Source organism: Petaurus breviceps, unplaced genomic scaffold (genome assembly GCF_028583685.1).
Source record: "Petaurus breviceps papuanus isolate PSGF00001 unplaced genomic scaffold, PetGlider_PUasm1.0 181, whole genome shotgun sequence".
Lineage (NCBI taxonomy): Eukaryota > Metazoa > Chordata > Mammalia > Diprotodontia > Petauridae > Petaurus > Petaurus breviceps.
The window spans coordinates 24,080,732-24,152,820 of NW_027185784.1; the positions used below are offsets into that span (position 1 = coordinate 24,080,732).

The window sequence follows — 72,089 nt, forward strand, 5'->3', positions numbered from 1 at the left end:
TAATTAAATGCATCAATAAATGATCCATTTTGCATTTCATTCTATCTCTTCTTTGGTCCCAAATTCTTCCCTTCTCTATCAATCTGACAGAAAAAAAGCTATTTCTTGCTCTCCTAATTTGCTTATGGTATTACCCTTTATGTCTAAATCATGTACCCATTTTGACCTTATCTTAGTATATGGTGTAAGATGTTGGTCTATGCCTAGTTTATGCCATATTGTTTTCCAGTTTTCCCAGTAGTTTTTGTCAAATAGTGAGTTTTTATTTTAAAGGTCTTTGGGTTTATCAAACACTAGGTTACTATAGTTATTTACTAATGTGCCTCGTGTACCTAATCTAGTTCACCAGATAGTTTTGATGATTACTGCTTTATAATATAGTTTGAGCTCTGGTACTGCTAGGCCACCTTCCTTTGCAGAAAATACATTTATTAGCCAGATTTCGGCAAAAAAAAAATCCTTTTGCATAATTAGTAGATTGGACTGAAAAAATAAGGAACCTAATTTAACCTGTGCAGTCACTTCTGTTTGGATCTATGAGTTTTCATAGATACAGCCATTAAACTACCTATTAAAATATAGTGAACTTAAAACCAGACCTTTATTACGTCACAGCAATTAGCATGATGTCTAGTATATGGTAAGCACTTAATGCGTGCTTGTGAATTGACTGCATCAGTATTAAATAACATTTTTATCCAAGCACACTGCATATTTTACCAGTTTCCATCTAAAAACACTAATACTTTCAATGAGCAAAAGTTCTTTTTTTTACTCTTAAGAAGTAAAACACTTTGTTTTTAAAAATATTTCATCTTTATTTCATTTTTTATGTCTATTTACATGTGTTGAAATGCCAGTACATGTACATAACTTATAAATTAACATATCTGGCAGTGAATGCTCAATTTTTTTTTACTGGTTTGTTATTATCATTGTTTAGTTTGGCCAACTCTTCGTGACCCTATTTGGGGTTTTCTTGGCAAAAGTGGTTTGCCATTTTCTCCTTCAGATCATTTTACAGATAAAGAAACTGAGGCAAACAGGGTTAAGTGACTTGCCCAGGGTAACACAATAAGGGTCTGAAGCTGGATTTGAATTCAGGTCCTTCTGACTCTAGGCCTGGTACTCAATCCACTGTACCACCTAGCTGCCCTCTTCATTACCTACCAAAAAATAATCAAAACTCACATTTAAGGGCCTCCACTCTCTGGTACCAAGCTATCTTTCAAAGCTTGTTTCTCAGCATTTCCCTACATTAACATGAAACTCCAGTCAAACTGGTCCATTCATGTTCACCAAACACATCTTGCATTTTTCTTGACTCTACATTTCTATGGGATTTATGACAAAGCATAAGAGTTTGAAATTTACTTGGCAGGTGATTCAAAATAGTCAATTTAAGCTAATTATCTGCTGCTGACACCCCAGCATAAATGTAACAAATGCATGCTTTCCAGCTCAGAGGTAGCTGAGAGGGGGGTTATAGGATTCCCACTCCTCAGTCATAATAACCAAGCAGGTGCAAAACATGGGTCAGTCTCCACTCTATTTGAAATGTCAGGGAGGGCCCTGCCATGTTCCCTGAGTCACTGGGACTTCAAGAGGCCCCTGCTGTCACGGAACAAAGACACCAACAATCTCTGCCACTCTGAGCCACACAAGCCTTCCGACAATGGCAAGTGAGTCCTCTTTCTTCAACATATAAACTGTGCTTGGTTAATGTGGAAATACGTCTCGCATGACTTCATATAGATAACAGTATCACATTTCTTGACTTCTCAATGGGTGGGGGAGGGTGGAAGGAGGAAAGGAATTTGGAACTGGATATAAATTTTTTAAATCTTCAGAGAATACACCTAGCAATCACAATTCAAAATCCTTTCCTTGCCTAGCTACAGTACCCCTTACACCAGCAGTGTCAACCACACAGCCTGTGGCCCACAATACTCCCCAGTGCAGCCAGAACCAGATTAAAATAGAATTGGGAATACAACACATTACATTGAAAACTAAGTTACTATGTGGATTAGCGGCATCAATGCTATCCCACCACTCCAACCTTTCTCATGTTACTCCCTCCCCCAGATTCCCAGGGAAGAAATATAGCATGTCAGGTCTCAGAGCCCAGGAGACCTGGGTTCACGTCCTACCTCTGACACTGACCGGCTATGTGCTTCTGGGCAAATCACTAGACCTCTCAGGGCTCTAAACCTGCAGGATTAAATAAATACTCTGCCCCTGCCAACTGTACTCCTAGTATGGCCAGAACCATATTAAAATATAATTGGAAAATATTTAACAAAATAAATCAAAATACAATAGAACATAGACAATGTTACTATGTCGTTTTCTGGGTCAAAAATCCTTGTTCCTATTTGAGTTTGACACTACTGCTCTAGGTGACTACGTCTCTAAGATTACAAATTACAGAAAAAGTGTCAGCTACATTGGTAGAGAGAACTTCCTGATTTGGGAGTTCCCCACAGCAATGAATTCAGAGGTCCAATCTCTCAGCTGAAATGGGACTTCTTTCTATCCCCCAAACATGGTCCTCTCTCCTACTATGACTTTGCTCAAGATGCTCTCTCCTTACCAATGGAACTTCTCTTCTCCCCATCTCTGCCAGATGAATTCCCACCTAGGCTTTAAAGACCAAAGATTTAAAGATCAAATGTCACCATCTCAATACGAGCCTTTCCCTGAGCCCCAAATTGGTAATAACCTTCCCCTGCCCCCAGATCTCACGTAGCAAACACTTGGTTTTATAACCCTCTAATGGACTCTTCACCTATGACTGTGAATCATAGTTATTTACATATCTGGCATGGCTTCCTACTAAACAGAAAACTTTGAGGGTAATGACACTTGTCATACCTGAACTCCATGGCTACACACAGAGGGTGCTTAAGAAATGCCTGTTGTATTACTGAACGTCCACCCCTGCTGTGGACGTGGGAGTAACAAAGGTCAGTAACTTGAGTCACTCTCCAATTGTAGGTCAATTTCCTTTTATTTCCATGTTCGTTCGTGACATACATTCATGTAAGTTCACACAGATATAAAACTCATACTTAACAGTGTGACCTGCTCCTAACCAGCAGGAATGACGCTTCGTATTACTGCCCGAAGGAGAAAGTGGCTTACTTTCCAGTGCAGAGCAGCCAACAATTTTATAAAAATCCTAACTGACAACCCTGGTAAAGGAAGAAGCATTTATGAGCTTCTGCCTCAAGCTGAGATAGAACACAACAGCATTTTTGTATTTCCCTATCAGGGAGCTAGGCTTAGCAGATACATTTCCAGTTGCTACAAGACATGATGTAAACAGCAGGCAGAGAGACAAGGCAAATGCAAATAGCAAAAGTTAAAGGGCTAAATGTTGGGTCATTAGTATATTTCCAAACTAAAACTAGCTCTTAAGGAAAGCACTGCCTTCTTTAAAGAGGTGAGGAACACTATATACATTGCCAATCCAAGCGATATACTGTTTAGCATTGCTGATCCACTCTTTTTTAGTTAATGTCACCAGGCACAGTTTGTAAGGCAGGGAAGGGACAGATTCAGAAACGAAGCTAATATAAAAATACAAGATCTCAATAAAAGATTTTTAAAAAGAATTAGTGCAATTTTGCTCTTTACCAGTAAAGCACCCAGACAACAGAACACTTAATTAACTAAGACAAATGAAAGCTTGACACAGTTAAAAAGGAAAAATAGGCTTGGCCATCACCACAGTTGTCAGTGACTCTGTTGCTGATGTTACAGTATAGGAAGGAGAAGTAAACAATCTATAAGAGAGAATTCTCCTTTAGCAAAAAGTCAGTGATACACGTGCATACGGAAATTAGTGCAAAACAGGACATTAAAACTTCTTAAAAATGTTTTTCAAAAACAACATATGGCTCTTTCTCCACTGTAAGAAAGAGGACGTTAAAAACAACAGAGGAACGTGCGCATCCCCAAGCCTTCATCTCAGTACTAGCTGTTTTACAGAAAGGAGAGTGAAGAAGGTGAAGCTTCCCGTAGAGAAGCTCAGTACCAAATGAGGTATTCTGGGTAAATCTGGTGCTTTTCAAAGACCACAAAGATGGAAGGATCGCTCGTGCTGTTCACACAGCTGTTGTAGAAGACGTTGCTGTGACCTTCTTTGAGAGGAGGCCGCAGATAGGAGGAACTGCCCCTGGTAAACTCTCCCACCAAAACCCGGGCCAAAAACATGAGCTGGCATTTCAGGGAAGACTGACTGTAGTGGTGAGAATAAGCGGCATCTCGGGCAAAGTAGCTTCCTGTTAAAGAAAGACAACAATCCGGACAATGGAGGTGAGTGTCAGGCAGACCCACAGAAGGTGGTACTTCCCCCTCACATGGCAGTCGGCTACACTGGCACAGACACCAAGGCGCAGCTGAGGCAAAGAGAGATGGTCCCTTTGTTCTGCCCTCTGTCTTCCAGCTGCACCTCTCCCTCCTCCCACTTCTTCTGCTTCTCTTTCTTCTTCTTCTTCCTCTGATTACACCTACCGCCTGCCATTAGCAATAAGCTCCCCTAATAGCCCTCACTAAAGAAATGACTGGGCCGTGTTCTAATGGGGCTGGAAAAGACGGCAAAGGTTGATACAAAAACTTTTGTCCAGCCCACATGGAAGAAAAACATTTTCAAGTTGTGTTTGGAGAGCAAGCTATTTGTAGCACAATTTTGTACCATACTGAACAATTTTTTGCAGGTTTTCTTCGATAAGTCGTATCTCAATATACAGAGACTATAAATCGAAAATTTAATTGACGATGGGCTAATTGAAAATTAGGGTTCACAGAATCTGCAGAAGTCCTGTGTCAGACAGGCCCGAACACCAAAGCAAAGCTTGGTTTACAAAGAGCTACCCAAGTCACAGCAGAACATACAACTTGACTAAACCATACCTGGGGTTTGTACATCCATGTGAATAAACTCATGTGATGTGTGAAGCATTCAGTGTTAAGGAAATAAAGATGCCATCCTAGAAGGAGTTGGCTCAGAAGGATTTGGAAAAGTGTTGTTTCTTGCTCAATTCCTCCTAAAGCTCAGGTTAGACTGTCTCTTTGATTCAACATGTAAGTGCCTTCTCTCTTCAGTACATTATGCAAGGCACCAGGGATATAAGGATAGAGGCCAACTTGTCCCTCAGATAGATATAAAACACTGGCCTAAGCAAAAATGCCCTTAGAAAAGGGAGAGTGTTTGGGTTTTGAAGGACTCTGGAGCACACACCAAGTAAATAAAGGCTAATGTTAGCAAAGCACTTCTCACTAACTTGAAAGCAGATTACTATCCACATATAAACAAGAATTCTGTTATTTTCATTCCTTAGGCCAATGGCCTGAGGCTCCTCTCTTAATTTTGCAGAGCTGAGTTTTAGGAACCTTCACAAAAACCTTATTCTGAAGCTTCCATGTGGCATGGGGGTTACCACGAGTTCCTGAAAAGGACACCAATGGAATTCAAGATTTGCAGCTCCCACCAAGCTGAGAAGGCTTTTGTCACCAAAGGACAGGGTTCAGAGAAGGGCTTTACCCAGCTGACCCAAGGCTGAGGATTTTTTTCAGTTCCACTAAGACTAGAAGACCACCTGCAATCACAGATAAGTCATGCCCTCAATCAGAGGAGCACACTAATGCCACAACAAAACCACATAGTTTTATAATGTTTAAGTATTTATAAGTTTCCAGAATATTCTTTTTTTTTTTTTAATTTAAATCTTAACTAGTTACCTTTGCCATAGCTGGTACCATGAAGACCAGAGATCCTCCAGTCGAAATTCTGATGGCAGATGGCCTCGACGTACTCGGGCTTAGTGCCATGAAACAGAAACCTCTCATCTACTTCCTTCCCTCCATTACTCTTCTTCATCTGATCTTTCTGCCTGTGGCGAAGAGATGACAACGTGGGTGGTTCCAACCAAACACAGGTTGTGCAGTGACTTACTCAGAGCGATCCAAGAGAGTACACTTGTTCCCAAATAACCAACATGTTCTGAACCTCAAAGAGCTTCTCAGGTACATTAAGTGGCTTTCAGTAAGATTTCAAAATGACTGAATAACAAGAAGGGGCTTTCCATCAACTACCAACTCTGGGCTCTCTTTGGTAGCTATCCTTTCTTTCCCCCTAAGTCTTCTGTGGGCATAAGAAATAAAGGAGAAACTCTATTCCCTACTCCAATTCAAGATCAAATTTCTTTATCATCCCAGAAGAGAGAAGTCCCTGGCAAAGAAGTCTGTTTTTCCTCTTATCATCAGGCCCAAATCTGTGTTCCACTCTCAAGGAAAGACAGGAAAGCATAAGAAACTTGCAACAGTTTATGGTTTCCAGTAGTCAACAAGCCAACCTTTCTCTCTAGAATTCAATACAGAGCATTATTGGTCTTGACAAAACTGTCTCCAAGGAAATGATTCCATGAGATAATCTTTATAAAGTATTTAGCACAGTGTCCAGCACATAGCAAGTACTATAGAAATATTTACTCCCTTCCCAGCTTTACACGGAGAGTAGACATTCCATAAATGTCTAGAAGTGTTAGGCCTCTGCACAAGGGCTCCTTCTGCTGGGGTTAGCCCAATAAGATGGGGTAATGTAATCAGCAACTGTAGCAAATGTATACATTTTAGCAAAATTTACTCCTTCACTACTAAAGAATAGGGCACAAAGCCATTCACCTTTGACTATAGGTAGCTAAGTACACTTCTATCTTATTCCTCAGGATTAATTGTAGAATTTATGACTGTAAAGGATAGATCCACTACATATGGATGCATGTCAGAAACCATGATCGTAACTACTTGGTATGGGGAGGCAAGCATGGCCCTGGCCCTACAGTGGTGTCTTTCCATATATTTTATACTATATCCTATGCCAAAAACAACTACATCTATAAAGATATGAGTGGTGATACACCACAAATTAAAATACCATCCTAAATGGAAAATACATGGTCTTGATACTCTTTTAGTAGAGCGGCTACTTTCTTGCTCTACAAGTGGTAATGGGTTGTAAGGGTCAGCTTAATTACTCCTCTCTCACCATGGTCTCCTTAAAAATGCTTCGTGAGTTTGGTTAGAGGAGGAGTCATGTACCTGAGGAGCCCCCGTGGTGAAGTGGACAGAATCCCAGCTCAGGAGCTAACGGACTTTAGCTTGTGTCCTTAAAGCTAGCACTGGGCTGGCTCTGCCTTTTGTTATTTCTTGGTGGATTCTCCCAAACATACCACTGATACACTTCCCAGAGTGCTGGGTTCTGGATTCTCTCGATCTTGAGAATGGTGTAGTTACGCATTGTACGACAAAACTGTTCTTGGACCTTTAGATACTCTCCAGAGGAGGGGGAAAGTGAGATTGGCTGCAAGAAACCAAAAAATATATATATTTTTAAAACACATTAAGGACATGGAGTTTCCATACAGCAGATGGGTAGATCCTTTTTTTTTAACAAAAAGAACAAACACAGGAAAAGAACTAATACAGCAAGAAGAGAACAAAAACAAACAGGAAGGAAAACAGGGAAAAGGAATCTGGTTAATTGGATTGTTGTTGAAGGCTGTGTGGACCCACATACACACACCCACACACACACATACATCACCTCCTCTATTTCAAGTTCCAGTCGCTCCTGATAACCTACTTGGTCTGCTAAAAATATGCTTTGTTTCTTGGATAAAACATAGTCCTTTCATCCTTTAAGTTCTACTTTCTAAGGGATCTTCACAATTGATGGCCTTTCTTTTCTTAATTGGTTTCACCGATTTCCTCTCTGGGTCTGTCCACCTCAGCTCACCCAAGGCCACCACCTCCAAAGCTGAATACTTCTCTGCTTCCAGCAGTGGGCACAACCATCACCTAGCTCACTGTTGGGTCCTTCAATGATGTCCCTGAGATTTGGTCACTCTCATCTCACTAGTTTTAGTGGCAAATGGCCTAGCTTTCAAGCCCAGCTCTGCATCCTGCTACCTGGAACAAGTCACCTGCCCTCTACGTGGCCCTGAGTTGTCTCGTTTGTAAATGAGAGGATGGGGCTAAGTAAGACCAGATGACCAGATGACACCTAAGGTTTTCCCCCCATCACTAAATCCTACAATAATAACTGATATTTACATAGCACTTCTCTTTACATGTATTTTCATTTGAGCCTCAGAGCAATTCTGTGAGGTCAGTATTACCCTGGAAACTGAAGAAAGGGCAGGTTGGAGAGGCCACATACTTTGTCCATGGTCATACAACAATTGTTAGAGGCAGTCTCTCAAATCTGAGTCCAATGCATCAAACTACCGACCCATTTATAATGAGTGGCTTTTGCCCTTGTCGGCATGATGTAGCAACTGGACAGTCAAGGGAGATTTGGATTGGAGGTCCAATTTTTTCCCTAACTAGCTTTGTGGCCCTGGTGAAGTCACCTCTATTCTGTGCCTCGGCAGCTAGGTGGCGCCACAGAGCACTGGGCTTGGAATTGGGAAGACTCAACTTTCTCAGTTCAAATACAGCCTCAGACACTTACCAGCTGTGTGACCATGGGCAAGTCACTTAACCCTGTCTGCCTCAGTTCCTTATCTGTAAAAATGAGGGAAACGGCAAACACTACGAAAACTTTGCCAAGAAAACCCCAAATGGGTCCACAGAGAATCAGATGCGATTGAAACAACCGAACAACACTATGGGCCTAAGTTTTCTCATGTGAAAAATGAAGGGTTGGACGAGGTCCTTTCAGGCTTCTACGTGCTAAGATTATCAGTAGTTCAAGTTGCATACCTTAAATCCCAGATCGGGCAACGCAGACATATCCCAGTGAGATGGAACATCCCTTGGGGCTCCCAATTTGTCGCCACTGAACATGACAGAAAAAAAAGAACATTTTCACATTTTCAGTATCTCAGGAAATATCAATACTATCACCACTTCCTCAAAGTGCCTCTGGAGCACTATCACTTCTATCCTTCCTTGTCTCAAAGGTTAACTCCTCATCCCATCTCATCTGAAGTGGGCCAGGAAGGTTGAAAACAATTATAATTAGTAATTAGCAACACTAATTGGATTAACATCTAATTATTCCACTGATATTAGTGATACAGAAGATTCAAAATAGCAAATATTCTTACAATCCTACAATTTATACTGTCTTACTTGGCTTTAGGGTGCATTTTTTTTTCTTTTCTAACAAATCTACTTTCCTAATTATGTCTGATATAAGTAGGCATGATAACTACTAAGCATTCCCTAGAAACACACCAAGAGAGAGAATGGGTTGTGTCTAAAAGCACATGAGACTGTGGTCAAGAAACCAGACGAGGACTTAAAATTTGTCCCCAGATGATCCCCAAGTGGATACCTGGGAGATGACATACTGAAATTGAGCAGCCAAACTGGGCTTAGGACTTCCTAGTTCAAGAGAGTGACGCTCACCTGAAAAGCCCAAAGCTTCTGTGAAGTTCTGAGGTGGAAGAAGTCATTCACTAGAGCTGCTCACTGGATTTCTTGAATATTATTTTTCTGATGTTATTTTTAATTTTTTGCTAAAGCTGGGGGTATGAGAGCTGGGTTGCCTTCCTCTATTTAAATCATTTGGCCAGAAGATGGTTCCCAACCTTTTCTGGAGTATGAAGACTCATTTATAAAGGTGAAAAAAAAATTTGTTGGATCCCCACCCAGAATAGTACTAACCATTCACCAAGAAAATATAATCACAAAAACAGCTACCATGAATTCAGTTATGCTTTTAAATGAATTCTTATCTTTAACCATAGTATCTACACACGCTTGAAAAACAGTAAAATATGTATGTGTGATACATTATTTATGTTTGATTATAATGATTCGTGCTGCATATTTTGGTGGAGCTAAAAAAAAAGACAGGAAGGTCTGATGGTAGCCAGACATTTCTGGTTAATCTCATTATCAACCAAGGTTTGGATATGAGCCACGGTAGATCTGCACCAAGGGACAAATCACTCAAACACAGCTTACCATGTCTGCTTCATCTTCACGTCCTCAGGGGAGATATATTTTGGTCTCCGACAAACTTTTCTGACAGTGCCAAAGTATAAGTTTTTCTGAGTCATGGCTAAAAAACAATAAAACTAGCTTTTAATAACTACATGGTGAAAACTGACTTACCTGAATTAAGTGAGGGAAAAGTTAGTATGAACTGGTGACCATTTTTTTTTTTAAAGAAATAAAATTACAAGGGCGGCTAGGTGGCACAGTGAATAGAGTACCAGCCCTAGAGTCAGGAGGACCTGAGTTCAAATCTGACCTCAGACCCGTAACATTTACTAGCTGTGTGACCTTGGACAAGTCACTTAACCCCAACTGCACTGCCTTCCCCCCTCCAAAACAAAAAAAGAAATAAAATTGTAAGAGAGCTGTAGAAGATTAGTAGGTACTTCTCAATCACTTATCTTTACTCCCTAGAGACCCCTAAGATCCCTCCTGCCATAAGTCTTTCCCCAGCCCCCCAATCTGTCCCCAAAGTGCCTATCCCCGCTAGGAGAGAAGTCACGATATTCCTCCCTCCAACTCTCCTTTGCAGCACAGAAACCTCTGCTTCATGGGGCCTGACAGGCCGGTGCCCCGCATGCACATTTGACAGCAGCACACCTCAGACTCAGGGTGGCCATGCTGACTGAGACTGCCACTTCAGGTAGATTTCAGAATAGCCTACAGGCTGCTGATTTCCACCTGAGCCTGTCTCTGTACCCTTGGATAAACATGACTCAGAAGTCAGTCATGTGAAGCACTCCCAACACCCTGTAATTCGATCCCAAGCACCACCACACCACACAGCTGGGTCTATCAAGCCAGCACAAGGATTTAGAGGCACCGATTGCCAAATGAGCATCCTTGGGAAATACCTTTGAAATTCAACTCATAGGTGTGCTTTCCAACTGAGAACTGCAGGACAGGTGACTCCTGGTTCAAGTAGGCCTTCTCCACATCGCTGCTGCTAATGTCAGCTGCGTGGTGTTCAGCACCCTGTCAAGTCAGAACCACAAAAAGACCTTTTCTCATAATGCACAAGACGGCCCTCCAGTAAAGTTGATGGCCTGCAGATGATGCAAACACAAGACTTTGGGCCAGGGCTAGGGGACCTGCTTTAGGCTTTCATAATGATGAACCCAATGGCTCCTAAGCTGGCAGTCAGGGCCGAGGAGAGGCCCTGACAGTTCAACAGCAGGGTTTGGGTAGCATGGGGTAGTCTAGACTGGAGAGTCTAGCCTAGGAAAATGAATAGAGCCAGAAGGGAGACAGGCTGACCAGAAGGCTGGAGGAGTTGGAGAGGGGTGGATTTGGGTGGGGAAGTGGGGGGATATATGTTAGAAATCCACTGAGGAAAAGCTGACTGGACCAGTTGCTAAATTCCTTTGGAAAACAGAAATATAAGAACTATACATCTCGTGGTTACAAAGTGTGATTTCTGCTGAACAAGGGAGGAAGAGGGCAAGAAGATTAGAATAGACTTCTTTATTAAAATAGGCAACTCTCAAATTCTTTCAAAGCACTGACAATGCCTTTGCAGACAAAGGGCAGTCACTAAACATCTGCTCATTGTCATTGCTTTGCTGAGATCACTGATGGCAGAATGACTGGCATGACCAATGCAGCTGTCTGACTAAGCTCAGACTGCTTTCACCCCTCCCTCCCTCTCTGATCTTCCCTCTAGACTTCCTTGGAGAGCTCATTATTACTTCTGTTTGTCTGTAAGACCCCTCCTTTGGGAGAAAGAGAAGTATCAGAGCATGATGGATAGTGGTGGACTTGAAGTCAGAAGAACTTGAGTTGCAATCCTCCCTGTGACATTTGCTAGCTATGAGACCAAGGCCAAGTCACTTGGCTGCTCTGGAGTCAGTTTCCTCATCAGATAAATGGGTGGCTGCACACTGTATCGTTTGATCTGCCCACAACCAAACCAAGACTCGTTTGTTAGAATGGAAGCAGACTTCTTTCCACCTCATTTAACATAAGGAATGGAAAAGACACTCACTGCCTTACAATTTCCACTTATTCAAGTGGATTTGGATCTCTATACATATAAAAAATTAAGTCTCCCTAGACCCAGCTCCAAGTTCCTCAATTGTGCTGGAATTTTACTGACCAAATACTGCTAGAAATATGCAAGCTTTTTCATCAAAGCAGCACATGACCACCGTGTTTTGGATGTTTCTGTCATTCTCGGCTCACCAAAAGGACTATTTACTCTTGCCCCACGTCCATCAGTCACAGCCTTGATTGAGCTGGAAGGGATGTTAGGGGCCAGCTAATCCAAGCCCCTTATTTTACTGATGGAGAAACTCACTCTAACACACAGGCCATCAAGGCTGCACTAAGGTGTGAGATGTGGCACAGGGGCCCCTCCCTTACCTTGAGGCCATACTCCTGCCACAAATTACCATCGTTTTTCCAATACCAAAGCCACTCGGTCGTGAGTATGAAGTGTGGAGGCTTAGCAACAGAAGAGGCCGTGGAGAGACGTCTAGCTTTGTAATGGGCATAAGTCATTTTATCAAAGTTTATGGAGATCAATCGGCGCGAAAACGTAATGAGTAACCTGTGCAAGAAAGGAAGTGGGTAAAAATTCGACAGCTAGGTGGCACCACAGTCCACAGAACACCAGGACTGGAGTCAGAAACTCATCTTCCTGAGTTCAAATCCAGCCTCAGACACTTATCAGCTGGGTGACCCTGGGCAAGTTACTTAACTGTTTGCCTCAGTTTCCTCATCTTTAAAAATGATCTGGAGAAGGAAATAGCAAACCACTCCAGTGTCTTTGCCAAGAAAATATCAAATGGGGTCACAAAGATTGGGATGGAACTGAAACCAGTGAATACATTACTAGCTATTATCATTATTCATCAGGCCCCCTTGAAAAGCTTTACTTATCCATTTTTCTTTTAAACCAGATCTGTGATTTCAGTGGTGTGAGGAGAGCTACCAATTCAGGACTCTTTCTACCAATATAGATCAGCATCTTGGTTCTTTAGCTAAGAGCTGCCTGTAACACTAAGAGATGACTTGCCCAGGGTCACACAGACAATATGCACCAGAGACAGGCCTCAAACCCAGGTCCTCCTGACTCTGGGGCCAACTCTCTATCTACTCTGCCAAAGTGGCTCTCTTGGCAGTGTTTGTTAAGCGTTTGCATTACTTTATATTCTTTCAAAAAGAAATCATGTTTAAGTATGTGGCAATTTTACTTGTTACTAATGCAAGGTGTCCATTACCCACTCCCACATACAGCCCTGGTCAGCAAGAATAAGTGTAACCTTCTAGGAATCGTGACACAAATCAAAGGACAACGTGCTAAACAATTCATCGGCCCGTCATCCAGCTGTTTTTCAGTCACGTCCAATTCTCCAGGGCTCCATATGGGGTTTTCCTGGCAAAGATACTGTAATGGTTTGCCATTGCCTTCTCCAGCTCATTTTACAGATGAGGAGACTTGAGGCAACCAGGGTTAAGTGACTTTCCCAGAGTCACACAGCTAGTAAGTGTCTGAGGCCAAATCTGAACTCAGGTTTTTCTGACTCCAGGGCTAGCCCTCTACCCACTTTGCCACCAAGCTGCCCACACAATTAATTCCGTGGATCTAATTACTGTTCTAGTATGTCTGGATTAACAAAGGGGTATAAATGTAATAATACTGCAGGCAAAACCCAGAAATCCCTTGGCTCTGGAATGTGTCTTCATCCTTGCATGGGGATATAGGTCTGTCCAGAAATTCACTTCTACCTGAGTTTCAAACCAAATCTCACAAGAAGAGCCAGATATCTCCCTACTCTGTACACCCTCCCCACTGGATCATAATAAGATCACAGTATAAGGCCCAAAGAGACCTCAGCATTCATTTGTCCAACTTGCTCATTTTCCAGATGACCAAACAAAGTCCCAGGGAGATTAAGCCACCACTTAGGTTAAACCCTCTGCTGGACTAGAGTGCAGCCTGTGAGTGACAGATTGGATTGGAACCCAAATCCAGGGGCACAAAACAGGGTCATGCTAACAACTTCAGATGACTCAAGTCAACCCCCCCCCTACCAATGAATCCTTTAATGGTCTTTCTATTCAGCACATATTTACATAATTATTTCCTTCTCCCTCCACACCCTCCAACCCCCACTGCTCCCAAGCTTTTTACTAAAGGGATGGGAGGGGAAGCACAGGAGACAGACAGGGCAGAAAACACACTACCAGAGACTGGTAGTTACCATGCTTCCATGTCCTCATGGCAGGCTCAATTTCTAATAAGGTAGGCAAAATTAAATAGTATAAAAAAATTTTAAATAGTATAGAATTTCGTAACTTCTCAAACGCCCCCAAAACACTGGGCAAAGAGCAAAAATAAATAACATTTCATACTGGTTTTTATTGGGGTCGCAGTATGCCTTTTCAATCTTCTCCATTTCTTCCAAATCCTTCCATGTGTTCCCATCAAGGAACTGCCATCTATACGGCAAGTGAAAATGGACCTTAAAACACTTATCTAAAACAAAAACAGAAATGAAATCAAAATGGTAATCCCATACAATGCAGCTGAAATAAACAATGAAAAACATAGTAAGGACTTATGCAATGCATTCTAAGGCATTCTTCTAAAACCACACCAGTATCTCTGCCAAGAAAAACCCCAGGAATGATATTGGTGTGCTATGGGCCACAGGGTCACAACTATGAGACCAAACAACAACAAACTAAAGCTAAAACTCCAGGACTGAATCAGAGAGTGTGCTGAGAAACACCATGCCTCAGCTGCTCAGACCACCATGCAAACAGTGCCCAGGCCCTGAGCTCAGTCCCCAGGCCGATGCTTTGCTTCATTTACACAGACCACAGGTAAAAAGGAGGAGCACATCAGTCCCACGTGGCTGAGACATCATAGATCCAGAAGAACTATCCCAAAGCACACGTTCTGTTGAAAATGAGAACCTGGCCACCATCTTCCTTCCTCTAGAACAGGATACCAGGCTGCACTCATGTCCCCCTTCTCTCAAACAGTATTGTTCTGAGTGCCATTTAATCATATATTACATGCCTTATTTTCAAATCTTGGACACCGGGGGCAAGGAGATCGGGGACAGAGTAAGTCTATTAGCTGCACGGATGTGAACTCTGAACCAGACTGTGCGCTTATAAATGGGCCAGCCTGGGGGGGGGGGGGTCTGAATTCAGTCTTTATACTGTAATAAAGCAACTCTTTGCACTGTAAACAGCTGCCTGAAAGTGATCTGGCTGATGAAGGCCTAGAGGAAGGAATGAGGGCTGTAGCTAGCGAATCAGAGACCTGGAGCTAGAGCAGACACTGGGGAGACGGAGTGTCAAATAACCCAACACTCTTATTTTATAGATGAGAAAACCAAGGCTGACCGAAATTCTGCAGAACACAAAGCAATCGCTGCTTACAAAAAGTCTATGAATGATGCCACGTGAACCTTTAAATAAAGACTCCTGCTCCCCCTTTCATGGTAATATGGCAATCCCTACTTCCCACAGGGTCTCCTCCCAAAAGCTCTTTCCTAAGTCAGGTGTTTGGAGCCTGGAATACTTTTCCCCATAGAAGCCATGTTAAAAATGGTAGTGAGAATCCTGGGCCAACCTACTAAGGCCTACTCAACATGCAGTGTGTCTGAATATTACTAAGACAACCACCAGCCCTGAGACCACGGCCCCAAGAGAAGGACTGGGAGCGAGAGGCCTCAGGGTTGGTAGGAAGTGCCCTGTCCTGGACCTATTTCAGGAGGCCTAGGTTCTAATACTAGTACCACAACTTCCTATAATCCTGAGCACTTTTTGTGTTCTCTCTCTGTAAAATGAGGGGGCTGGAAAAGATGCCATTTAAAGTCCCTCCTCTGTTGAAAGCCCTCCTTGTTCGAACATTCTAGGGTTCTACTTACTACAACAGCTGACTTGAGAGCTGGTGAGAGTCTCACAAGGGAGAGTAACTGAGTAAACCAGGAGACTGACTCGAGCACAGTGTTCTGACTGCTAATACGGGAGGGAACAGGAAAGCAGCAGCAGGCAAATATGTCCAGGCTGATGGCAAACGGTCCTTAGGAAGAAGCTACTTCCCAATAGCTCACCTTTAAAGCTACAAGCCTTCCGAATGTGGTACAAGCAGATCTGATCATTCTCATCCCTGCTTTTAGGGGTGGCGGGTACAGAGTCACTACTATCTCTTCTTGCTGCAAAGTAGAAACAAGTGAAAAATGGGAATCAGTTTCTATCAAGCCTTGATTTGGGGTCAAAACATTGCAAGGTATAAAGGAGTGACAAGGAAATGATTTTCGCCAAAAGTAAGGAACCCTTTTTTTTTTTTTTAAAGCAATTGGGGTTAAGTAACTTGCTCAAGGTTACACGGCCAGGTGTTTCTGGGTGGGTGCTAAGTGTCGGAGCCCGGATTCAATCCCCCCAGATCATCCCGACACTGGGGCCGGTGCTCTTACTCGCTGTGCTACCTGGCTGCCCCGGAACCAATTTTTTATCTGGGAAAGTTAAAAGTTGCTCCATCGGGCTACAGGTGATATAATTCTATGTTCAAAGTTAATTGAACCCTAAACCCCAGTTTGTGATTTGTTCAGATGAGAATATGAAAAAGCCTCCCTAAGAAGTCACAAAATGTCTTCAGACCCCAAGTTCTCCATCCCGCCTCAGTCACATTTTTAGACATAGGCTTGTATAAAGGACCAGATGACCTCTTGAGGTCCTTCTCACTTCTGACTCGCTAGCAGAAGGCACCAGGCTGTTATTTTTTAATTTATTTTTTATGGACCCATGTTTTTATCAATGTGATAATAGCAGTTCATACATCAACAGCTTGATAGCAAATTACTCTGCGTGCATTAATTAGCTCATTTGACTGTGGGACTGTTGTTGATTCTTGGCAAAGATACTGGAAGGTTTTGTCATTTCCTTCTCTAGCTCTTTTTACAGATGAGGAAACTGAGGCAAACAAGGGAGTCAAACAGCTAATAAGCATCTGAGGCCAGATTTCAACTCAGGAAAGTCTTCCTGACTCCAGGGCTGGTGCTCTATGCACTGCACCACCTAGGTGCCCACTATACCTTGTCTTAGCTGCCTGAGGCATAAAGAAGTTAAGTGACTTTCCCAGGGTCACACAACTAGAATATGTCAAAGGCAGGATTAACCCCAGGTCTTTCTGACTGAGACAGCTCTCTATTCACCATATAATATGTAATATTTAACTGGAGATTAGAACTGGTCTCTCATGTTAATACCAACTGCCAAGAAAAGAAACTAAAAGAAAAATCTAAATTTAATGGTGGAAATTATTAAACCTTTGGGTCATATTTTTCTGAAACCCCAAAGGGACAACAGTGGCTCACAAATTATTTCTCCAACCCAGAACTGTGTCTGCCATGTAGTTTTTCTTGAAAAATATGCCTGAGGCTTTCATTAGCAACCTCAAGTAATTTATTCAGTATTTAAGAGACCCATTTTGTTGCTGATGTGGGAGCTCCCTCCATCAACTTGGCTCACAGCCCATCGATAATTATAGTTTTAGAGGGCTGCTGGAGCTCAGAAAAGCTACTCTATCAGTCCACTGTCACACAGCTAGTATCAGATGCTGGATCTGAACCCAAGACCCTTACGACTCTAAATTTAGCTATCTAGACTCATGCTAAAATGCCTCTCTGTTAATTTATTATCATCTGAAAACTTGCTGAATCTCCTCCATTCTTCGTCCAGCACGGCACAGTAATAGTGAAAAGTATGACTGTTTTGGAGGACATCGTTTGATACATCCAGCCATGAGAAGTAATGGAGAGAAATTGGTCATCCTAATTTGGAGTCGACCTGAGTCAATCTACCTGTTCACCCACCTAAAAAGACCAAAGACTTAATGAGCAAAGACAGACATTTACTTAGGTTTCTTGCAATTAAGAGGAATTTACACAGAGCAATTAAACAAAAACCCAAAGAAGCCATTAAGTTCAGGCAAAGAAAATATTCCAAAACTAATCTAAAAGCAGGAAGCAAAATAAAGGCGACAAATATATTTGCTGAAATTCCTGACATTCATTTCATATTACAAATCCATTCAATAACAAGCCCAGAGACCAATAAAACTAACAGCAAGTCGTTAATGGCCAAACATTACCCCAGGAGCTACAACAAAAAGTATAACTCTACTGCATGAAAAATGGAGGGCAGGAAAAAGGAAAAATTTGAATTGTTTCCAGCTTGAAGATGTGAGGATTGATACCTACTGCAAGCAGAAGGCGACACAGAGCTTTTGGACATTGCCAAGGTGGGAATTTGTTTTTCTTTGAGTATGCATATTTGTTACAAAAATTTTCTTTTTTTTCTCCATATGGGATTGGGAGAGAGACAGAAAGACAGAGGCAGAAAGAGACAAGCACTAAGAGAGTGACAGACACAAGAGGGAATTGAGGGGATTAGGGCAGAAAGGAGTTAATCGTGGGAACTGAGTGAACCACAGTGACTTCATCTTGTGATTCAATCCTAGAGCTAGCCCAGTTTCTATTCAATTATGGGTCTGGTCCAAATTCTGTCTTGTGAGAAAACTTTATTCAGTTGTGAAAATTGAGAGAAAACCTTATTGCATTGTTTGAACTTAACCATGTGTGGCTGAGAAACTGGACTACCTCTAGATACTGTTCTGAGACTCTTAAGTAAGGACCTAGGCTATAGTGACTGGAAACCTGGTCACAGCCAAAGCCTGAAGCAAGGAGCTTTCTCACAGCTGCACATCTCAAGCAACCTATATGTCTTATCTGAAAACTGGTCCCACCCATGCTGCTAATCAGTTACAGGTTTGTCCTTTTGACTGCTCACAGACACTTGGGGGAGTGAGACACCTCGTTCTGATTTCAGGAAATTACATCTATTCATTCTTCCCCCTCCCAACTTGGCAAGTCCCTAAACTTTCTTCCATTAGAAATCAGATTACCTAATGTTGTATGGTTTCCTTTTAATTAACTGACCTTATTTGATTAATTGCTTTTAATGCACAGCAGTCTATCTCCCCATGGATTTGGGGTACAGGCCTAAGCTGAAGAGGTTTGGTCTTGGTCTGTTGGGCAATCGGCATGCGCTGCTTAATAAATCGATATGCTCAGAAAACCGAACCTTTGTTTTCTCAATCATTTCATCTTTCACCTGCCACACAGAGTGAGACATAGAGACACAGAGAAACAGGAAGGAAGGAAGGGAGGGAGTAAGGAAGGAAAGGAGAGAAGGGAGGAAGACAGGAAGAAGGGAAAGAAGGGAGGGAAGAAAAGAGAGAGGAAGGAAGGGAGGAAAGAAAGGAGGGAGAACAGAAGGTGGAATCCCTTTAGCTGGCCTCCATCAGATAAGACATTCTCTGAGTGCATGGAGAAAGGTGATGTGTTCCCTACCTTTTTCAGGTGTTGTTGAGCTTTCATTTTTAATGTCAAAAGCATTTCTGTAAGTAGAAGGCAAGCTTTTAATGATAGTGGTGCTAAGCCCCCACTTTCTCAACTTCTCCTGACATGTGGAATCAAAAGTATGGGACCGCTTGCAGCTGCTGCCAAACTTGCAGTTCCCCTGCAAGTAGAACTGGCAAAGGTGGAGTTTGGCACAAGTGTTTTTAAAGGTACAAGAACCATATTGCCCGTCTCCTTTATTATAGTGCGCGCAGATCTGCAGACAAGGAAAGAGAAAAACATCAATGATTAAGAAGCCTTCCTACATTCCCGTTTATCTTCACTAGCTACACCACCAGGCTAAGGGGACATTGGTCCTGGGTTTCATTTCCATTTGGGCTTAGAAAGCCCATGAGTCTTGGCCAGAGACTGTACCTTTTGTCCTGACTGACCATCTTGCAAATATGTTACCTCTACACTTGAGGAACCAGGCAAGAGGACGTACAAGTCCAGCCCCATTCCTAGGAAAACAACTCGGAATACGTGTCCCACTTTCACACGGATGGGAAGTCTGTAAGTGTTAATTATTTGAGCTGTATACTTGCATAGTGGCCTTACTGATTAGATCATGTTTTTCCTGTCAGCTGTCCACAAAAATATAAAAATAACTAAATGAGTGGTACATAAAGTAAAGATCTTAATCCAATTTAAGAAAATGAAACTGAATTCACTGTAAACGAACAATCAAAGGCAAAGAATTCTGATGGGGATGGATTTACAGGTTTTACAGAATTCTATCAAACTTTAAAAAATTCATACCTATGATCTGCAAATTATTCTCAAAATTAAAAAAGATTCTATTAATAAATTCCTTTTATGAAATATATATGTATTTATATGTATAGTCCTAATACATAAAATGAGGCATTCTCTCAGGTTTATTTTTCTTTTATTAATATTAATTAAAATCAAAATTTAGAAATATGTGCAATGAACTGTTCTAGGTCCTGGGAGGATAGGAAGCCACATAAAATATAGTTCCTACCTTTCAGAGGCTTTCAATCTAATAAGGGCAGAAGTTCATGAACAAAGTTAGTAAAAGAAGTGCAATGTGTTATGAATTCAAATAAGGTTGAGATCTGATTGACTTCCCACCAAATCCCCAATTTCTCCCTTAGCCCTATCCTACAGCTCTCAGAATGTGGGAGAATGGTTAGGGAAAGCAATGAGAACAGATCATCACAATAACTTTTAAACCCAATGCTGGGCCACGCCCAGGTTGCTACTTCTGGGTTCTACTTGGACCCCATCATTCCAGCTACCTTCTGTGTGTCTCATTCAACTCCAATACTCAGTGCCAGGTACAGCAAGAATTAGGTGCCCAGACAAGTCTTTGGACTAAACGTTCCTCAATTCAATTCAAAAGACAGGTATTAAATGCCCTTTAGTTCAGAGCACCACACTAGGCACTGGTGCATCCAGAAAGGAGGGACACACAGTCCCAACCCTAGGTACATACACAAATAATCATACAGCACAATGGAGGGACAGGCACAAAGTGTGGAAAAACAATCAAAGGAAAGGAAGAATTCTTGGAGCTGGGGAGTCTGGAAGGACAGGGAGTTGGAGAGGGTGGGAGTATCAGGGCTAAGTCTTAAAAGACACATAGAATTTCAACAGGTGGGGGGCAGGGAAGGGGGGGAATGGGTTTGAGAAAATGTCTTTTAGAAGAGGGATGATAGAAGAGAGGGCAGATTGAGGGAGGGGGTAGTTAGAAGCACACACTTTTGAAAAGGGACAGGGTCAAAGGAGAAAACAGAATAAATGGGGGTGGTATAGGATGGAGGGAAATGTAGTTAGTCTTTCACAATATAACTACTATGGAAATGTTTTGAATAACTACACGTGTACAACCTACATTGAATTGCTTGTCTTCTCAATGGGGGTGGATAAGGAGGGAAGAAGGGAGAAAATCTGGAACTCAAAGTCTTAAAAACAAATGTTAAAAATATTGTTTCTACATGCATCTGGGAAATAAGATATACAGGCAATGGGGTATAGAAATCCATCTTGTTCTACAAGAAAGTAAGCAGGGGATTGAGAGGGATATAAGAGAAGGCAGACTGGGGGAAGGGGTATTCGGTAGGCTTGCCATCTTGGGGTGGGGAGTAGGAGACAGGGAGAAAATTTGTAACTCAAAATCTTGTGGAAATGAATGTTAAAAACTAAAAAAATAAAAATAAATAAATGAAAGAAAATGTCTCTTATTTCTAGTTTGCGGGGAGTATGAAAGACAGTAACGTGAGAGAGAAAAAACAGATTTTAAAGAACACTGAATGCCAAGATAAGGAGTTTGGAATTGGTTCAGTAAACAATAGGGAGCCATGGAAGGATTTTTAGCATTAAAGTGAGAGTGTTAGAACTATCATGATTAGTATTTTAGAAAGGTCTCACCTGAGACTTCAATATATCACCTTTAAGATCCCAAACTTCAAAATTCTCCTTTCCAACCACAGTGGTTTTTCTCTATTTACACCGTATTCACATTAAACCTGGTTTCCTTTTGTTTTGTTGTCTTTATAGTTACCTCAGAACCCCTGAACTCTTTGCAGCTGTCTCAGTTCATTACTCTTGTCCTACCTTTATTTACCATTACAGTAGCAACCTTGACTCTATGGGCTGCCACTTTAATGATTCATTATTATTAGTTATTAATCTCTTAAGAGTTTCATGTGTGTCTATCTCCATGTCTATGACCTTCAGGTCACATGTGGCCTTCTAGGTCCTTGGGTGTGGCCTTTTGACTGAGTTCAAGTTTTAGAGAACAAATCCTTTTATTAAGGGAATTTGTTCTGTGAAATCTGGATTCAGTCAAAGGGCCAAACTTGAGGACCCAGAGGGCCACATGTGGCCTTGAGGCCACAGGTTCCCCACCCTGGACTCTGGCACCTAGCAGACACTTAATAAATGATTGCTGGCTGACTGACTAAAAGCCCTTGTGGTAGCAGAACACTGAAAACAAACCTCACTTGGCATTTGGAAGGCAGTGAGCTTAGCAGAGAGTGTCTGAGGAACACCTTACCTGAAGGGCTCAGGAAAATGATGAGAAACGCTCAGAGAAGAGGCAGAGGCAGAGGCAGTAAAGTTCCATATCTCAGAAGCCAAGGAAGGAGAGAGAGGGGTAGCCAGGAGTTAGCAGTCAACAGCGTCAAGTGCTGCAGAGAGGCCCAGAGAGAGAGTGTCAGAGGAGAGAAGGCAGCTGAGCCCAGCACCATGGATGGCTCTTCTGTCTGAGGAGCCAGGGAAGGAGATGCAAGAGAGAAAGGAGGAAGAAAACCAGGACGTGCAGTGTCAACAAAGCCAAGGGGAGGTTGGCGGTGTGATACACAGAGATGCAAAGGAAAATGAAAATGAGAAGATTCCATCGCATCTGGCAACGGCAGGTTATCCATGATCTCTGATGGAGGAGTCTCAGTTGGGTAACACGTGTAGAAGCCAGATGGACTGAAAAATGAGTGACTGGTAAGGAAGGACAGTGCCCACTAATTAACATTCCTAAATTTTGGAAGCAAAGTAGCAGGGGAGTGACTGGTAGCTTACTAGAATAAGAGGGCAGGGGGATTTTTTTTTTTAAGGACTGGAGAGATCTGAGAATGTTTATAAGCAAATGAGAAGGTGCCAATGGAGAGGGGGAGAATGAGGGTAAGTATGGATATTTCTGAATATGGGGCTACCAGACATTAACACCATGAAGGGATACAGCTGCAGGGAGGTCAGCAGCATACGGGGATGACTGAAAGAGGCTTTCAAGTGCATGTACGATAGAGCTTCTCAACCACCAGAAATCCAAATCAAAAGCAGTGTGGCATCCACAGCAGGTTTTTACCCACACTACCCAAAACAGCCAGAACAATCTTCCTCAAAAGCCCTCTGAAAATCAAGATCCTTGGGGACAGCTAAGTGGCACAGTGAATAGAGCACCGATCCTGAAGTCAGGAGGACCTCAGACACTTGACACTTAACTAGCTGTGTGACCTTGGGCAAGTCACTTAACCCCAACTGCCTTGCCTTCCCCCCCCCCCCAAAAAAAGAAAAAGAAAATCAAGTTCCCCTTCCACTTGAGATTCTCCAGGGGCTATCTCAAGTCCATTAGACCAACGCCAAAGTCTTCAGCCTGGCATTCAAAGCCAGCTGCTTCCTCCCTCACACCTTCACCCAAGATGATGTCTGAGGATTCCCACAAATGGTTCATCCATCCACTTCCATCAGGCAAACCTGCCTGCTTCCCTTCAGGGCTCACCATAGCACTTACTGCCTGTACCACACACCTGAGCACTTCACTGTATGCTTGGGGTCAAGACCCACAGTTTAAGAAGCACTGAAGGGGCCACAAGTGGAAAATATTTAAGAAGCCCTGGTAGATTATCCACTAGACTGTAAGCTCCCTGAGGGCAGGGATTCTCTTTTGGCTCTTTTTGTATCCCAGGCATTTAGCACAGGGAGGGACATATAGTAGGAGCTTGTTGATTGACTGACAGTTTAAAACATCATAATTTAAATCCCTGTGCCAATAAACTGATTTTTTCAAACAAGGTAACCTATGGAGAAAGCACTCTATAAACTCTAAAAGCACCATCTAAATTAATGTTAAGATTCTATGATGTTTTCCAAGTTATATTCCATATACAAGTCTCACTGTCCCAATGGGACTGGGGGGTTTCTTAAGCACTAGGTCACATTTCTTCTCTGTCTTCTATGGGACCAGCAAAATGGTTGTGGTGGCTGTTTAGTCACGTCCTACTCTCTGTGACTGCGTTTGGGGTTTTCTTGGCAGAGATACTGGGGTGGTTTGTCATTTTCTTCTCCAGTTTGCTTTACAGATGAGGAACTGAGGCAAGCAAGGTTAAGTGACCTGCCCAGGGTCACCAGCTAGTAAGTATCTGAGGCCAGATTTGAACCCAGGAAGCTGAATCTTCCTGACTCCACTGCTCCACCTAGCTACCCCAGCAAAATGTCAAGAGTCAAGAAATACTTGCTGAATCTACCAAAAATTGCTCAATAAGCCACAAAGACCACCCCACCCCATCCCCCAAATTTCATGCCAAATCCAGAAAAGCAATTAAATGAAATCTCATGGCATTTGGGGGATCCCACACAAAGGAAGTAAATAAATAATCCTGGAGGGCAGAGGGAAGGGGAATTATATGCATATGAAGCAGTGTGTTATGGGTAACTAAAACACTAGACTCGGAGCCAGAAGACCTCAGTTTGAATCCAGATTTCCTACTTGTAGGAGTATGGGCTGGTGGTCTTTTGCCTCTCAGAACCTCAGTTTCTTCATCAACAAAATGGGAATATTTCTACTTACAGTACCTAGCTCACAGTTTTGCTTCAAGGAAACCATTCTGAATGCTTCAAGTGCTATATAAATGAGTTATTACTTGCTGAAGGTTCCTATTATCCAAAAGTTTTACTACAAAAAGAAATCTGTGCTGCTACTTATAGCACCTTAAATTTCAATGAAGTTAAGATAATGCGGTAGAAAGGGTAATTAAGACTGTTGAGTTCAACACTTATTATGTGCAAAGCACTGTATTGGGTGCTGACCCCTGGGAAACTTGGGGCCTACCCTCCTCTGACCAGCAATTTCTAACTGCCCTCAAGAAGACCCCCACCTACCCCAGCAGTTTCTAACCACCCCTGTTCCTGGACGGAGATAAGGACATTTCTGGAACCTCACTTCTGTTACCCCTCCACCACGCCTTCCTGAAGCTCAGCTGTTCTGTATATCCAGACTAAACACCCCCCCTGCTGTTTCTCGATTATACCCTATGAGAATCTACCTTCCTCCCCAGGTATCCCTGTCTGAATAAAGCAAGCATGTTGTCTCAAATTGCAATTCCTGGACCTGAATAAAATGCCTCTCTTTATTTACTGATCACTTGGTCAGTCTCAGCTTTGTTTTAAGCTGACATGGGCACAAGAGGTGCAAAGACAAAAAAAAAACAGTCTCAACCCTTAAAGACTTCATAGTCTACCAGACCTACCCATGCCATTACAAAGAAAACACAATGCCTCCTTAAGGAGGAAACACACTATTCCTTAGAGCAAGGACTGGCAAACTATGGCCCACAGGCCAAATCCGGGCTCACTGCCTTTCCAGGATAGCCCTGGAGCTAAGGATGGTTTTTAACCATGAGTTTTTACATGTAAAAACCATTCACAGCTTGCACACTATATAAAACTAGGCAGCAAGGCAGGATCTGGCCCTCGGGCCATAATTTGCCAATCCTTGCCTTAAAGAGTAACTGTCTTGTATATTATATAACTATGTGTAATTCATTTTATGTGAACTCTGTTTCCTTACTTATAAAATGAGTAGCTTGGACAAGATGATCCTTAAGGTCCCCTCCTACTTAAAATATTTGGTGAATCTAATCTTCTTGCCCTGCAAACTTTCTTGACTCACTAGATTTATATCTATGCCTTGACACAAGGGTAATTCCCCAAAATGGAATACAATCCTATCTTGTCCTCAGTTTTCCTCCTCTCCAAAGCCCTCTCACCTTGGCAACCTTTATAGACAGTTAAAAAAGGAAGGATCATTCCCCCAAAAATATCAAATCTAAATCACAGTACAGAGGTTCACACTGAATCCTACTGTGTACACACAAATGTACTAGACATCTGCCACTCACCTCTGGTAAGAGCGTAGAATCATTCTGAAGCAAAAGTTGACTTAGTTCGTTCAAGCTTAGGTCCCCAATGCCATGGCTTTTCAAGACATTCATGTTGTGTATAGAATCGATGTGGTGGCTATATTTACATTGTTTCCTGTGAAGAGAAGAGAAGAGAAGAGAAGAGAAGAGAAGAGAAGAGAAGAGAAGAGGAGAGCAAAATGAGTTTGGGGGAGGAAAACACATCTCACGCTCAATAACACACAATAACACACACAATAAAATCAATTAGTCTTGGCTTTGACAGAGGAAACATCTCCTCAAAAAGTAAGCTAAAGGGCTGGATTTGGAGGCTGTGTCCTTGGGTCACTAATAATCCATATTACCTTGGGCAGCTCACTTCCCTTGTCTGGCCTCAGTTCAATTATCAGTAAAATGAGGGGGCTGGGCTAGATGACCTCTAAAGTTCTTTCCAGTTCAAACTCTTTGACCCTTTGGCCTTACATTATTCCTTAAAGAAGAAGTGCCTCATATCTTCCATCAAAGTCACCCATAGGAAAATGGCACTGTCATTTTAAAATTATGGCCTCCAGGTAATTCAGTAATTATGGCTGCCTACAATTAGAAACAAATGGCCAAGAGGCCACTTTCGCCAGGCCTGTAACATTACAACTCAGGAACAGCTAATAGGAACACTGGGGCTGGTTAAAATTCTGTCTCTTTAGGAGAGAATCTAGATCTCAAAAGTTTTAAAAACAATTTTTTTTAAACAATTTAAAAACAAGTTTCTACATGCAACCGAGAAACAAAAAATACAGGTAAGGGGTATAGAAATTAATCTTGCCCTACAAGAAAGTAAGGGGAAAGGTGTAAGGGGGGAGGGGATAATACATGGGATAGGTAGGATAGAGGAGAGGAAGACTAAGGGAAGGGATATTCAGCATGCTTGCCATCTTGGGGTAGGGGCAGGGGAGAGAAGGGGAGAAAATTTCATGTGCAGGAGACCTTGATCCTCCAGCGCTTATCAGTCCTTCAAAGCCTTGCTCAAACCCTACCTCCTCCACAAAACCTTCCCTGAGCCCCCAGGCAGAAATATTTTCTTCCCTCAGACCTTGAGGATTTTATCCCTCAGTTATGCATTTACTCTTTTCTCCATTAGTGCTTCTATTGAGCAAATACAGTTATTGCCCATCTGTATATGCCTATGACTTTGTTTGATTCTAAGCTCTATCTGAACTGGAATCACATCTTAATTATCTCTGTATCTTCTCCAGACCAGGACATGGTACTGGCACCATGGGCCCATCTGCCCTGTAGAAGAAAGCAAAGACAAAACAGAAGCCAAACCCTTCTCCTGGGCACAGTCTGCAATGTAAACAATATCTCTACTAAATAGCAGCTTTCTTAAACACCATCCCATAGAGCACACAATGTACACCCCAAAAGTCCTTTGAGCGAGAGGGGGAATTCATGAAACCAGTATTGCCTATGACTTATTAGATAGAAGTATCTTATGCAGTCATGACATACCAGAGTGAGCTGTTACCTCTGAACACTGGGACTGATTAGAATAATAATGTTCAAAGCTGTATACTAGCCAGTACTATGGATGGACACAGAAGGACAGAAAATGGGATCTTGGACCTAGGGAAGGCCAATCATCTCATCAGGGCATCTCATCAGGACAGCAAAACACAGACAAAATGAGACTTATCACAGAAGAATTACTGTATTACACAATATAGATGGAGAAAGATGCTGGCAGGAAATGTGACTTCCAGCTAATACAGGCCTGAGAAAGTTTAAATTCGGGAGTTACAGAAATGACCAACATAGACAACTTGTATTCATACCTAATTGCTCTTCTGGAAATAGAGGAAACCCATGGTTATCTTAAACTGCTCCCCTCAGATTTCTTTACAGAATCAGAAGACTAGGATTCATATTCCGAGGTTGTTACTTAGCATAATTTAGTCTGAGCCTCAGTTTCCTAGACTCTAAAAATGGGGAGTCTTTTAAAGGTCCCTTCCAACAACAACAAAATCTATGTTTTGACAACTCTATGGTGTCTTTTTACTCAAAACACCCATATCACTGCCCTCTTCTGCCAAAAGATGAAGCATTTTAACAAGGACAGAGAGAGAGAAAAAAATGGAGGATCTTTTATTCTTTGAGGGAATGGAGTTTTTTTATCTGCAAAATTCTGCCCAATGCCTTGGCAGGTTTTGGCTAGCAGCACTGCCAAAACACCCTTGCTAAGAATAACTCATTTATATGCTGCTTTGAAGGACTTTCCCCCACAATCCTGTGAAGCAAATTGCTAAGAGTTCTCGCCCCAGACTACACAAACAACTGCCAAGAGGATAAGGATCTTTAAATCAGCCATGACCAGGAAATGTTGGAGAATTTGCCAAAGGTCAACCTGTAATCTACATTCTTCTCCAGTGTGATCATCTTTCCAACTCACACAGGATTCCCAGTGGTTCAACAGTCCCCTGTGAACTAATATCTCAGCAGTTCAGCCATCAAGTGTTTATTAACAACCTAATCAAGGATCCAGAAAATAGGTCCAGGGGCTAATGCCTACATTCTAAAGAGAGAAACGGTAAGGACACACATGTATGTATGTGTGAATGTATATATACATTTATGTATTGTAGCTATAGAATATACATATATAGAAACAGAATATACACACACATGCAGGGATGTGTGTGTATATATACATATATACACACACAATAACATAGAGACTCAACACAACCAAACGCAAAGTAGTTAAATATAAGATAGTCTGAGGGGAAGGCACCAGTGACTGAGGGGATCATGAAGGTGTCTGAGCTGTGTCTTGAAGGAAGTGAGGAATTCTGTAAAGCAGATGAGGAGGGAGTGTTACTTCCGAAATGGGACACAGTCACTACAACAGGAGCTAGAAGGTCTCGGGTGAGGAACAGAGAGAAGGGCAGTACAAAGAGTACAGGAAGGTCAGTAATGAATGATGCTGGACAGAGGTTGGAACATGATTATAAAGACTTTATGGTTTATTCTAGAGACAATAGGGAGCCGCTGGAGTATACTGATCAGAGGAACAAGTGGATGAGATATGAGCTTAAGGAAAAATCATTTTTTGGATTTGCTGCTGTAAAGATAAGTGGAAAGGAAATCAAGAGACATGAGTTGTAGGCCTGACTCTGCCACTCTGTGATTTGAGGTACTATGTGCCAAAAACTGGGTTAGGTGCTGGATAAAAAAAAATGCACCAATAGGTGGGATGCTGCCAGCAGCAGAGCCCCCATATTTGGGACCAGCACCCCTCTCTCCCTGAATTCTGATTCTCCAAAGGGAGGGAAGGCCACTCATCCAGGTTCCCTTCCATGATCTATATGACTGGAAAGAGGAGTCTTCAGCTACCTGGCATGTGCCAGCCTGCCGCAGAAACGAAAGATGGAAGTCTGAGCAATCCAACAACCAGGCATGTACGGGGCAATGAGCAGCTGAGAAAGACAGACACCAACAGGAAGGCAGAAACAAACAGAAACGCAGCTGAGTCAGTCTGCTTTACAGAAAGAGCTTGGGTTCTAGCAGCAAGAGCTGGGAAGGCCTTGCCCAGAGTCACAATGGCAGTAAACATCACTGGAGGGTGGAACTCAGGTTTTCCAGAATCCAGGACCAAACCTTCGTCCACTCAATGTTCTCTCCTAGTACGTTCCAAACAGTGGCTTACTCCTGCGCACACACATCTTTTCCACCTTTCTAGAATACATCTGTAACATCAAAGGGGGAGCAGGGATACACCGCGATGATCTTGCCCTCTCGGAGCCTCAGTTTCCCCATCTGTATAATAAAGGAGTCAGATGGTCTCTAAGACCCGGCCCAGCTCCGAATCTGGGGCCCTATTTTGTTCGGTTTCATGACAATCACTCCGGTTTGTATAGTGCTTTAAGGTCCGACATTCTCTCACTTAACCTGGGAGGAGGCTGCAATCAGTGGCCTCCTCTCCCAGAAAAGCACAGGCAATAACAGGACCCAGGCCTCCGATATTCTTCATAACGCACCCCATCTCCTCCCACTACAACTCATTAAATGAAAGGAAGGTCGTAATTACGGAACTACTGGTGTAATGGGGCTGGGAAGGAGGAAGAGCGGAGAGGGAAGGGGGAGGGGTGGCCGCCTCGCCCCTTCTCGCTTTCGGGACACTTCCCCTCAGTCTTCTCCCCACCCCAACACCGGGCGGAGGGACGAGCCGCGGCGCCCGGGCGGAGGAGACGCTTAAGGTGCCACGGTGCGGTGCCCGAAGGGGTTTAAAGGGGCGGGCAGCAGCTCGAGGATTAGAAGCGGTCCGAGCCTGCCCAGCGCCTCCATATCCTCGTCTGTGAACCGGGGATAAAGCCAGCTCGCCTCTCGGGGTGCTTCGGGGAACCCAAGATCTCTAGAGCTGCGCGCCGGCTCCGCGGGGGGCAGGGGGCTCTGCACAAAGCCCCGCCTCCCGGCTCACCATCACGCCCCCAGCTGGGCTTAGCCAGCCCCTCCCCACCCCCCCCCGGGGCCGGACCCACTGACCCCGCACGACCCTCACCCGCTCTGCGAGAATTTGCAGGTTCCGTAGAGGAAGAACTTGCACAAGTGCAGCTGCCCGCACGAGCCGTCGCAGGCGGTGGAGTACGCCACGCACAGCCGGGCGCAGGTCGCGGCCACGAGCACCCGCTCCTCCGCGCCGCCCCCCGGGGCGCCGTCCGCCCGCGCTTCCCCGGCGCCGCGCGTCCCCAGCGTGAAGCGTCCCGGGGCCAGCTTGCGCAGCGACTTCTCTAGGGCATCCTCGCTGACGCCGCCCTGGAGTCGCCGAGCCAGCTCCCCCAGCTCCAGGCTGCCCCCGGCTGCGCACAGCAACTTGGTGACCAAGCCGGAGAGGGCTGCCTGGGCCATGGCCGGCCCCTCAGCTCACTCGCTTCGGTAGCCGCCAAGCCCCGCCAGCGGCCCAGGAGCGTCTGCCCGAGCCCGGCTCGCCCTGCGCCGGAAGTGGGGGCGCGCCCGGAACCCACTCGCGGAAGGCGGGGCTGGCCCCAAATCGAAACTGAGGCTGCGGGAGCTGGAAAACAAAACTTAACCCAGACCGGCGCCTCGTGACCCGGGGCACTTCCGGGCCCAGGGCCAAGTCCCGGCGATCTCGCTCAGAAAGCCCCCGCGGAGCAGGCGGAGGTCCTGCTAGTGTCTATTACTGCGTGATTAACGCCCCCTCGGAGTTTCCCGGGGGCCCTGACTTACACTTGACGCGCCTCCCAGTAAGACCCCGCCCGACCTTCTGGTCTCCTTCCACGGCTCTTACCTCCGCCCCTGCATCCCCCTGGAGCCCTTCTGGCACCTTCCGGCCCCCGCATCACTGCCAGATCGTCCCACAGAATCTCTGTATAAAAGCTCCATCTTTCTTCCATTAAGTTGCTCAGATTCCTTAAAAGTCTGGCCCGGAAAACAAGTCGCTGGCCTATTTTGGTCGCTTTTTTGGAGGGGAGAAGGCAGGGCAATTAGGGTTAAGTGACTTGCGCAAGGTCACACGGCTGTCTGCGGTCGAATTTGAACTCAGGTCTTCCTGACTCCGGGGCCGGTGCGCCCCGCTGCGCCCCCCTTCACTTTCTTGATAAGATCTGATCAATTATTTTGCAATTCTGGCCCATTTTTTACATTTCTTAAAATTTCCAAGCCATTCTTTTTGAAAAGCAGATAGTGATGGGTTTTAAAATATGGGCTTCCCTCTCGCATTTTTGCTAGCTCAGGTAAAACTCTCCAAAGGGCATCTACGGGACCAGTTTTCCCCGTAATTGTGATGTCCTCCTGATTCTTGAGGGACCTGTTCGGGATCCGCTTTGTTCTCATGTTTAGCTTTCTGTTCAGCAGCTGTCACGGGGGGGGGGGGGGGGGGCTCGTTAAGTCACTATCTACGTTCTCATCAATCCCTAGCACTGACCCTTCCTAAGTCTTTAAACAAAGCCTCACTATTTCTATTCTTACCCCATAACCTAACTTAGCCCTGTGTCCTCGCCCCGTTAGCTAGCTATAATTGTATCCTTGCTTTAAGTAATACATGTGTATTATAAAAACAGTAGAATATAGAAGTTGCACGGCTTAGCGCTGACCCTAAGCACCGCACCACTGATACTAGATGGGAGGTGCTGAGCCAGTGGCTCCTTCCTGGGGATGCCCAGGTGCCCAGGGAATCCTCCCAGATGGGCGTGGAGGACAGCCTGCCCCCTAGTGGCGGCCGGTATCTGGGGGTTCACCAGCTCCATTGATGGTTGCAAATCGGGGCATCATCCCCGTCCCTTGTTCCTGCTTCTTACGCTTAGGAAGACCTAACTTCAGCTCCAACCTCAGACACTTCCTAGCTGTGTGACCTGGGGCAAGTGGCTTGAGAACCTCATTGCTTTAATTTCCTCAACCATAACATTGACAGTAATGCCACCAACCTCACAGGGCTGTGGAGACCAAATGAGATATTTCCGAAGCACAGTGACTGGCGCAAAGTAGGCACTCTAGGGATGTGTATTCCCTCCCTCTTAAATAATGCAGAATAGTATGAGGGTCATCTCATGACGTGAGACAGAGGTGAAGGAGGTGACAGCAGAAGAATCTGGGTGACATGATATAAGGAGGTGATAAGAGGGAGGTCTTTTTTTTTTTTAAAGCAATTGGGGTTAAGTAATTTGCTCAAAGTTACACCGCCAGTTATTTCTGAGTGTGGTGCTGAGTATCAGAACCCTGATTCGATCCCAGGTCATCCCAACTCTGGGGCCCGCAGCGCTCTTACTCACTGAGCCACCTGGCCGTCCCAAGAGGGAGGTCTTGACAGCCTTTTTTTTTCTCTCTCAGCAAAGTGAGGCAAGGTTCAAGGTTCTTAGCTGAGATGAAAAGGTCTGGAAGAACCACCTTGGTGAATGAGATAGAGTTAACTAAGGCATATAAAAGGACTGTCTAGAAGCAGTGAAGACCCTGTTGAGGTAACTAAAAGGTAAGTCTCCTGTGTACAAGTCTTTGGCTTCTTTTATTTCTTCTCAAACTATGCTGTTGTAGTCGAGTCCTTTCAGTTATGTCTGACTCTTCATGACCCCATTTGGGGTTTGCTTGGCAAAGATACTGGAGTGGTTTGCCATGTCTTTTTCCAGCTCATTTTACAGATGAGGAAACTGAGGCAAACAGGGTTAAGTAACTTGCCCAGGGTCACACAGCTAATAAAATTTCTAAGGCCATATTTGAATGCAGGAAGATGAGTCTTCCTGACTCCAGACCCAGCACTGTATCCACTGTACCACCTACCTGCCCTCCTGAACCACACTGCCCATATATTACTCAACATCCTCACCTTCTCCCCAACTTTGCTTTGAAATTACCAAGTATCAGAATTTATGGAATTGGGAGGTTCTTAACCAACTCTTCAAAGACTTTATCTTTTCATCCTCTTCATCTGATGTTGGTGTACAAACTGAAGTTATTTTAATGGTGTTTTTTTTTAGAAATACAACTGCAATCAGAGATGGTCAATAGTCCCACGAACTACTGTTTCTACTTGCCTTTGGGCATAATATAAAATGATTCCTTTCCTGGTCTCTAAGACTACCTGTAAACAACCTCTCAATTAGCTGTGACTTCTTTTGGTTTTGTTTACAGCAATGATGTTGACTGATTCCACTTAACAACTCCAACAGTCTATCTGCTTACTGGCCACTGAACAGAGATGTTAGTACTTAGAATACCATATTTCTTTTTTTCAACAGGGATAGAGGGTGGTGGAAGGGAGAGAATACAGATCTTCATGAAAATAAAACTGAATTTAAAAACTATGTGATTCTTAGTACCTTTTTTGCCCTTTTCCTCTATCCTGCCACTATCACTGGGTGGATGTGGAAGGGGGCCATAAAGGATGGGGGGCAATTATGCATTTTTCTTTGTTGCATTAATGGCCATGGCCCAAGAATTCATCAGCCTCCTTGGTACTTAGCTCCTTGAAAAGCAAAGCTAATCTATTCCTAGAAGCATGACCAAAGCTTTTCCAACATGGTAGAACTTGCCAGAGCCAAGGCTGTGTTGGAGAATCCAGGATCACCCCATGTAGTGCCAAGGCATTAGAGTAGAATTTTGTGGGTTTAATTAAAATATTCTCCCTATATTGATTTTGTGTATTCATCAAAATAACAACTGTTGTTTTGTTATTCCTTTATGGTATCTACAAAGTCACCAACTAATTATTGAAATTTGTAGATTCAGGTTTCATAATCTGCTGATATTCGTGCATTCATTCATTCATCTCATTCAACAAGGATTTATGTTGAGTGCATATCAATGACAAAGACAAAAATAGTGCTTGACTTCCGAGAGAATATATTCTATTTAGAGAAAATAACGTGTGCATAGAAAATTAAATACAAAATATGTAAAAAGTGATTTCTGGGGAACAGGCCACTACAAATTAGGTAGATCAGGAGGTTTCATTTTAGAGGGGGTACTTGAACTGAGCTTTGAAGAAGCTAGGGATTCATGAAATGGAGATGAGGAGGAAGTGAATTCCCTGATTGAGGGACAGCCTGTGAAAAACCATGTAAAAACTATGCCCGAAGGGCTATAAAACCATGCAATGGTTTTGACCCAGCTATACCACTACTAGGTCTGTATCTCAAAGAGATGTTTAAAAAAAAAAGTAAAAAGACTCATATGTACAAAAATAGTTATAGCAGTTCTTTTAGTGGTGTCAAAGAATTGGAAATTGAGGGGATGCCCATCAACTGAGGCTAAGCAAGTTAAGGTATATGATTGTGACAGAATACCACTGTACTACAAGAACTGATGAACAGGATGCTCTCAGAAAAACCTGGCAAGACAGGAACTGATGCAAAGTGAAATAAGCATAACCAGGAGAACACTGAACACAGTAACAGTAATATTATATAGTGACCAACTGCAAATAACTTAGCTATTTTCAACAATGCAATGATCCAAAACAATTCCAAAGGACTTAGGATAAAAAAAAAATGCTATTCATCGTCAGAGATTGATGGAATCTGAATGGAGATCAAAGCTCACTTTCTTTTTACTTTTTCTTGGTTGTGTTTTCTTTCACAACATGACTAATACAGCAATATATTTCGCATGACTGAACATGTATAACCTCTATCAAATTGCTTGCTTTCTCAATGAAGGGGAAAGGGAGGAGGAAGAGAATCTGGAACTCAAAATTTTATAAAACAAATGTTAATTGGTTTTACATGTAATTGGCAGAAAGTAAAATGTTGAATTTTTTTTTTAATGAAAAGGCATTTTTAAAAAATGAGTATAACATACAGTCAACAAAAAGGCTGTTTAGGTTCACTGGAGCTCAGAGTGCATCAAGCAGAATAAGGGGCAAAAATCCTTGACAGGTCAGATGGCCCCAGAACAGAAACGGCTCTAATAGCAAAAAGAGGAGTTGATTAGAAGTTGTTTGTCCTTTTTCAGAGAGACCGATAACATCATCATGTGATGGGTGAGGTCTTGTCTTGCACGTGAACTGGATCTAAGTGAGGCAGAGGTGCACAACTCACTCTTCCAGAATCACCAAAGTCCAGTGGCAGCACAAAAGTCTAGAGGACTGGCAATGGCCTGGGATGCAGTCTGACCAAATGCTAAGCATGCTTGTAGTGTCTGTTACAGCTGCCTTTATAGTGGTTGGAACAAATTGTTCTCATCCCCCCATAGCCCTAGAGTAAGTTTTCACATGGTTGGGGTAGACATCCCCTTAACTCACCAGTGGGGTTCAGGCCTGTCCATTACCTTCAACCTGGTTTGGCCTATCTGCCAAGACAGTGTGGCTGTTGCACATGATAATCTTCTTGCAGTCATGGGTGAGAGTTGGGGAAAGGTGAACACCAAAGGTGTATAGCAGCCCTCACATCAGAGGTGCTAGCTCTCAAGTACCTCATATACCCCCAAAAGTCATAGGGAGTTTAATAAGGAGGGTGCTGACATGCTCAGATCTGTACTTTGAGAAAACCTCTTTGGCAGCTGAATGGAGAGATGGGGAGATCTAAGGAAGGGAGATCAACTAGACAGTATTACAAAAACCATCTGGATGAAGAGTGGGGTCTTGTATCTGGACAGTGGACCAGTGGACAGGAGACAAAAGAGATGTTTTGGAGGTAGAGCCATTAAGATGGCAACTCAAATGGGGGTAAGGACAAGTGAAGAGTCAAAGGTTTTAAACCTGGGCAAATTTGAAGGATGGTGGCATCCTGAACAGAAACAGTAAAGTTTAGAAGAGTTTGGTAAGAAAAGATGAGTTCTGGATGTGTTGTTAGAGACGCATGAGACGAAGTTCAGAATGTCCCGTCAGCGTGTGGTGCTGTGAAATTAGAACTCAGGAAATACACTAGGGTTCTGGGGATTAGGGACAACACAAAGATAATTAAACCCATGGGAGTTATTAAGTCACCAAGATGTAAAAGCACTAGACAATGTCATATGGATGGTGGGTACAGGAATATCTTTTAGCCTCAAGTACTTTTACAGTATTGGAGGGCTTTCATGTAGAGGAGGCTTCTTTTGCTTAGTCCCAGTGGGCTACCAGTGGGCGGCAGGTATAGAGGACACAGGGCTGTTTACAGGCAGCTTGGCTCTCTGGGAGGCAGCAGAAGCCTCCTTTCCAGCCCAGCTGCACCACTTCAGCACTTCTCCATGCCACCTTGTCAGCTTCCTTTTGTGTATTGCCTTTCCCATTAGATTGCAAGCTCCATGTGGGCAGGGACTTTCCCTGCCCTTAGCCCAATGTCTGGCACATAGTAGGCACTTCATGTTTATTAACTATTGAACACTTGCCAGGAATGTCAAAGAGAAGATCCCCAATGTAGGTATGGGTTGGACCAGGAGAGCTCTAAGGTCCCTTTCTACTGAGATTACGGGCAGTCATTAAACCTGCCATTTGCACTCACTGTACATGTCATTCTCTACCCTCATACTTTAATAATTGGTTGGACTCATCTCACATGGGCACTTTCCTCACTGGCACAGACTGCAATTGGTCTGCACCTCTTCCTGTGTGTACTTTGGCCTTTCAATAATTCACCTAATATATCTAAGGCTTTCACCTGTTTTTAAGCAGTTGACACTGAAGAATTTGGGGTTATCCACATTATCTCTCACTCTCTGAACACAACTATCTAACCTTTTTACACATCCATGGCCCAGGTGATTTGCTATTTAGTAGTGGTAGACCCCACTGTTAACTTTCTGTGGTTTGTTTACATGACCGCGTGTTTCTCCATTGTTCTTTAGTTCACAATTTTAGTTACTAGATGTCCGGTGTTCAAAGATTTACTCCATATAAGAAGCATGACCAGGACTATATTTGTGTGGAAAAGATGGACTTGAACAGCTTGTGATTAGTGACAGTTGGCACGTTACCAAACACAATCAAACTTGGTTTTTCCTTATTTCTCTAGTATGCTGTCCTTCTGCAATGACCACCCTTGATAGATTAGATATAGACATGTGTGTAGATGTACACACAACCCCAACTTAGTGAACTCCCACATTCAGCTTGATGTCACAATCTGGGCAAATGCATCCTCCATCCAATTGAGTTTTTATTATATAGACTAATTGACTAATTTTTCTTGAAAGACTATAGTTCTTAGATAAGGCCTAATATTTTGGGGTTTGATGAGAACAGCAGTCACCCACAAACAGGAGCATCTGGAGAACAGCACCTGAGGAATCCACTGATTGGTGTGGGGTATCTTAGGATCGTGGATCTAAAGCTGGGGAGACACTTACATGTCCTTTAGTTCAATGCCCTCATTTCACAGATGAGAAAACAGGCCTAGAGTGGGTGTGACTGATGGCACTGGCAAATATTCAAAAGACTGGAAATTGCTTAAAAGAACAGGGACTTTCTCCCCTTTTTATCAAGAGCAGCTAATAGGCAACCTTGCACACATATAAACAATTCATAAATGCTGAACATCTTTCATACCATTATCTTTCTGGTGGCATCTAGGAATCTTGTCTTAACTTAAATGTTGGAAATGCTTGTTGTAGAGGAGCTTTTATTACCATTTGGTTCTACTGAATCGAAATGTTTTTAGTTCATCAACATAGTACCATTTTGTACGCTCAGCCAGTAGGGAGGAATTGTGGGAACTGAGGGAACCACATTGATTCCATCTTATGACTTGGTTCCAGATCTAGCCCATTTCTCTTTCTATTCAATTATGGGTCTAGTTCAGTTTGTCTCATGAGAAAACTTTATTGCATTGTTTTAACCTAGCCCTGCACAGCTGGGAAGTTGGACCGCCTCTATCAGTTGCTTAGAGACTAAGGACCTAGGTTGTATCAACCAGAAACCCAGTCACACCCAAAGTTATCTGATATAAGGAGTTGTCTCACAATTACACATCTCAAGCAATCCATGTCTTATACAAAAACTGGCTCATACTGGTCAGTTACCGTTTCCTTGTTCCGTTGACTAAATACAGGCACTTGTGGTGGAGGAGTAGGACCCCTCTTTTTCTGATTTCAGAGAATTGCCCCTGTTCACTCTCCCCCTCCCAACTTGGCAAGTCCCTAATCTTTCCCCCAATTAGAAATCAGATTACCTAATCTTGTTTCCTGGTTCATATCCTGATAATCTGTATTCCCCTAGATTTGGGGGCCCAGTGCCAAGCTGAAGAGGCCCTGGTCCCAATTCATTATGCAAGTGGCATACATTGCTTAATAAATCAATATGCTTAGAAGTGCACACCTTTCTTTCCTTAGTTATTTCAGCTTTCACCTGCCACAATAGAAGACATGGTCTGAGACTGAAAATTCTATGTGGAAGCTTATGTGTTCCCTGAATATCCTTAGCTTGTGTTTATCCTTATAATAATTTGACTGGGTTTAGAAGGAAAAGTGAGTGTTGGTAGGTACTGTTATCTTTTGGGGTATTTTTAAAAAGTAATTATACAGGGTTGTCCCCAAAGTAGCTTTAATAGCTCAAACTTCACTAAGACTTTTGGGATAGCCTATCTAGTATCTATGATTTTTTTTCCCTCAATTCTTTTATAACCTTCTATTACTTAAGTTAACTTGAAAAATTGATCTGTGTGCCTGTAAATTTGTGTCACCTCTAATATAGAGTTCTTCTGTGGATATCTGGTCAGGTCCAGTTGTTAAACTGAACTGATTCCCTAGAGGTTCAATGGAGTCCAAGCTGGATAAACAGAAAGTGATGACTTTTCAGCTACTGTGCACTGAAAGCCTTATAAGACAAAAAAATAATACCTTCAACATAATTCAACAAAGACTTTTCCTTCTGCCAACAGGCCTTTCAGGACTTCACAAGGAAGTGAAGTCTGCCCTCATAATACCAGTGTTCTTAAAAATTGGAGTCTTCACGCTCACTTGGTAACTCCTTATTGTGGGGCTGTATATAAACTTAGGGCAGCTATACCATTTGAGATATATAATAACAATAATGGTAATAATGACAATGATTAGCATTTAAATGGGGCCTATTATGGGCCAGGCACTGTGCTAAGTTCTTTACAAGTATCTCATTTGACCCTCACAACAATCCTGTGAGGTAGGTGCTACTACTCATTCCCATTTCCCAGATAAGGAAACTGAGGAAGATAAAAGTTACATGACTGGCCCAGGGTAACAAAGCTGGTAAGTATCTGAGGCCACATTTGAACTCAGGTCTTCCTTGCCTGAAGGCCCTCAGGTCCAGCATTCTAATCCACTGAGTCACTGACTAAAAACTATTACTTTTACCTAGAACTACACTGCCTTTGCAACCACTAGCAATTCCTGTGGGTTCAGAATGTAAGGCCCCTGTCTCTGGTGTGTGCCACTCGCCCATTAGATGTGGGTTGGGACACCCAAAAAGGCAGTTCCAATGGCAATACCAGAAGTAACACTGCCCCACAGCACCCCATGACTCTTATTTTCTTTTCCAACTGTCCTCCAGGTTTCTACTTCAAACTGAAATCTCATGGGAGATATCTCAAAGCATCTTTTGTTACTGCTCAATACCCACACTTTGGTGCAGATCCTTTACTCCAAAACCTGGGGTGCCACTGGCAATATTAAGGGACAGCAGGGGAAAAGAATAAAAGGAGAGGAGAAATGTTAGTCAGATAGCTGAAGAGAAAGCAAAAATTTTAAAAGGAAGAAAAGGCAGGAAGACAGAATATGGGAGAAAATAGGAAGGTAGATGTTATCAGGAGAGGTGAGGCACTCAAAGTGCCTGGATCATGGGTTACCTACTCCAATCGGCCTAATTTTTTAGATGTTATTAACTAGCTACCAATCTTCATTTCTACAATTCACATTAATATAACACTCATGGCTTTTCTAAGCAACCAATTAACAGTAAGTTCTAGATCACTAACTAAAATGGAATAATATAATTTATAATTCACTCTTCACTTAAACCTTAAGGATCTGTTGCAGACACTATGTCTACAGGAACTATGATATGTTTCACATTTCCCTGCCTAAGAGCTACTCAATTAACTGAAACTTAGTCACCAAACTAGACCCAATTAAGGGTTTTATTAACATTTAGGAAATCATGTTAATTTTTTTTAAATCTTAATTTTCAATCCTCAGAAATATTAAGATACATTATTTTTTGGTCACTTCCCACAACCCCAAAGAATATTCTCATGAGTCAGGAGACAGTAAAGGGGCACAGTCAGAAATGGAAACAGAATTCAGAATTTTTTCTTCCAAAGACACAATTTACACAGCTTTCAGCATTTATACTTTCAAACAAAACAAACAAAAAAATTACACTGGCGTGCTAAAATCAAAACAAAAAGTAATATCAATTTTAATCTCAATATCTTAAAAGTACAGAAACTGGAAAGTATGAATACCAAATACAAATTTAAACAAGTCACTTGTCCTTCCCTATGACCAACGTAAGCTACTTCAAAACTTACAAATTTAAAGTAAAATAGAAACAAAATAAATACTGTACATACACTTTCCCTGCCTGCAGGCAAAAGATGGGAAATACTGTTATGAATTGAAAAAAACGTTCTTCACACTTCAGCATCCCATTTCCCAGCCAAACACCCACTTGCAACCCAGTGTGTTTCTGTAACAAAAGGACACACCCTGTGCACACACACTGACAACCTATACAAATAGACAACATACTACCCCAGAGACACCCAAATAAGAAAGAATAGCAAGAGTCAACTTGGACCATAAAAATCATTGGGGGAAGAAAAGGCAGTCAGGTTAGCAAAACATTACTACAAAACTAGTAAATACCAAAGCCAACAACTGTCCCCCTTTGAAATTTCACAGATTAAAAAACAAAACATCACATCCCCCCTCCAAAATATCACCACAAAACCTGCTGAAGCACTGGCAAAGTCAAGTCATTTCACAGTAAATGTGAAAATTTGTATTATATAATCTCTTAAAGTGAAGCTCTCCATTCTCGTTCCACAGCATGAAATTATTATGGCTTAATTCATATTAAAAGTAGAAAAGTCTTTTCCAAAGGAAATACAACTACAAAGATGCAGGTGCATTTCCTGATGCGTGCTGTGACATCCCACCAAACTGCTGCATGATTTGTGATGCACTTCTCTCAGAACTTCTTTTTTGGGGGAAATGAGATTGCAGCTTTTAATCTAGCCTCACCTTATACTGTAAGGCCTTTAGTTTGGTTTAAGTTTCTTCTGAAAGATAAAACAGCTCTAGGGTTCATATAATGAGTTACACTCAGGCCCCTGATTATATAATGTGGAAGTAATATGTAAGTATCTTAAATAAATAAAGAAGGGTTGATCTTTAAAATTAGTATTAGAGGAGAAAAAAGGTTTCAGGCAAGGGAGATAATGCCTTAGTAGATAGTAGATTTACTGCTGGGAGTTCCCCCATAAAATCTGCCAAACAAAGATGAAAATCATCTCTGGGTGACTTTATTCCTACAAAACCATTATCATAACTCACTGTGTTCTAGTCAAATATACCTTGAGGAAAGCTTAAACCTATGAAGAAAAGTGGCCGAAAAAAAACCAAGAGAAGGTAAAATTTACACAGAAACTCTCCCTCCCCTGGGAACTTCTTCCTGAAGTAGCAGAGAGAAGAAAAATCATGTAAGAATGGGATGTGACAAGTTGCATAGGTAAACTACTTGGAGGTCATCAAAGGCTACCTAGTAGCCAGGGTTTATTGGGAAAGTAGTGCAGAAGAAAAACTTGCTGGAAGATTCAGTGCTACTGGTTTCTAAGAGGTTTTACCCTCATTTTCACCTTTTCCTTATTAAGACACAAATTCTTAGGCAACTTAGGAAAGGGACAATTTAAGAAAGAAGATGGGTAAGAATAACAAGTCAAACCACAGTTAACCACAATAGGCAAGTTACTTTAGTGATAGGGTTATTGTTGTTAGAACTGTTATTGTTTTCTTAATCATTTATCTTAAAGATAATTTTTTTTACACAAGTAGACCAAATGTTTGATTATTGATGGCATAGCCCCACTAAAATAAAAAAGGAAACCTTATGAAAAAAAGTAATCATTTCTCCATTCCAGTTAGGCTCAGTCCCCTAACTATAACCATTGAGAAAATTAAAATTGATCCTGTATCATTTTCTTATTGATCTTATTTACAAGTAATTGATTTTGCCTTCTACTTTTGTCCTATAACTGCTTAAGTCAGGGTCTTTTGTTTCTGAACTTCAAGTCCAGAGTTCAGCTGGCCTATAATGGGTTAAGTTTAAAAATCTAGCTTTCTTGCCTCAAGGAATTTAACTGACCTTGGAGACTGAGTGTGAACAGAAGGGGAATTGGGGCCTGATATCTTTACCTCACCAAGCTATTCTTCAAGGATATCTGGCTTGATGGCCAAAAGTCTGGGCCACTCTCCTGGACCTGAACAAAGAACACTTCTTAGTCTCATGAGAGAAGAGGGATCATTGCTAGCCCCCATTACCAAACCTCCCAACAACCATGTCGTTCCCTGTACCTAGGCTCTGAAATCAATCATGTTGCCCTTAATTCCATGATGTCATCTACCCTGCTCTGTTCCTTGTTTTGTGCTCCCTAAACCCTATAAAAGGGAAGCTGTCCTTTTGCTTGGGGTCTTTGGCATTAATAAAGGTAGGCCAGGGAACCATTTATTGACAGGTAGCATGGCCCTGTTAATAAATGCTATCTTGTGCAGAGATCTGCCTCAGTTTACCCTTTTGTTAAAATTTCAATTGTGATGATACAATAATGTTTCTCTTACTCCTCCTTCTAGTTTCCAGTAACCAAATCAGCACAATTAAAAAAAAAAACCAAACAGCTGATAACAGCATGGCATAATGAAAGGAATACTGCAGAAGGAAGGAATCTTCTAATCTCCATTATTAAAATGTATTTAACTAGTTGTATGTGGCTGGGGCTGCATGGTGGTGGTGGTGGTAGAAGGGATTCTCTGTTCTCAGTTGCTTCATCTGTAAAAGGGAAATAATATATTTTATCAGTCTGAAGGCAGGGAAGCTCTACCAATAATCTCCTACCATGTTTCAAGTCTAAAATCTAGAATTCAGTGAAATCCCAGAGTGAGTCTCTCTCCCTTCAAGTTCAATGTTGCTGGAACAAATGAACTTCACAGGCTTTTTTTTTTTTTGCATATTTATACTTTTATTAACCCTACCTCCTCAAAATGAAACCACAGTCATTCAACTATGGAGATACTTCTACTTTTGGTGATCATACAAAGAGTAAAAAATTCTTCCTACCAATTTTTGTTAAGTATACACTCATCAAAATGGAGAGATCCTCAAAAAGACCACAGGAAAAAAAAGGGAAAAGGTGGTGGGGAGGGGAAGCTGATTATTTTAAAAATATTTCAGGTATGTAATAAAATTTATCCTTCCTCACAAAAATTAATTTTAACTCTATTGGGATCTGACAAAACTATCTTTGCTGATGTTCCTTCTAAATTCTCAACATCCTTGTTTTTAATAATTTCTTTAAGTCACAGTACAGTATTCAAGATAGTTTAAAAATCTAATAACCTTCACCTAGGAGGTGGGGCTGGTATATGGTATGATAGTTTATTTATTTTTAGCAAGTTATTCTATTATACCTGTTTAATTATACATATTTTTTCCATTAAAAATCCAACTTCTCTCCTTTCTACCCCAACCTTCCCTCCCCTCCCCTCCAACTGAACATGAATATTCTAGTACCTGTTAAAATTTTAAAAAATTACCTCATTATTCTTAGGGCAAATAGTATCATTTTACTTCAAGAACTGTAGCTATCTCTTTTTATTCAGCCTCTTGTTAAAAGATTTTTCTGAATTCTTTCTAATGAAATGGGTAATGAATTTCCCATCAGGAAATAAATATTATGATCTGCATTATTTTCACTTCTTAAAAGTTTTTATGCTATAGTAAAAATGTGCCCATTCATAAAAATAGCAATTTTTTAAAATCAGTTTTAAGTTACAAACATTAAAATGATCAACTTTTCATTGTTCCTACTTCAAGTATTTCTGGGTTTGTTTTTTTCATTCTATAGTGGTCTGTCTTAGGTTAAATTAATAAAACTGTGCTGTATTTTTCCCATGGATTCTTCCATTTCAACAAGTCTAAAAGTGAAAATGCTTAATAGAGAGATACACTCCAAGACAGGACTGTGGTTTCTCCTTCTTTTGTATTCCTCCCTTCCCACCTCAGAGTGCACACATGCAATACACAGCCAGTGTCTTGACAAATACCTTTTCATTTGGTGTAAACTAAGAGTATATTTGTTAGGGAACTGGTTATTGTAGTTTTGACAGTCTCAGATTAAGAAGCAAACTAAATATTCAACTAATGATAAATATGAATGGTTTTACCTTTATGTATAAAAATAGGCAGCTATGCATTAGAAATTCCTTCTTTGCATATAATACTCTAAATGATACTGATCAAAGAAATGTTTTCAAAAGTATTTCCAAAAAACTGAACCATTAGAAAGTTGCAAGTTGCAGATTTTACTACATTTATCTGTTGTTTAGTTATTAACCATCACTTCATGGTATAGCATTATTTGACATAAACTTAACAAGAAAAAAACCATCTGCAAAAGAATTCAAATCGTCTATTATTACATAAAATCCGGGTATCTAAAATCATGATTTGAAATTTGGGAAGCCTTAAGCCCTTTGCTTATGGCTAGTTAATTGCCCCCAAACTATTCTGTATCAGCTTGCTGAGCCCATCATTGCCTCCATGAACTATTTGCAAAAGCAGTGCTTTGAGAAACTATAAAATGTTTCTCTTACCATGAATGAAAGTTTTTAAGACAGCTGCTCAAAAGAGGCTGTTGAAGATGCTCCACTGGTTTTCTCAAATTAAATGGGAGATGATGGGATGGTGTCACAAAATGTAATTTTCCTGGTTATCTCTTAGAAGAGGTGCTTGAGCAAGGGCTATCTTTGTGCTAAAACACACATCTTAGAAGGGCAGACTTTGAGCACTAGATATAAATACAATATCTTCTTTAGATTTAAGCATCAAAGACCAAGAAATGTTGGCAAGACTCGGTATTCCTAAGGGATATGAATAGGAAGTCAACAGAACTGTAGCTATGGTTCCCCTCATTCAGAAACATACAATTCCCATTTCAGCTGCAGTGGTTATTAGAGGCATCTTTTTACCTAAATTATCTAGTTACTGGAATTACTTTGGGGACAGTGATTTGATTCTATTAAGTGAAGTTCATTTTCAGGATTTACATGCTGGCTACTCATAGTTATTTACTCATAATCAAAGTATATAAGGTTGAATATAGGATATGTATTAATCTATAAAATAATTCTGTTTGATTTTAGGCTATCTGGCTAAAGAAAATAAAGTTAGGCAGCTACGAATACCTATAACTGCAGATATAAATTAGATCAGTACATATCTCAGTTTTCTAAAAAATCAGTTTTGAAGTTATTTCTTGACAGGCAATAAGCTATTTGTAATCTATCCCTGACACTAAAACACTGTCTACACAAAATCAAAATACTATTTCATTTCAGTGGGAGAAAAGATCAGTCAAACCATTTTTTTGGCATCATGTAGAAAAAATAATCAACCGGTTGGCTTGATGAATGATTCGGTTCTCAACTAGCTGTTCTGGCGTAGTGTGGACACAGCTTAAAATGAGCTCTTCATAGACTTGCTATGTCTGATAGACTCTTCTCCCTGACAACCAGAAATGGGTCAGTCTGGAGCCAAGTCATTCTGGGCTTGGAATAACCAAGGAAGGCAAATTCATCACCTGCCACAATTTACTCCTTTAAACTTTGGAAGGAAGATGGGATAAAAGAACTGTTCCTCTTCTGAAAACACAAACGTAAATCTGGGAGGAGACACAGATCTGCTTGCTTTAGCTCATCAACAGGAATTACAGCACATAAAAAGATAAATCCAGCCTGTTTGCTGAATGAAAATAATACAATGATATGGCCATAGTTCTTCGTCATAAAAATAAAGCCTACCTGGTACGGATTCCCTAGACTTGAAATTGTTGGTTGGAACATATAAAATGCCCTTTTTGTCAGAAACAAGAACAGCTACTTTTCTACTCCCAACACCAGATATTTAGTATTTAAACGGTTGCTAAAAGTATCGATTGAAAAATATAAACTATTAACAAGCAACTGAAAATTGGTATTCAATAAGAACTATGTATAAAGCAGACAGATATTTACCTTAAAAATTAGTCTCATCTTTTTTACGTATTGGCAAAGTCAAGAAGGAGTAAATTGCTGGAAGCACCAACTTCATCTCATATTCAGACCCAAACTAAATCTTACAAGGTTACAAGATTAAACAATCAACCCTACTTCTTCAATACCCTTGCTCCTCTACAACTTAATATATTAGAAGCCTATTATGATAGGTCTTAATAATATAGTTTTATATACACTGCAGGTCAAATCATACCCCCCCCATTAGTTAGAATATAATATTTTTTAAAACTTGTTAAAACAGCCTATAAGGCAGGTGTTATTCCTGACTTCCCCTTCTTCTCCCCTTTGCCCCCCCTTGCAACAAAATTACAAAAGGAACCCATTGTAGTTATAAATGTACTTAAACAAATACTAATTTAACTAAATTACACCAATGATATGGTTCTTTTCTGAACAAGGAAGGAAAAGGTATTAAAAAGTAGTTTTCTTTGGGACCTAAAATCAAATGCACACATGAAAATTCAAGATGTCTATTTTTTTCTACTAAGTATAAAACCACAATTGTCAAAGTGAGAAATAGAAGGTTTGGGTTTCTTTGTTTTGTTTTGTGTAAGGTTTTGCTTTTTCTTTTTTCAGAAAGCATAGGGTATTGAAGTTGTTTTCCTGTAAAACAAAGATCTTGTTGGGTTGTCACAAAATGATGGACAGCAGAAAAAGAAGATGGAATAAGGTAACTAACCTGGATGACAATATGCAACTTGCAAGTTAAAAAAAGCCAAACTAATAGCTTATTTAAAAAAAAAAACACCCACAAAATATATAAAATAAAATGAATTTCATATACATCTTAATTTAAAATAATTAATGCATCAAATCCCTGTTTAAGACTTTAACCTGAATTTCAAATTTTAAGAGTTCAGACAAATTACTGTTACTATGGCTCTTTACCACATGTAACTCACGCTATCAAAAATAATTTAAAAACCTTCACATTCTTAAATCTAAATTAGTGAGATACTTCCCCACGAGTCTTCCAAATAAATAGCTTAAAAAAGAAAGAATTTAAAAGCTGTTAACTTTTTAAAAAATCTGTTAAATAAATTATTGATAACTTTCTTTACCCTACCACTGAAAATAAGTCAAGACACTACCAACAACAAAATGATACTCAAGCCCTGACAAGAGACCAGCCCTAGTTCCTGATCTCTTTTAAAGTTCTCCCCTCCTTCATCCTCCCCCCACCAGGTCCACAATGGTTATTGCTCAGTGGGTGTGGCACAGTGAAAATGCAGCATCAGGTTCATTTTGTTCTTCAGGCAGTGTTTTATATTGTACATGCAAGTCTGCTTCAAGCAGAGGAACAGAAGAAGCTCCAGGCCCCATTGCCCTCAATACTGGTCTCCAAAGTTGAGAGTGGCAGCAAAAGCAGCTACCATCACACAAAGAAGCGTGCATGGCCATTTCTGTTCAACTTAAGGATCTTCCCAAGGCGCTGCTTGGCGGTTGCCATTCCTTTCTTTGGACGTTTACCTGCAACATATCAACCACCATGTTAACTAGGATGTTAAAGACAATTCATCAACAGGGATTTGTTGTTTCTTTTTAAATTTCAAAATTTTCAAACATGCTGTATGTTTTAAATGGAAATGCCTATTATCTGAAATTAAAACATCACATGGACTAGGCAAACTAAATTACATTTGCACTTCTAGCCCATTTTTCTTCTTCCAACTAAAAATAATTATAACACTTCTATGATAATATTCTTTTTATGACAGTCGTCATTTGGACGATATTAAGGTGAAAAGGCACCTTTAGACTCACTTTAGAGAAGCAGCTGGAAAGATCATTTTGCTTGTCAATAAACCTGATTTACTATTTACTAGCTCTGTGACCTCAAGAAAATCACAAAATAAGAATACATGTACTACCTGCATCAAAGAGATATTGGAAACAAAGAGCTCTGTAGTAGTACAGCATATAGGATGTTATTGAAAAGTGAATTATTGTTGTTTCAATTTTCTTTTTTTTTTTTTTTTTTTGCTTTTTGGAGGGCAATTTGGGGTTAAGTAACTTGCCCAAAGTTACATGGCTAGTTTTTTTGTGTGGGTGTTAAGTGTCTGAGGCCAGAACCGAAGTTGGGTCTTTTCTGACTCCGGGCCGGCACTTTACTCACTGCGCCACCTAGCCGCTCCTGTTTCAATTTTCTTATGAGGAAAATATTCTCTTCTCTATATAAGATACCAACTATAGTCATGAATGTTAATTTCTCAAAACATTAAAGTAATTACAAGCTAATTTGAAGAGGGAAAGAACTAGAATCAATGGCCTAAAATGCTCTCTGCACCAATAAAAAGTGAATTTGATGAAGATTGATGTTCTATCACAGTATTGCTGATATACGAGGTAGGATCCATTTGGCATTGTTAAGGGACATTACAGAATAAAGCAGATCCCAAAGCCAGTTTGGGTTCTTGCAGTATGGCAGTAATGATTTTATTAAACTGTCAGAGGTGATTATGTGCTCCTGCTCCTGTACCATTCTACAGCGAGGCAGCTAGACGGGGCAGTGGACAGAGCATTGGCCCCGGAGTCAGGAAGACCAGAGTGCAAATCTAGCAGCAGATACTTGCTAGTTGTGCAGCCCTCTGCAAGTCACTTAACTTCTGTTTGCCTTAATTCCCTCAATTGTAAAATACTGATAATAATAGCACCATCACAGGGTTAGTGTAAGGATCAAATGAGATTAATACTTGAAAAATACTTAGCCCAGTACTTGGTACATAGTAAGTGCTGTATAAATGCTTATTTTCCCTATGGCATACACACAGCACCAGGGTTATAGGCTGGCTGATTTCTCATTGTCTAATACACATGGCCTGACAGATATGGAGCTCCAATCTGAATATTATTTGTATGTTTTTAAAAATACTCATGTTCATAAACATAGCACTCCGTATCTGCTGCTCACTAAGCAGCACTCTTGTGCTTTTTCATTCATCTCTTATTTTTGACAGTTAAAATTACATGGGCTTTCTTTAGTATGTATATAGAGTCCCCTGCCTCATTCATTCCCCTCATGAAGTAAAAAAAGATATTTTGTTTCAAGTGGGGAGAAGAGAATCAGAGCTGGAGGGCCCCTTACCTTTTGTTGCCTGGTTGCTGATGGGCGGTGGGTTGGATGCAGGTCTCTTGATTGGGTGCAGCGGTAATGAAAAGGAAGTTTCACCCCCAGAACCTTCTGGGCTAAAGCTGCCATTGCTCATCTGACATGTGCCTGGCACAAAGCTTGGATTCTGTTCACACTTCCCATTTTGGAGGCTTGAACCACTGTTGTCCATGTAACTCCTACTTTGAACCTTCTGACTGAATTCTGGTGAACCTTCCTTTTTGATCTGTTTCTGGGGTTTACCTGGATCCTGCATCCAAGGAAGCAAAACAGCTGAATTCACACAAGGAATCTGACACTTGGGCTGGCTCATAACAAGAATTAGCTAGCTCAAGGATTCTTAACCTTTTTTGTATGTCATGGAACTTTTAGGCAGTCTGATTAAGTGTAAAGATCCCTTCTCAGAATGTTCTTTAAATGCATAAAATGCAATAAATTACAAAAGATTTCATTTATATTTAGCTATCAAAATACACACACACACACATACATATATTTTTTTTTTAGTTCACGGACCCCTGGTTAAGAACCCCATGTGGTAGATCCAGGAAAACACTGTCCACAGTAACAAGCAATAGTGTAACAATGCTAACGGAAAACTTAGTAGCTCTGATCAGGACAAGGATAGACAATTCCAAAGAAGCCAGGATGAAAAGCGCTATTCACCTCCAGAGAAAGAAATAGTGAACTCTTAGTGGAGACTAAAGTTTATTTTTTTTTTCCACTTTATTTTTCTTGCTTTTTTTCTTGGCAATATGGCTAAAGTAAAAATATGTTTTACATGACTTTGTATGTATAATGGGTATCATATTTCTTGGCTTCTCAATGGGGACTGAGTGGAGGGAAAGGAAAGAATGTGGAACTGAAAACAACAACAGCAGAATTCCTTGTGCTTGCTATTGAGTTATCAAAGAAATAAAGAAATCTTAAGCTAAGACAAAGAGTTGTGACAATATATATTGATTACATAAGCTTAGGGAACAAATATTAGAGATAATGAAACCTATTTCACTAAGGGCAACAATGCTCAAACGCTCATTATGGCCATCCTCTTATTAGTGACATCCTAAGTGCCAACTGTCAGGATAAGAACAGGGCAAAATAAACATATTACTATAAAATTCTTTAATATTCTTAACACTCCAATAATTAATTTCTCCAGCTTGTAAACTTAGTTGATTGATTAATCTATGGAAATGAAGCACTTTGAAATCACAACCCAAATGTGTAAATAAGCAAGAATAGTTAAGAAATTTAATTACTGACTCTGAAGCATATCTTAAAATAATTATTTAAAAAAGTTTTTATTGATACCTTTTCTTTTTACAACAGTCATTCCAAAATATATTTCCTCAACATTAACCAAATGAATAATTCCTTCTAACAAAGACTATCAGTTAGGTAAAAACAACAGCCACTTCATATGACAATATATAAAGCATATTTCTTCAATTAAGGAGGTAATACAAATGACATCACTGCTTTTTAAACATAATGCCATGCACCCTCTGAATATAAACACTTTGTTGAGTATAGGATTTCTGGAGTAGGTAGTCCACAGTTGTCTCATTGTGAGGGAAATACTATCGACATGAGGAACAAGTAAGAAATCATCTTTTGGACATCTGGGTAGAGAAAAAGTTCATAACTAAATAAGAGAGGACCAAAGACAAAATAAATGCAACTAAAATTAGAATGGAAACAATCTGTTGGGAGGGGAAAAAAATCTTTGCAGCAAGTATCTTTGAAAAAGGTCTCATTACAGGGGTGGCTAGGTGGCGCAGTGAATAGAGCACCAGCCCTGGAGTCAGGAGGAATCCAGCCTCTGACACTTGACATACTTACTAGCCATGTGACCTTGGGCAAATCACTTAACCCCAATCGCCCTCCAAAAAAGCAAAAAAAAGAAAAAGGTCTCATTTCCAAGATACATAAAAAATTAATTCAAATTTATAAGAATAAGAGCAATTCCTCAATTGAGAAATATTCAAGGGATAGATGGGAGATACCTAAAGGAAGAAATCTACGCTATCAACAGTCACATTAAGAGGGGAGAGGGTGGAGGTAGTAATGAAGCACACTACCCACCCTTCTGACAGAGAGATAATGGATACAAGATGCAGAATGAGACATATTTTTGCACATAGCTAACAAAGAAATTTGTTTCTACTATACATATTTATTACAAAGGTTTTTCTCTCTTTTTTCAATGGGGGTTGAGAAAGAAAATAAAAATAAGTTTTTGTTTTTGAAAAATTTAAGCTAAAGTAATATTTCTCTCTTAAGAGATGGAATTAATTTATAAATATTAGGCATCATATTTATATGGAATTGTCTGTAGTATAATAAAATCCTCCTTTTAAAAAAATTTTGTGATACTTTTGCTGATTTGAGAGCAAGACTTAACTACAGATGATTCCTACATTACAATTAATATTAGTAAATTGTATTTCCCTTACTTCATTATCAAAGATGTCAATCATTCTTTAGCAATCTGACTTTTCTAAATGACTACACTTCAGCTGTCATTACTATCAATATCATCGTTATTGCTACCACCAACCCCCCACATCCCAAAACCCCTACTACTTTTTCAGGAAAAAGAAGGCTATACTTCCCCTTCTCTTCTTCCTTCTGAAAAAGGGAAAGTGAATAAATGCAGATGAACCTGATTATTGCTGTTGTCTTCTTTTATTCCTACAGTTTCTGACCATGTGATAAGATCCTAAATGTAGGTCCAAGTTATTAAATGCAATTATCAACTCTAGTCTGGAAATTAGTAAGATTTCCTCATGTTTAAGTTACTCCAATCACATCAAAATTATGTTCCCCAGAGCTTAAGGCTGACAGTTTTTCTTACTGGTAATGAATAATAATATGATCGCTCTTTTTCTTTTTTTTACTCATAGTTTGGATAGTTTGTTTTATTTTAGTAATTTTTTTGTTTTCAACATTCACTTTTATAAGATTTTGACTTCTAATTTTCCCACCTCCCTAAGACGGCATGCAATCTGATATAGGCTATACACATACAATCATATTACACATATTTCCACATCAGACATTTTGTACGATGACTCTTAAGTAGAGATTTGCTTATTAAAAATTGGATCAGTATGGTTATGCATCAATGAAAAATGTAGCTTTTCAAGAATGCCTATGTTGTAACATTTTAATTCTCCAAATTTCATAGTTATTAATCACCTATGGTACAAAAGTAAAAATCTAAGTAAATTATAACTTTGTAGTTTCTTTAAAGGTGCCTGGCACAGAGTAAGTACTTAAATACTTGCTAACTGATTAACACATTTAGACATACCTGAGGATTAAACCTGGAAGTTGTAAGTTGCCTGACCCAAGACGAAGTCCCCAGTTCTTGTTCCTCTGTCTTAATATGCTGACCTAAAGAAAGAAGTTTTAATTAAACAACAAGACAGAACATCTAGCAGGACTTCACAAAATGTTTAAAATAGAAAACAATCTGTGCCAATGTAGTATTTAGTGTATATTAATAAGTCAACTCTTCATTCACATTCTCAACAGAAAATAATGTCCTTTCATTAGGGTCTCTATACAACATTCTAATTATTTTGTCAGTTCTCAAGCTGGATTACAACTGCATAAATCCACTGAACCCATCTACTGACAGTATAAGAGAACTGAGAGATTTATACCATTAATTTCTATATAAGAGTTTTGAGGTATCTTCCTGAAAAATTCCTTCATATGAATGTGTAAAGTATTGGTAAAAAAAAATTAGTTACAGCAATTTGGGAAATGAGGAACAAATACACTATTTGGAAGCACTAATGGTTAGGCTTTGTTTTTTTTCAATTTACTCTCAGGTAACAATAGAAAGCACTTCATCAAGAACATAGAAGGGGGTATTTCTAGATTTTTATTTACCTTCTCAAAAAAAAAAAAGACATAAAAAGTAGGAGTTAATTGCCCATGCCATGAAAGTCATTCACAGCATCAAATCTGAACTGTTATTATTACTGACATTTCCATAATGTGAAATAACTTTCAAAAGGTTAAAAAAAAATAACCAAATACAAAGGAAATGAAGAAAGCTAGCAAGAATTCAGTGAATTGGTTTTTTATAACTTGGACTAGCAATCTGGCTTACTTCTCTCCAGATACTCATCAATTTTGAGAAGGATTTCTTGGGAGAAACGTCCAAAAACTTAGATGCTCACAATAACCAACAACTTTAGGGACCTCCCCAATACACACATATATACAATGATTATTGATACCTCTGAAATAAAATTATGAAGACCATTCTCAAAATTATTTAATTCTGCTGAGGTGTTGGACTCATTCTTCAGATATCTTCTCAAAATAGCTGCTTCAAGTTCAAAAGTGTATAAAAAGTAGTAAGGAAAAAACTGAAGACTGAAAGGAATGTTTTTACTACTGACAACTACTGCATAAAAAAAAAGTCACCTGACAATTTCTGTATCACTCCAGCTGAGAATACCTAAAGTTGTTCAAGTATTGTCCTTCAAAAATATAACCAGTGATAAGCTAGAATAATTGGTAATCTGTTTCTCTGGAGACAGATCTATATAATCAAGTCAATAAGCATTTATCCAGTGCTAAGTGTTACTGCATTAAGCACTAGGAATACAAAAACAACCCCTGTCCTCAAAAAGAACACATTCTAACAGGGGAGGTAACATGTAAATAATTTAGTAAACACAAGATATGGGACAATATAGCTTGAGAAGACAGAAGTAATCTGACAGGGAAGACACTAAGAGTTAGGGGAATTAAGATCCTCCTACACAAGATGGGATTTGAGCTGAGGCTAAAAGGAAGTCAGAGAAACCAAGAGGTAAAGGTGAGGGGGCAGACCATTGTAAGCATGGAGGACAGCCAGGGAAAAAGCAAAGAGATGAAAATGGAACGTGGTCATGTCTGAGGAAATACACATTGTAGGCCAGGGCTGCTGATTTGTAGATTGTGGAAAAACTGATGATTGAAAACATAGGAAGGGGTTAAGTTCTGAAAAACTTTAACTGCCCAATGGAGTTTATATTTAATTCTGCAGCTAACACGAAGGCACTGGAAGTCACTAAACAGGAAGAGGATTTGGGGAGAGAAATGACATTAAAACTGGGAGTCTGGATGAATGGGAAGATGGTGATGCCTTCCAGACTAATAGGAAAATTCAAAAGAAGAAAGGGTTGTGGGGAGAAAGATGGATTCCGTTTTGGACATATTAAGTTTGACATGTCTAAAAGACATCTAGAGTTTGAGGTAGCAGGTAAAGTGATAGTAACTCAGGAGAAAGAGTAGGGAGCTAGGCATATAGATCCGAGAATAACTTGGATAGAGATAACTGCTATGGTCACTTTGGCTGTAAAACTGCATCGACTATGCCCTTTAATCAACTCATCTTGTAGAAGCTCATATCTGTCTGTGGTATCAAAACAAGAGTTGTCAATGACTTTTTAAAACATTACAGATGGGGCAAAAGGGTTAATAAGGAGGAAGAGTCAAAATTAACTCCAAAATCAGTAACTGGGGAAGTGGTGATATGAATTAATATGTATTCATTAAGCAGCTACTACTTTCAAAGCATGGTGCTATTTCTTGGCAATACAAAAGGAATAGTGAGATAACTATCTGTGCTCTCAAGATCACATATTACTAGGGGAAATAACTTATAGAAAGGCTCAGATACAGGGTGGATGGAAAGAAAATCAAAAAGAGAAGCATTTAGAAGGAAGATGGTACATGCATTTTTGGACACATTGAGTTTCACTAGTTTTCAAGATATCTTGGTAACAATATGAGCTTAGGAGAGGTTGGGGACTGAGGGCATAGATTTGGAAATCATCTGCAAAGAAGTGGTCATTGAAATCACAAGATTGATTGGGGCAGTTAGGTGACTCAATGAATAGAGCACTGGCCCTGAAGTCAGGAGGACCTGAATTCAAATCCGACCTCAGACACTTGACATACTCACTAGCTGTGTGAACTTGGGCAAGTCACTTAACCCCAATTGCCTTGCCTTCCCCCCCTCAAAAAAGAAATCTTTAGGGGCAGCTAGGTGACACAGTGAATTAGAGCACTGGCCCTGGAGTCAGGAAAACCTGAGTTCAAATTTGGCCTCATACACTTAACACTTAGTAGCCACATGACCTTGGGCAAGTCACTTAACCCCAACTCCCCTGCCTTCCCCCCTCAAAAAAAAAAAAAGATGAAATCACAGGATTGGCTAAAGCAACCAAGAGAATAAATATAGGGGGAAAAAGAAAGCTTTGCAGGGCACTTTGAGGTGGGGCAGGAGGAAGAACTTGGAAGATGAATTAGCTAAGCTAAAAAGTCAGTCAGTCACATAGGAAAATAAGCAGAGAAAGCAGTGAGAGCAGTGACAAAGAATCCAAGGGGAAAAAAGATGGTAGACAACAAACAATATCAAATGTTACAGAGAGTCAAGAAAGATAAGAACAAGGAAAAGGCCAGGACTTGGTATTTAGAAGATGAAACGTGACCTGAGAAAGAAAGTTTAGCAGGGTAGTAGGGTATTCTCTAGGTCATCAAGGGCTGTAGAGTGATTTGGTAATGAAGTAGAGATAGTGAATTCTGACTACTTCTTCTACAAATTTGACACTATAGGAGAATTAGTATGCTATCTCAAGAGGCATCCAGGTCAAGTGAAGGATTTTTGGTTTGTTTGTTTAAAAAAACCAGAAGGGAACAGCCTCAGAATTTGAGAGAAAGAAATGGAATGGAAGATGGGGCAAGGTCCTATGAAAGAAAGGGATATTCACTATGGAACAGGTAGAATGGTTAGCTCTGACAAATATAACTTAGAGCATAGGTGAAAATGTTAGCTTTGGTCACCTCATCTTTTGAGATTACAGGAAATGAAACCTGATGGAAACCTGGAATCTAAGAATATAGTAATCATCACAGCACTTTGTTTTCTATGTCCTCTTGATTTTGCCCCTATTTATTTAGCAATTGACATAGGTAGAGCTGGAACTGAAAGGGAATTCAAAAGTTTACACTGCTGACTGATATTCTAAGAGCCTGTACCAATTTGCCTGGACATAAAGTATGACTCGGCTTCCAAACCAAAACTGGGACTACTGCTCTATGAAGTTCAGTCATATGTTGGCTCAAAGATCATTATGACATCACTTACCATATTCCACTGGTTTATGAGATTGATACAACTGTGGAACTTCCTGGTGACTCCTATGGCAGCTGTTGTGCTCCTGAAGAGAGCTTCTTTCAGCTGTGTAGTCTGTGCTTTGTGTCTGCCTTGTTAAACAGGCCGTATAGTGCAATCCTGCCATAGACAGCATGCCCTGAATAGCTTCTTCCTCTGTGCTGGTCGAGGTAGGACATTCCCTAAAAAGTAACACAAAATAAAATCTTTATTTCTTCTTTGAAATGTCATTATACTCCCATACAATAAAACCCAATCCATACCAGAAGGCCTACCTTTTATTTGGAATTTCACTTTTAGATGGCTTCTTGTTAGTTTGATACACGTTCATCATTTCAGATTCCTCCTTAAAATTTGAGGATATTTTTTGTTTCTTTTCATCACCTGAGCTTTCTGATTCTTCCCTGGTAAAATCATTTTTCTATAACAATAAAAATTTAATGAAAAAAATACATAAACTTTTAAAAAAGTATTGCTGAGAATTACAAGCTTCTGGGCAACAAACTGAAAATGTTAGTGCACACAGGTGGCATTTTTATTACTACTGCGACAGAAGGTTGATAATTAAGAGGTAGAAAGCAGATTTGAGAAGTCACTAACTAAAAATGTGACATCTGAAAATGGGGTTTAGATTTATGTACCACAGCTAAAATATAGAGTAAAAATGGGCTTTTGACCAGGGATGGAGAGTGCCTAACAAAGGCCAAAAAACATATTTACGAATCTTATAGAGCTGAACAAGAAGGACTTAAATTAAAAATAGAGACAATGGGAAAAAACTCTCCCCATCTATCTGCCAAGCTACATATGATAAAGAGTACCTTTTGTGACACAGAAAGAAGGCTAACAGGAGTCAGTATCCAAGAAGATCACCAGAAATAAAACCCATGGCCTTAGACATCACCTTCCAGTTACTAGATTTACAACCTTAACAGTAATGATTGTCTCTCTCTTCTCTGTCACCTCTCATATCACAAAATCTCATTGTTAGTTTATTTTCTCCACTTACACGGCCTCTGCTTTAGTACAAGCCCTAATCACCTCTTAGTTGTACACTGAAATTTTCCCCGATTTTACACTTTCCAACCTCCAATCTACTCTCTATACTAGGTGTCAAACTCAGCCAGCAGCATGTATAAGAACTAGATTAAAATGTAACTGCAAAATGTTTACCAAAATAAATAAAAATACAATAAAACAAAGATAATGTTAATCTGCGATCTGTTTCTATTTGAGTTTGATACCACTGAACCACAGAGCTGCCAAATTCATACTCCTAAAACATAGATCTTCAATCTTCAACTTGAGAATCATCAAAGGAGCTTTAATAACTCTTGAATAAAACAGGGAAAGGGAATATAAATTCAAGATAAATGAGGGACAAGTAAGGGGAGTTTAAATCACCAAATCCAGATAAACTACATCCAGGAGTGAAGGAATGGGAAATACAATTATCAAGCAACCACTTGAGATCTTTGTGAAAATGAAAAATATAAGAAACGCCATTTGGATTTTTTTAAATGACAGAGTAAAGTTTCTATACTAAAGGCTGTCCAGCTTTGACAAATATAACCTAGGGTATAGATGTTTCCTATTTTTCATTCCTGAAAAATTCTAGAAGGTATCATTAAAAGAGAAAGGAAAGATTTCATCAAGAAGAGGTCAGGTCAGAATAACCTAATTTCCTTCAGGACAAGATAAAGAGATGTACAATTAGATTGAATGACAAAATCTAATGAAGATTATATTAGCAGCACAATATCACCTACACAGATTACTAGTAGAGTGGCTCAGCAACCTGTCATTGGCTCTGTGATGTTTAACATTTTTATCAATCACCTGAATTAAAGTATAGATGAAATGTCTGTCAAATTTGCAAACGACATGAAACTAGACACAATAAATAAGAGTTAGCATCCAAAAAGATCTTAAATAGGCTGGAACATAGTACTGACTCTAATTTGAAATTTAGTAGGGTTACATGTAACATTCTAGAATTTGGTTATTAACTATATTAAATGAACTAACTGAACCAATACAGGGTAGGGGTCACATATTAAATTATAGCTCTTGTGAAAAAGATCTGGAAAACAGTGCAATGAAAGGTCGAAATGAGGTTACAATGTAGCGTGACAGCCAGAAAAGCTGATATGATACTGGGCTGAAGGAAGCCTAATGTCCAGAGCGAGGCTGAGGAGTGTCACAGTGCTCTGCCTTAGTGAGACCACGTTTGGAGTGCTGTGCTCCATACGAGTAACTGCAATTCTGATAAGACATTGAGAAGTACAAAGGACGGCAGAGAGTACCCAAAGATGATGGAGGACTGAAAAACACATCATATGTGGATCAGCTGAAGGAAGAGAAAATGTGAGGGATAAGGAGAGGTAGAAAAGACAGGTTAAAAGGTAGAAAAGACAGACTTGTTCTACTTGGTCCAAGAGAGGAGAATCAGGAATAAGGGCTGGAAGCTAAAGAGGAACAGATTTTTGGTTCAGTGTAAAAAAAAAACTCCCTATCAATCCAAACCATCCAAAAGCAGAATGGGCTGTCTCACAAGGGAAGACACTTACACTTCCCTTCTCTGGTTGAAGACCTACCCTTGTCAGGGATATTACAGTAGTGATGCTTATTCCTGTTGGACTAGATTAGATGACATCTGAGGTCCCTTCCAGAGCTGGGATTCTGTCATTTAATTTTAATCCTGTCCAGATATATGATAATTACTATGAAGATTATATTTAAAATGTAATGGTAGCCTGAAAGTATTCTTTTATGTACAAGGAAATCCTGAATAAAAAATTTAAAATAATAATAAAGAAAAAGAAAACAAATAAAACTCTATTTGTTTTCTTTAAGATAAAAGTTTATAGAAAAACCTGATAGAGTCTTATTTTTTAAAAGGCATTTTTTTTGGAGGGGGGAAGGTAGGGCAATTGGGGTTAAGTGACTTGCCCATGGTCACACGGCTAGGTTTTGTTTTGGTGTTAAATCTCTGAGGCTGGATTTGAACTCAGGTCCTCCTGACTCCAGGGCCAGTACTCTATTCACAGCGCCACGTAGCTGCCCCTATTTAGCAGTCTTAAACATAGATTATCATCTATAATTACTGCCACTGTACTAAAAGTAAAAGATACACACCTATTGGAAAGCATAGTCTTTGTCCTCAAACTGAGATCAATGTTTATTTAAAATTCCCATCCCCCAATACTTCCTTTAGCAATGCAAAAGGTTTTACCTGAACAGTGCAATCAGGTGCAGATTCCTCTGAATCAGAAATATCAGAATATTGTGAAGATCCATTTCTAAGTTCTGATTTCACACTTTCAAAAAACACTGGAAGAAAAAAAGAATATGAATCATTGGAATAGTTCCACTTTAACTCACAAGGAAAAAGTCAATGTTCATCATAGTTCTCTTCTGTACAAAGCTGTATCCTAGGTATAAAACAATCTGGCATGCTTAAATCTCAACGTACACCTAACAAAACAAAATGACATTCTATTAGGATAATGGTAGCCCAATGTGGTAGAGGAATCAGATTTTCAAACTAGTTTCCAGGAAGAAACTGAAGCTAAGACAATGAACCTTTCTTATGTGTACAGATGAAGAAAATGAAGACCAGATCAGTGATGAGCTAGGTAGGTTTTCAGTCAGTGCTACAAGGAATCCTATGTTGCAGAGATTTCATTTTAATGAATATAGCTTTGCTTCTTTTCAATGGTGTTTTTATTCAGAAAAGAGATATCCAAACTCTCTGGTATTTCTATCCACCACCCCTATCTATCTTCCTAATAAAGAAGGGTTTGTCAAATACACAAGTAAAAAACTTTTCAGTACTATTAGTACATACTGCTATATTATTAGAAAACCCTGACTTTAACAGGAAAAAAGTGGTGTTTTTTCTTTAATGATTCTGGATTTCCATTTTGAATTATATGAAACTGTTTCTCAACAATTATATCATTCATAACAGCTAACCAAAAACAAAATCCCAGGCTAGTCTATAAACTCTAATTCAGAATGGAGGAACCTTACTAGGAATGCATTATCGTGTTTCTAAATAGGCAGCTAGTTTGATGGTTGCCAGCATAAAAAAAAAAAAAGGAAAAAAAAGTATGTATTTCAAACATGAAGGGGAAAAAAAAATCAAAGTACAGATTGCTGAAGAGAAGTTCCTGGGGCAAGTGGTGGCTTGATGAGATCAATAAGAAATCCAGCTCTTCAGGATGGCTAGAGGTATGACCAGCTGTGAAGCTGGAGGCCTGGGGCCTGGGAATGTGTATTGCCTTTCTCTTCACCCAAAGGAAGCAGCATGGTAGAAAGCTCATTGGAACAGAGTTACCAGACCCAGGCTCTGTCTCTAATGAGTTTTGTGATCCTGACAGAGTCATTCAACCTCTCTAGGCTACATTAACTGCCTCTACTTTCTAACCTTTGGGTTCACCTTTCAATCTGGCTTTTGTCCCCTCCACTAAATAAAAACTGTTTTTTTTTTTCCCCCCCAAGGGCACCAATTGCTTCTTTATTGCTAAATTCAATCGCTTTTTCCCAGCCCTCATCCTTCTTGATCTCTCTGTGGCACCTGATATTACCAACACTCTCTCCTGCATCGGTGGTCCTCTTCTGCCTGTCTGCCAGATTCCTCTCAGTCCTTAAAGCCCGTCTGCTAAGCTGTTCTGTCCAGGTCCCACTCCCTTTCCCTCCCCGATCCTTTCTTGGGGATGTGCTCTGCTCCAAGGGATTCAATTATCCTCTCTACACAGGTAACTTCTAAGTCTAGCTAGCTGGTCCACAGGCCTTTCCTGGGCTATAATTCAATACCAGCAGTCTTCCAGACATCTCTTCAGTGCCCCACAAATATCTCAAACTCAGTATGTCCAAAACAAGCATCCCATACCCATCCATTTTCCTAACCTCCTTATTTCTATGGATATAGGTTCTTTCAAGTAGCCAGATTAGCAAACTAGAAGATCTTTCATTCTCATTCCTGACTAGCCCCTCCCAATATCCAATCATTTACTAAGTCTTGTCAATTCTATTTCTTCAACATCTCTTAAACCCATCTTCTCTCCTTCTAATTGGTTTCACCAAATTCAATTTCCTCCCTCTCCAATATTCTCTCTACAAAGCTGGCAAATTGATATTCCGAAAGTACAGTTCTCATCACAGTCATTTCTCTGTTCAAGAAGTTCCAGAGACTAAGTGCTTTTAGGTTAAAACACAAACTCTTTCATGTACTCTAAGCTCTAGCTAGACTGGTCTATCTGCTGCTCTGGTACATGTACATGACATTCCATCTGCCAATCCCATGCTTTTGTACAGGCCTTCCTCTCTGTGCTCTCCCTCTCCACTTCTTGGAACTCCTAGTTCCCCTGAAGAAGCTTTAAAAACAGTCAGTGGAACACTGGACATGAAAAGGTTAAGGGTGCTCGAGACCCCAAAATATAAATGGGACAATTTATCAGAATTCAAGGGGAGTTCCCAGAACCTGCACCGCATCAGAAAGAATGCTGGACCTAGAGTCAGGAAGATCTGAGTTTGAATTTGGCCTCCAAAACTTACCAGTTGTTTGACCCTGGGCAAGTAACTTAACCTCTGTTTGCATCATTTCTTCATCTATAAAATGGAAATAATAATAGTACCTAACCTCTAAGAACTGTTATGAAGATATAACTAAATAATTTTTGTCAAGTGCTTGGCAAACTTTAAAGCATGTACATACTATTACTGTTGTTGTTATTATTACTACTACTATTACTATTATTCCTGCAGTTAATATTCTTCCACAAAATAACTACTTAATTCTTGGTAATAAACAAGATTGATAAACCTTAGTTTTCTCACCCATAAGATGAAGGGAATGGATTACATGATGTCTTAAAGGCCTAAATCCTAAGCTCTACAATTCTAAGATTCTTCTGCTGCCATTTTGGGACAGACCACTTTTTCAGTTTGCAGCAGTTTCTACTGTGCCATAAATTAGAAAGTATGACTCTAAGTTTTGTAGTATTTAATGTTAAAATTGAATAAAGACTGCTCGAGTTGTAGAATAAAGTACATGACTTCTGTTCTAGGTTCCTATGACATTTATATAGAGTTCCCAGAGAATAGTTTTGCTTATTTTGGAAATGTGCTGAATATCAGATAAATGGAGTATAATGTCACAATGCTATATTAATAAATTAGCACTGTATATGAATGTCATAGTACATTATCTCTGGAAACTTTTAAAGTTTTTTGCTGCTATAAATTCATGTAATTAAATGAAAGGTTTGTCAACTAATGATGAAGCTGTCAATTAGATCCAACACTCTACTATATTACTATATATTTTTTAGTTATTTCTTCCAATCTATCAAGTTCCCAAGTTCTTTCCAAGTCTGAAAAGTCTAACTTTGCCAAGAATTTTTTTAAGAAGATGAACTTTTAATAACTGCTTTTATCAACCTATTAAGTCATTCAGTTACAAAGTAGCTAGGGAAAAAAATGAAATTTCTGTGAGATTTTTCCTTAAAAAAAGGGAGGGAGATGGAGAATTACTCCCCTTTATAAATAATATCTGGCACTTCACTAGGATTCTAGACAAAAGGTCTTCCCAAATAACCCCAAAGAAATGAACTTGTCTAAAAGAAAACAATTGGACTTGATCCAATTTTATGTCAAGGTCCACTTGGTTATTGCCAAGAATTTTTTAAAAAAAATTCAAACTGTTAACTCAGGGCTTAGTCAAACAAATTTGCTAAATTTATCTTTCTACTATTATTGTTTAGTTCTACAGGTCTGTGAACTCATTGATGTATTTCCTAAGATGGCATAGACTGTAATAAACCCATGCCATGTTGGCCTGTACAACATTATTCATTGCTTTTGAATGTGACTCCTTTTCTATTCATACATGTCTCTGAAAACATCTTTTATAAATCTACTTCACTCATTCAGTTCTTTATTGGTCTTTTGATCCCCCATGTACACCTCTTCAGAGACAAACAAGCTATCATTTAAAAAGATTGAAATTTCCCATTAGCAATTTAGTCAACTTTCTTCTTCTGATTTAATTCTGAGTTTAGTTTATTGTACAGACATAGTATTTGCCCAAAATATACATACTGATGGACCAGCTGTATGGGTCAAGCATCCAACTACCTATGACAGTATGAGAGGTAAATATTTTTCACTAATTCAGTTTTTCTGTTGAATAATTAAGCCAAATTCTTTTGAGTGATTTAAGTTATCATTTAGAATGCACTAAAATTTTCTGAGGCTTAATGCAATTGGTACAATATAATCCACTAATAGGAACATCTAGAGGTCTTTACCATCAATTGAGAAATTTTTTTCAATTTGTATTTTGTGCTGGACATCTTCTTTGAAAGTAGCAAACACCTTTGTTGACTAGATGTCACCTTTTTTACAACTTGCTTAAAAATTTAAAAAAGCAAACATTTAAAAAAAATGAAAATTGCAGAAAGCTTTGCCACGTCAATGGCAGCATCATAACCTAGCCAAACTGTACTTCTCTGTATTTGTCACCTATGGAAGGCAATGTCCCGTCTCCATGTCTTTGCATGGGCTATCTCCTATGTGTTGGCTATCCCCTCTTTACCTCCACCTCATAAGCAATACTTTCTACATAAAGCCTTTCCTTTTCCCTACCACTACCTTGTATTTATCCTCCTTAGATTTATTCTGTATATATTTACCCATATACTTGTCCCCCCAATTGAATATAAGCTCCTTGAGAGCAGAACTGTGTCATTGTTCATATCTGTTTCCCCAGTGCCTAGCATGCAGGCAGGAGAAGTTTAACAAATGCTTGCTGATTCACTGCTTTGCCTATAGGTGGTCACTGAAAAAAAGAACTAAAGAGAACAAGTTACATTATGCCAATGAATGTAAAATGTCTAGGCAAAATGCTAGGCAACCAGTTTTCAGTTTTGGACTTAGTGCACACTTTGGGATTCTAATACTAGAAAAAGACGAGGGGCGGCTAGGTGGTGCAGTGAATAGAGTCCTGGAATCAGGAGGACATTGAGTTCAAATCCTGCCTCAGACACTTAACACTTACTAGCTATGTGATCTTGGGCAAGTCACTTAACCCTAACTGCCCTATCTTCCCCCCTCCAAAAAAAAGGGGGAGGCAGAAAAAGACAAGGAAAGAGAGGACAGGATTATGTTCATTGAGTGCATGCCCTAAAAGATATTGGAAGTATTGGCCATATTTCAATAGCTTATGGAGAAAGAAGAAACATGTACTTCCCAAAACCACTGTTGCGCCTGGGTGGTCTCATAGTCTTTCGAAAGAACTTAGAAGAATACGGGGTGAAAACTAATCAGTGTTAGAGCAACTGGAAGATGCTGGAATCTGAGAAGGATCAAGTCTGCAGAGCCTTGGCCAAGCAAATAGGATATGCTGTTTCACCAGGAAGTGAACACCAATCCAGAGAAGGCATAATCTCTTAACAGCTAACCACATCCAAACAGCCTTTGATAACTCAAGACTTTTCGGGGATTTAGTGGTTACTACTGGAAATTTTTAAAGATCGTGCTATCACCATTAAGTCACTTAATCATCTCCCTCATGAGGTATATGATCAAGAATGATCAATACAGATCGAACCTTTTAAAACTATCTGGAGGTTGCAGTGATGTGAAATGTGAATAGGATTCTATGAACTTGGTCAATTGTCTTACATATGTACTCATGCTGCATGGTCATGCTAGCCAGGAAAGCTTAGGAGAAATCTTGTAGTAACAGAGTATTCACCAGAAACAAATTGCATTTGCCAGTAGAGGATTTACTAAGTGTGAAATTTACTGTCCCAAACAAAAATTGCAGTTCTTCCTATATTTGATTGCATAGCACCATGGGGGGGGGGGGGTGGAGGAGGAGAGGAAAGGGGAGAAAATTTGAAACTCAAGGGATTGTGGAACTGAATGCGCTAAACTAAAAGCAAATAAATGATTTTTTTTTTTAAGAAGCTGGAGTTCTTGGCTTTGAAGTGGGTTACCCCACTAAACTATATGTATGAAGCACAATTTTAGATGTGGACCAAAACAATCTACTGACACATTTTGACCAGCACCCACATGGATGCTGCTTATGAGAGATAGGCACCAGCATTAACCTACTATGAATCCAGAATGTTCAAGAGCTTAAAAAACTACATGTATGTAGGTGCCTATCCCATAGGCCATGTGAGCCTGATAGTGACACCCTTAGATGAAATAAAGGCAATCTGTGATAAACAGAAGAAAAAGTGATTCTAGGGTTAAAGAAGTAAGAGACAGGGACATTTTCCTGGTCTATCACAGCAAAGGGACATGAAAGTCCCTACTGGCTCCACAAATTCTGCAAGTATAAATGAGCCTAAATTCAGAAAAGCCTCAGGAAGACAGGGTATCTTCAAAACAACCCAAGGCAAAGTATGTGTACAGAGCCTACTAAGTGCTTTTACAAAATTTTGTTTTTACAAATTACAAAATTTATAATGTGGGTAGAGCGTGATAAACTATGGTCTGACTGAATGAAATCACAAAAACTCCTTAGATTGCTGAGATTAGCATTTGTCATCCCCAGTTAAGAATAAAGAGGGAGCCAGTTCTTTGAGAGTAACAGAGAGCTTGATGGTTCTCAGAATGTCCTCTGGTGTTAGATGGGGCACATGACAACTGGAAGTATCTGACCAACAGCCTATATCCAGGTGGATACAAGTACTCCACAGCACCCCTCGATTCTGACATGCTGTCCTTCATTGCTGCTGAGGATCTCCATGACTCTGTGTCCCTATTCAATTTAAATACTATATGTGAAATGAGCAATATATAAAAATTAAAATAATTTTGTCTTCTGTTTTGGAACATGTAGACAAAATAAATGCATGCATGGATCATACATTTAGAGCCAGAAGGGACCTTAGAGGTTTAGTCCAACTCCCTAATTTTATATATGAGGAAACTGAGGCCCAAAGAAGTTCAGTGACTTGCTAAGGGTCACAAACATTGTAAGTACTTGGATTTGAACCTAAGTCTTAATGACTTCAAGTTCAGTGCCTGACTTGGCCCCATGCTACCTCTAAGTTTTCATCTGTGAATGTTTTGAGAACTAAAGGTACCATCAAATACACACTCAACATCATGAGTAGCTTCTTTGAGTATTTCTCTGTTGGTATTGATGCCCTACATTTGTTCTGAAAAACCATTTAGAAATAATTTCATATGGAAGAGATATTTTAAAGAGACCACAACAACTTTAATAATGCTTATCATCCCACACGATTTCTTAATTGGTTGGAAGCTTAGAAAATTAAACTATGTGATAAACAGAGAACTAATATAAAATAGTCAAATGAAAATGAACTTACTATTAAGTGGTTTCTGAGGTTCTATATTCCCCTGTCCTTCTGAAATCTGTTCTACCTTTAGGCTCTTTGCCTTTTTTGACCTCTCCATGTAATCTTCATTCTCACTGTCTGCTGTATATAGATTTCGATCTGTGAAAGGTTGTCTTTCATCTCTGCATTTCAAGGGGCAAAAAACAGTCAAAACATGACTTTTAGGTAAGGCAGTTTTTCCCTCCATCCCTTTAAATTCATCATGATTTGAAGTTAGTTAAGAACATATTTTTTAGTTAATTTATCCACAATAAGTAGTAATGGAAATTATACAAATAAAGAAAATCCAAAGATAATGTATTTCATTGGAATGTATAACTATAATGTAAGTAAAATAGTAAAAATTATTTATTTTCTATGCATTTATTTTTACAGCCAACTCTGCTAAATTATCTATTTTGTAAACAGAAATATACAACCATCTACTTTACATACTTAATTATTCTTCCATTTGTCAGAAGTAATCGGAGGTCATTATCTTTTGCTCTCCATTCTGGTACTGTAGAAGATGGCTGGAGGTGCTTGTTGAATCTTCCATTCAATTTAGAGCTCAAGTTATCCTTAAGGTATAAAAAGGTGTATTATTTTATCTTTACAACAAAAATTGAAGACTTTTGAGCACACAATAGTTTGTACTGGAATTTTTTTTCCCTTTCCTCATTTTTGGAAGGGCTAAGGGCCATCTCTTCTATACTCCCCTCAACCTCAGCTTATTCAAGGCTCTTCTGACCAAGCTAGTGTGAACAACAACCTGCTTATTTTACAACAACCTATAACTTACCACTGTCTGCACATGAACGAATAGTTAAGAATAAAGATTACAAAGTGTCAAAGGGTTGTTGTGAGGTCCAAATGAAATAGTATTTGCAAAGGCAACTAGTACAGTGTCTGGCACATAGTAGACATTTCATAAATACTTATTCCCTTCCTACTCTCTTCATAAAGATGCGGGAGCATATTAAACATAAAAAAATTTCTTCTTTCATAGTAAAAAATATTTATTTTCCTGACACTAATAAGGAATTTTAGTATTATATTTAATCTTTCTTTGATAGCTATTTGTGAGTAATGTAGGCTTAGAACAACAATTATACAACTTAGTTTCTAAATCACCGTGTTAAAAAAAATTTAATTTAGTAATCCTTCCAAACTTATTTTATAATTACCCTGCGTATTCTGTGCTAGTTCTTCTTTCCAGACTTTAAATTACAGTAAGTGAATTCTACAGATCCATCAACACTACTCCTGAAAAGACTTTAGTACCAGAGTGATAAAACACTCTCTCCAAGACAACAGCTTACACATGTTGCTATCTTCAACCAGTCTGGGAGTGAAAAAATTCAGTCATAACCAATGATTCCTAGTTTGCAAAAATAAAACATCATAAAACTGTGACTGCTTGACCACTAAGACTGTTAGACGTTTTCCTTCTAAAGAACATTTTATTTCTTATGCTCCCCCTTCAAGAAACATCATACTTGCCTCTTCCCATGGGCACATCTCTAGTCTTTTGAGCACCTCTCTTGTGTGGAGTTCTAAGATGTCCAGATTAGATGGTGTTCTAACATTATGATCTCGAAGTTTCCTCATTCTCCGTCTGGAATGGTATGGGGAGGATACTTCGTTTGAGGATCGTGAAACTGGGCATGTAGTAAGGATTCCCTGAGATTTGACTGGCTTACTGTTTTCCTCCTTCAAAAATTGAAAATAATTCAGGATACTTTTGAAAACACAGGAAGACCATATTTTCCATTACTTAAAAAGTTATAAAAGCATACTGCAAAAACAAAAAACAATTCTGTTTTAAAATCCCTCAAAAAGACTAAATCACAGGACACAAATAACTTTGCAAAAAATATCTGTAAAAATGTGCTCCCCTGGGGGACAGCTAGGTGGCACAGTGAATAGAGAGCACCAGCCCTGAAGTCAGAAGGACCTGAGTTCAAATCCAGCCTCAGATACTTAACACAAAAACTAGCTGTGTGACCTTGGGCAAGTCACTTATCCCCAACTGCCCTACCTTAACCCCTCCAAAAAGAAAAAAAAAAGTGCTCCCCAGTAGTTGACTAGGAAAAAAATCTTTGTGTGAAATATCTTTGATAGGTATTTGATTTCCAAGATACACACAACCCCCTAAAATATGGAACACAAAAATTCATTACCCTGCAGGTAAGTGATCAAATGATATGAACTTGAACTAATAATTTCCCAAAGAATTCCAACTATTAATAACCATATGAAATAAAGTTCAAAAAAAGCAAAAATTACACTTTGTAACATTTTGCATACTGGTAGAAATAAAAAGAGATGGGAATAATCAATGCTGGAGAGACTGTGAAAAAACAGACAAACTAGAACATTATGGTCATATCATTCTGGAAAACAATTTAGAATTACCCAGAGATAACAAAGAGTCCATTGCAAAGCATATGTAATTAAGAAGTCAAATGGAGGGGAAAAAAAAGGTCCCACATACACCAAAATATTTGTGGCAGGTTTCTGAGATAACAAAGAACTAGAAACAAAGTGGATGTCCACTGACTAGAGAATGGATAGACAAATTATGGTATGTGAATATAATGGAACATCGCTGTTTTATAAGAAACAATGACTATGGGGTAGCTAGGTAGCACAGTGAATAGAGCTTCGGCCCTGGAGTCAGGAGGACCCTCTAGCCTCTGACACTTAACACAAAAACTAGCCATGTGACCTTGGGTAAGTCACTTAACCCCAATTGCCCTCCAAAAAGCAAAAGAAAGAAAAGAAACAATGACTACGATGAATATAAACAATCAAGGAAAGATGCGTAGAAAGCAATTCAAAGCAAAGTAAGTAGAACCAAAAGTATACATGACTACAACAATACAAATGGAAAGAACTGAACTAAACCTGAAGTGAATGCTACAAAATTATAAAAATCAAGCTTGGTACCAAAGAAAAGATATGAGAAAACATTCCCTCTCACTTTTTAGCAAATGAAGGAGAATTATGGATGTGGAACACCACATAAAGCATCAAAACTTTTTGATATATTGGATGGTTTTGCAGAACAGTGGGAAGTATAGGTGATATAAAAACAAAAGACAATAGTAAAAAAAAAAAACAGAAAACGTGGGCTTCAAGGCCAATTAAAAACCATTAAAAGTAGGTTTTTTTCCTATTACTCTTTAAAAATCCTAGCCTTTTCTATTTATACTCTTAGAGAGTTGCCTAAAGCACTGAAAAGTTAAAGGTCACACAGTCAGTATGTGTCAGAGATGGGATTTGAACTCAGATATTCCTAACTCTGAGGCCAACTGTCTATACTACATAATACCAGCCCCTCAATATGGTCATACAGAGAGTATACCTTTTTGTTTTTAACTAAACAAAAAAGTACAGAAGCAAGTCAATTTACCTAAGTCACAGTTTCCACACGTACAAAATGAAAGATAACAGCAACTATCTTGCTGAGTTGTTTTGAAGATCCAAATGAGATAACATATGTTAAGGCATTTTACACAGAGAATCAGTAGAGTAGAATGTCTAGTAAACCTTGAAGCCAGAAGGCCTGTATTTACATCCCACCTCTGACATATGACTGTGTGATGCTGGGCAAGTTAAATTCCTGAGGGCCTAGGCAACAATCTGACACAATAGAATGCACAAAAGGTAAGTCAGCTTCCTCAATGGTGTTCCCTATATGCCAGTGAAACACTGGTCCAGATATCCCTGAAGATGGCAGCTATTACTGGGCTACTAGCTCCCAGCCAGAATGGTGTCTGGCTTGTTTGCCTCTAATCACATTAGCACCAGGCTCTTCTTTCAACACATGCTATGTGCAGGATGCAGCCTGAGGAGCCCTCCTTCCTCACTGTTGCTTCTCAGGAGCCTCATTTTTCTTCCAAATTCTGCTCAGATGCCACCTCTTGTCTGAAGCCTTCCCTGATCTCTCTCCCCAAATCACTCTATATTTGTGTACATATTGAATCCTCCCTATAAAACAGAAATTCCTTGAGAACAAGAACAATTTTATTTTTGTCTTTGTATTACATCATTTAATGCAATACCAAATACATAGAAGGTTCTTAATAAATATGTATGAACTGAATTGTCTGAATTACATAACTCTCCTCCAAACCCTGAATTAGTTGCCAAAAAATTCTTTAGTCAAATTAAAACTAACCATTTGGCTTTATGGCTGTTCTGCAAAGGATACTCTCTAATCAAGTCTCCCTAATACTCTTTACTTCAGTGACCTATAGCCATCATTCTATAAAATCCTGTCCTGATAAATTCTGATTCAAATTTATTTCTCCAAATTTCTTTGCTTACTAAACTCCATTCCCTCAGCGACATTTCAACTAGCTCTCTAATTACTGACCATTTGTTAATCTCTAGGAGCTATAATCAGTTATACAAGAAAACTGTTGAAGGCTCTCTGATTTTAGGCCTACACACAAAACTGTATTAAATGTCTTTTTTTTTTCCTTTTTTGAATACACCCAAAAGTATGCTTCCTGGTGAGCCCAAATAAAACACGTTATCATTATAGTATCCCCAAATTACTCTAAAACTTTCTGAAATTTAAAAATTATTGGACCACCTGAAAGCCATGAT

At 40.0% G+C, this 72,089-nt stretch overlaps 2 protein-coding genes and 1 long non-coding RNA gene across 5 annotated transcripts in view; 1 reads left to right on the plus strand and 2 right to left on the minus strand.

Annotated features, from left to right (window-relative positions):
• Nucleotides 1-2,994: 2,994 nt before the first annotated feature.
• PARP12 (poly(ADP-ribose) polymerase family member 12) lies at nt 2,995-31,032 on the minus strand. Its single transcript, XM_069087346.1, has 12 exons — nt 30,633-31,032; nt 26,078-26,213; nt 19,392-19,656; nt 16,092-16,193; nt 14,374-14,497; nt 12,379-12,565; nt 10,872-10,992; nt 9,985-10,081; nt 8,773-8,848; nt 7,239-7,369; nt 5,749-5,900; nt 2,995-4,289 (listed from the first exon to the last, which is right to left on the minus strand). The coding sequence occupies exons 1-12, from the start codon at nt 30,977-30,979 to the stop codon at nt 4,036-4,038; spliced, it is 1,992 nt and encodes a 663-aa protein (XP_068943447.1). The 5' UTR covers nt 30,980-31,032; the 3' UTR covers nt 2,995-4,035.
• Nucleotides 31,033-31,095: 63 nt separating this feature from the next.
• LOC138160663 (uncharacterized) lies at nt 31,096-33,874 on the plus strand. 2 transcript variants are annotated; one of them, XR_011168187.1, is made up of 3 exons: nt 31,096-31,335; nt 32,918-33,056; nt 33,713-33,874. It is a non-coding gene; the product is annotated as an uncharacterized lncRNA (long non-coding RNA). The 2 variants fall into 2 exon arrangements; XR_011168186.1 differs by having other exon boundaries at nt 31,099-31,335; nt 33,820-33,874.
• Nucleotides 33,875-40,758: 6,884 nt separating this feature from the next.
• KDM7A (lysine demethylase 7A) overlaps nt 40,759-72,089 on the minus strand; it is a 107,249-nt gene continuing 75,918 nt past the window's right edge. Inside the window, exons 12-20 of one of the 2 annotated variants that reach the window (XM_069087349.1) lie at nt 68,973-69,182; nt 67,926-68,050; nt 67,461-67,612; nt 60,335-60,432; nt 57,375-57,520; nt 57,073-57,281; nt 53,230-53,312; nt 49,887-50,160; nt 40,759-48,271 (exon numbers count right to left, since the gene is read on the minus strand). In XM_069087349.1, the coding sequence (XP_068943450.1) occupies nt 48,177-48,271; nt 49,887-50,160; nt 53,230-53,312; nt 57,073-57,281; nt 57,375-57,520; nt 60,335-60,432; nt 67,461-67,612; nt 67,926-68,050; nt 68,973-69,182 (1,392 nt within the window). In that variant the 3' untranslated portion in view covers nt 40,759-48,176. Of the gene's footprint in view, nt 48,272-49,886; nt 50,161-50,196; nt 51,536-53,229; nt 53,313-57,072; nt 57,282-57,374; nt 57,521-60,334; nt 60,433-67,460; nt 67,613-67,925; nt 68,051-68,972; nt 69,183-72,089 lie in introns of those variants that run through there. The other variant, XM_069087350.1, reaches the window with a different exon arrangement.

Excerpts from the sequence above, each read along its gene's own strand:
- PARP12 (XM_069087346.1), bottom strand. The coding sequence starts at position 30,979 with ATGGCCCAGGCAGCCCTCTCCGGCTTGGTCACCAAGTTGCTGTGCGCA. Across the intron at positions 12,566-14,373 it reads TGCGACCCCAATAAAAACCA|GTTACTCATTACGTTTTCGC; the intron begins GTATGAAATGTT and ends TTTCTTGCACAG. Across the intron at positions 7,370-8,772 it reads TGCCCGATCTGGGATTTAAG|CCAATCTCACTTTCCCCCTC; the intron begins GTATGCAACTTG and ends GGTTTCTTGCAG.